The following is a 72,089-nucleotide window of genomic DNA, read 5'->3' on the forward strand; positions in this document are numbered from 1 at the left end:
CCAACCCTCCTAGTTTTTGGAATAATCAAAGTACAAAGTCCACATATCATATGTACATGGACTGGAAACTACACTAGTACTATTTTTACTATTGGTAACTATACAAATGTCATTTTCACGAGTTGGACTAGGAAGAGCTCTAATTGTGTATTTGGTGGGACTAGGGATGGTTGTGTGAGATAACACCACAGTTGGGTTTCTAGGAAGAAATTGTTGAAGATAAGTTTTGTGAAAGCCACAGGTTCATTATGCCCATTCAAGAGAGTGACACTATGTTTCATGTATCTTTCTGAATTCACTCGGATCTTATTATTTCTGCCCTTATATGGAATCCATAAATGTGACCAATCCGTAGCAAAGTACCCTTGTAACTTGTTGGACAATTCTCTACTCAAAAGCACTCCATATATTTCTAGAATTTCCACAATACTATGTTGATATATTGGTGGACTCGCTCATCGGATGATAAACAAATGATCACATCTCTAAGTTCACCAATTGCATGGATGTGAGATATGTCTAGCGGAATAATTTTTGCATCTATTTTGTCCCATTTTGCATTGATTTTGTTGGTGACAGATAATGGAATTACGTTCAGCAATGCACCAAATTCATCCAAGAAATTGTGTACATTGAAATTGAATATTTCAAAAGTTAACAAAAAAGGGAGGCAAAGTGTATTTGCATCCATTGTTAAAAAAATTAGTACAGATTCGAGGGAACTAGAAGAGGTACCAGAGTACATAATTGAACAGGTTTAATGTGTGCCCCCACACTCAAGGTCTCTTCAGTTGCAACAACTTCTAGATTCTCTTCTGTAGGCTCAGTCTGCTCTTTAGCCATTACCACATCAACAATATACTCATGGCCTCATCCCACTATGGGCATGTTTTCTCAGAGTGATATTCAGGATGATACAAACAATATTGATATGTGCCCATGTTTTCAGTATTCAATACAGTATTACAGCTCTATGCAGAGTTAGCGAGTTCGTTGTTGCTACTGCTGGAAGTTGCAGTCCTTCTAAACATGATGAACTTAGGGTGTTTTCTACTCATGGTGGTGTTTCATGAACTTTGTTTCAATTCTTCCAACTCATTTCACACAGTGTTGACGATACGGGTCAAGCTTTCAAGGTAAATAGTTTCTTTCTCTTTGGCGTTACTTATAGAGGTCTGAGACCTTTTACGAATGTTCTTGGAGTCTTTAGTTGGTTCATCAACTAAAATGAATACAATCATGTGCAAATCATTTTCAACCACAGTTGTTTCTTCATAGTTTTTTATCAATGTTTATTTCGTAGTTCTCATTACAAACTGCACAATGCTGGTCTACAAGGCAGAAGTGTAATAATCAATGGTGATGGATTCATGAGGTTTAGTTTTTTCTGAGAAATTATTTAGAATGTGGTTAAGCCTCTCATTAAAATATTTCAATCTTTCCTTTGCTCCATCTTGATACTACCCATCTCTTTCAATAACATGGCGGAGGACTTGTCATCAACACATTTCTCAAGGAAAGTTTTCTTAAACCCGCTCTAGTTCTAGATGGAATTCAGAGGAAGACTATGATACCAAACAACAGCTCTACCATCTCGGGTATATGGATACAATATACATGTAGCATCATCATGGTGAACCTCGAAGGTTTGAAAATGTAGGTAGAAGTTGTCTAGATGTTCCTCTGCCTTTACTACTCTGTCAGGGTCATACTACATTAATATCTTTTCCGAATGCCTTGGAATCTTGTGTAACACACTTGGTAGTGCAAGTGGGCCCTAAGAAATCAAATCCAGATATTTCTCCACCATTTCCTCTTCATTGTCTTCCCCTTATTCTTCAAAGTTTGATTCTTCTTCTTCTTCTTCTTCATCTTCGCCCAACCCATGAAAAGTATCATCTGAGAGAACTTCATTATCACCATCACCACTATTGAAGGTTGGAGATTGTCCTGGATTTTCTGTATTTTCTTGAGAGTATGCTAACTCTTCAAGCATGGTGAGAACCAACTCTTCAACTGTTGAAGCCACTATCCAAGTAGGGTTGGTTTCGTTCTTCTTTGGAAAATATGGAAGAGTTTATATTCCATGTATTAGTCCAATAGCTCTCGTCAACATTCAGGTGATGGGGCGAATTGCCCAGATCTATTAGATGTGAGTTCACAAGGCTCTGAAATCTCTGGCTAAGAATAATTACCAACTTCAGGGATGCGTGCACTGGAGTTGTTGGGAATATTATTGCCTTGACCAAAGGAATTATGATTGGGGTTGGTGGGGTTATCAACCATAATAATATGTCCAACCTCCTTCTAATGCTAGATCTCCCTGACGTGAATTCGAAATTACACCTCACACTATTTGGTGTAGGAGTCCCATCTTGTATGAAGGCCAAGTTGCCGAATCCTTAAAGATTTTCCTTGGCTCTGACTGTGAGCAAGAGAGAGGGATGCAAAGGTGTCTTCGAAAAATAAGAAGGTGTGCTTGGTGAGGGTTTAGTTATAAATGTGTGAAGTTTATTCTATTGTGGAGTGGGGAGAAAAGTGAGCCTCTAAGTGAGAGGTAGTAGTACCACCCAAGAAGAGACATACATCAACTCGAACGATATCTCTAACATCAAATGGAATAGTCCACAGAGGATACGATGGCCATTACAAACAACAAATGAAGAAATATTTGTCTAATATCCTACAAAATATTCCTCAAGGATGGGACAACAATAACAACCATTACAACACATTATCAATAAAATAAGTACTAAAAGAAGTAAAATATTTCAATTATCTTAGGACATGTGAAAGAAAACATGAAATACAAACATCTACAAAATAGTCTTACAAACTTTCATATTCCATGCATGAGGAACATGTTGGCCTTGAAGGCTTCTTATTAAGTAAAAGTTCCAAGACACATGTTTACAATGTACGTCCAGTAGTGGAGCATTGGAGCCACTTCTTTCTCCTTAAAGAACTACCTTATCTCTCTAATGCATTGTGGAAGGAGCCAAGGTGGAAGGTCCATTGCTCATACAATGAGGGAGTATACGTAACCCAAGGTGAATATTTGAATAGCCTCATGATCGTTTGACTTCCTTCGACTTTTCAGCATACATGACTCTTTACATTCCATGTCTGTCCTTTCAACTTCCACTTTACAATACATTTTGAATAAAATATACATTTTCCACAATAGTATTGTGGCATATGACCACTCATGACGAGACATGACATGACACTGCTGACATGGAGTGCTTGATGATGTGGAAATGTCAAGGCAGTATTGATACTAAGTGTTGCATGTCTTCTTGAAGATGCTTTTTTTTATCTCCACATAGCTTGGTGATGATGAATCTTCAATGATCTAAAGTCTTGGATAGTGGTCGCAAAGTAGTGTCCCTTTGCTTTCCCTTGATCGATGAACTTGTAAGTTCAGCTATAAGAGAGTATTTCAGTATTCGTCCTTCCTTCTTATCCTTCTCCATCATCTTTTCATGACATGATAAGGTACATGTTCCTCCAATTCACTCATTACCATAGGACATCAATCCAAAAAAACCCCTAGTTTAAGATGATGCATTCTAATCCACTCACTGAGCTTGGAACAAGTGATAGGATGGGAAGAAGTAGTGAGTGATTGTACAGTGTGCAGTTCCGGTAGCCAAGGCAAAATCTTTAGTCCTAAGACTGCGCACTACATAGTTCAGGCAAGTCTGAGGGACAAGACTGTGAAGTTTTTGGAGCCATTAGGACAGGTTGAGGGAATGGGCACTTAGAGAGCTAACTACGTAGTTGTAGGAGTCAAGGAAGGATGGGATACTACACAACCGAGTTCATGGGCTCAGAGTATGAGCTTGAGGCTTGAGGATGTGAATTGCATAGTTTTGGCTAAGCTCGGGATATGATTGCACAATTCTAGAGGTCAAGGTTGAGGCTTGGGCATAGAAAGTGTGTAGTGCAAGAGTCCTAGGAGGTAATAACTGTGCATTGCATAGTCCCAAGTACCAAGGTCACAACGAGAGGACTTAGACTGCTCAGTTCATAACTCAAGAGAGGCTCGGTGAAGCTAGGTTTCTCGGTGGGGAAGTTTTTTCGAAAATGACTAAGTGTGGGATTGGTGAGATGGGTGTGAAAAGTGATGAACTTCGACTATGATCACCCACTTAGAATATTTTGATGACACGAAAGCATAGATCATATGAGCATATGAACAAAACAATTCCTTGTGTGTGATAACTTTACTGCAAGTTACAACAAGTGAGACACTTAAGATAGACCTTGGGACGTCTCTAATGACACTTGTACCACAATGCTCAGAACCTTATAAATGAGTCTGCCATATGTTTACATAGTTATAAAAACTCATATACACAAATATATACTCTTGATACCATCAAAATAGACTTGTATAGATAGCGCTATAGGCAAACATGCCAAAAGATGATAGTTTACTCAACATGCAAACACTTCAAGAAAGCTAATGAAATAAACTTCATTGTTTGTGACAACAATTTACAAGACCATTGAAAATTTGAAATTGCATGTAAGCCAAAATTTCAAACAGTGTTATAGTAGCTACAACACCACCCTAAAATCATCAAATTACATGCTACATGATGCACCTTTTAATGAGCATGACATATCATTTAATATTAGGTGTTTTTACATTTATATGAATTACTGATATCATGGTTATCTATATGTTTCTGTTGGAGATTTTACGAAGTGTTAATTAATCATTTACATACCCGACTTTATACTGGGCGCAAGTTGCAACTGTCACAATTGAAATCTATCCTTCTTGAGGTCAACTAACTAGACCGGTGGAATAAGCTACATCGTAAATTTTCTAGGGATTCAATCCAATGGTCCAACCATCTCTTGGCGTTTTCTTGAGTAGCTGCCTAGTTTTCCCTGGGGGTTTACCTGTCATTCGCAGGGTAGTGTTGTTGGGGAGGCTCTGTCAGCTAACCCTCTCACGAAAACATTCACTGCATCATACAGAATCACATCCCCTTACATATATCTCCACCAAACTCAGTAGACATTGGCCATACAGTTTGATGTTCAGTAAGCATGATGTCGTTACAATGGTGTCCATCTTGAGGGTTTTGGCCAGATTTTAGGGGGGAAGAAAGCTAGGAATCCCTCACTCTATACATCATTTCAAAATATGTTTCGTCAAAATTTATGTTACCTACTGATATACCAATTTGGGTCTACGCATAGCTCACTTTGACATGGAAACAACTCCAGGAAAGATCACAAGGTTAGCCCTGGAACCCCATTTGCAACTTATAATATTACAGCCATCAATCAAGAAACTATTCTAACTTAATTTTCCTTCCCTTGCACACAAGATTCGCTCAGGTAGTATCTACTTATAGTTCACTGGTTTGATCATGACCTGGAAGGTGTTGGTCACTTCTTCAGCACTCCGTTCTGAGATGGGGTTTTTACCCTTCCAAGGTGCACAATTTTGCTTGTCTTATCTAGGAAATAATGTTGCAGTTTTGATGTTAATAGTCCTCCTTTCCTCAGGGATTTGAACACAATCGAAACTTCTTTGGTTAAGAGGAAAACCTCCAATGAATTTTGGAGTACGACCTTCGAGGGCTTATTCCCAAATTATTATCCAGGTATGTTTGAGAATTTTCGCTTATCTCTTCTGGGTAATTGGGGTTTAAAGTTCAGATATATTTAATGATGAACGTAGCTTTATATATCCATTTGGGAGGTCATCTTGGACTTGGTTTTTGTTCCATTTTCTAGATACTGAGTGATGTATTCATGCTAGAATTTCCTTTGAATATTACAGTATGGGGTATATGTTTATTTTATGATAGTTATGTGGACATTGTAATTTTTGGGTCCTTGAACGTTCTTCAATGTATGGTCTTCCATGTAAGAGAGCTTTATCTATGATCGGTATATTTTGTTTAGAGGAATTGTAGTTTAAATATATTATGGATGCCATGCATAGTTTTCCCACATGTTCCTTTTGTTTCAGTTTTCTGTTTACACTTAACCTTCGAAGATGACGCAGGCTCCGACTGTTAATAATTTTTATTTAACTTTGTGAGTACATCCACAAGTTCATAGTTATTCTTTATCTATATTTCCATTCTACAAGTGCATATAATTGTTACATTTTGGTAAAGTATGTAACAGTTAACATTTACTGCCATTCAACCGGTTCCATGACCACGTTGAGGTGGCTGAATAATTTCGGCCTCGCTAGGGAGCTAACCTAAACTATGTGCGCTTGCACTGGTATCCACCGTCGAATCTCTTCCTATTTTGGGTTTTATGTTAATCCACCTACCTATTAAGTAGTCAGTATTCATAGGAGCAATTGAACAATATAAATCAACTTTCTCTTTGGTCATTATAGAGTTTTCCTTTTAGTAGTAAATGGGGATTTTCTTTCCGTTCCTAATTTTTGGTTATCTTTGAGGAAGATTTCAGTGGTGAATCGTTGTTTCATTGTTACATCTATTACTTAAATTATTTAATATACACTTATTCTTAAAGCCATATTGATCACAAATAGATTCTTTTATTCCATAGAGTTTCATCATTAATACATTCACAACCATATAATCTCTGTATAATTCTTTGCCACAATAAATAAACCACAACACTTGATCTTTGTACCATTTCTCCAACAAAAGAAGTAAAACGCAACATATAATTTTTGTATATTTCATTATCAAAAGAAGTGAAACATAACATATAATTTATGTATCATTTCTTTACATAAAGAAATAAAACACAACATATAATTTTTGTATCATTTATTTACCAAAAGAAATAAAAAACGACATATAATTTTTATATCATTTATTTACCAAAAGAAATAAATCACATCCATTGATTAAATTGCAAATTCTATCACTAGTATGTACCTTAATTAGTTATTTGATATGTTGGGTTATCTAAGAATTTAGATGAAAACCACACCACACAACCACGACATATAATTTTTATATCATTTATTTACCAAAAGAAATAAATCACATCCATTAACTAAATTGCAAATTCTATCACTAGTATGTACCTTAATTAGTTATTTGATATGTTGGGTTATCTAAGAATTTAGATGAAAACCACATCACACAACCTTCAGAAAGGAAATTAAGTCCTTTTCTCTCACCCTAACACTTTTATACTAGATCAATCTTTATCAATAACCCTAACGAAGTTAATCTTGAGGTGACAAAACCCCCTAGGTCCAACCCTGGAATTGACAATGGCCTAGAGGTATGAAAACAGGGAAGCATCATCCCTTCCTTCACAATGTCCTTTAGGTAACTGTCTAGTAAAAGAGTATTATCTTAGGGTTCCCTTGAGTGAATTCTCATATTTCCCCTTAATTATTATTTGTGTTAAAATAAACAAAACAATAAACTTTAACCATCCAAAATTCCCTTTAGGCTCCACTCCAACCTATAAATCCTTCACTCTTAAATGATAAAAGTAAATGCAAGTAATTCGCAATATATGGAGGGGTGTTACAAGATATTTTTAACTTCTATCAACACTTCTAATAATCTCTTAGTGTGCCAGTAAATTTTCCATTTAATTTTTTTTAGAAAAAATTAACAAAATGAAGAATCTATTTTTCACTTTAAGTAATTTTAAAACAATTTTTGTATTCAAATGTATTTTTCTTTTTAAGATCTCATTGCAAATTGTTTTTCTAATGCATATATATTCAATATAAATCATTTATGAAAATTTTCACTAGCAGAAATCCATCTCAAATATGAATGTACTAAGTATTTGGAGAGATCAAAACTCTTAGGATATGAACTTTTTTTAGAGTGTAAAATTTGAGGAAATATTTAAGTCTTGAAAGAAAAAGATTTTTCACCTTGAGCAGTGCTAGATAGATTTGGAGTTAACATGTTTCTATGATCGTTTTATTTGTAGGTAGTTGAGTGGGGACTACATATGATCATCATTGTGTATGACTCACAAAATTTTACTTATTTGAAATTTACTAGAGATCATATATAACTCCGAAAGTACTATAAAAAAGGGCAACATGAAAGGATATATGACTACTAAGGTCACTAGTGGTAGACTAACAATGTTGAAAGAGGAAGAAGGTGAATGGACATAAGAAATTAATATGAAGCATATAATAAAGAATAATAATAATTTCTGCAATGGCCAATATTAATTTGTCTTCTTCGACTTTTGGGTGCTCAAACAAAAATGATGGTAAAACAAGTAGCAACTTGGTGTCAAAAGAAGTGATCACACATGAGCATTCTTGCATTATTAGAAACACGCACATGTCCCGAGCTTTTGGCTCTGGTGTTCAACCAATGACTATGGGGAAGACATCCTTCAAACCCAACACACCAAACCCCAACCCAGAACTAGTAAAATAAAAGACATAGGAAATACTAGAGACTCTTCATGATTGTCATCATGTGTGATTCACCTTGTTCACTAATATCTTATTACTTTCATTCATAAAGGGGGTTTTAAAATTACTAGAGAAAAAGGTCAATATAATATATGTATTGGAGGGGCTTGGGTGGAGTGGTGGTGGGGGATGCCTAGTACAAGATGATTTATAGGTATTGGGGGTTATAAAAAGGGGCATCCAAACAAAATTTAGGATATCTAGCAAAACTAGAGAGTTTTTTTATTGGAAAGATATTTTGGAAAGGGGGTTCAATAAAGGATATTACTAATAATTTATCAATATTTAGTAGAATTAGGGATATTATTTAATATCTCATGAACACAAGTGTTATGTGACAAGTTCACTAGGTGAGGACTATGACTATCGCTCTCACATCCTTAGACAATATTGTTAGTTCTATTGCATTGCAAACCAGTAAGACCAATTAATACACATTTTTTATTACAACAATAAAATGTATAGATATTTTAGAGTGGGTCTAGAAAAAGTTATAGACATTAGTCTGGATCTTCTTTTCAAGTTTTAGACTCTAAAAAATGTTTTTCACATGCAAAGATTTGATCCCTCTTTTCCTTTGATAAATTCATAATTAAAATGTAAAGATTTAGTCCTAAGGATGTGGTTCAATGGTTAGGTGGGAAGGTTTGGTCCCACAAGTCTCATTGTCCAAACAAGGTCAAGACTATGCATACTTGAGAGATGTTCTGGGCCGCATTTCTTAAGTAGGAAAAAAAAAATGTAAATATTTAATCCTTGTTAACCCTTGAAAAAACCATAGTTAAAATAAATTTACACTAATGCAAAAAAAACCCTCTGAAATGGTCATGGATATGCTTCCATTCTCCTCGTCATAATAATTTTTCTTTGCACAATAATAATCTACTTAATAAATCCTTAAAAAAAAAAAAAAATTACAAATTTAATCCCTGTTAACTTACAAAAATCGATAATTAAAATAAATTTACGCTAATGCAAATAAGACCTTCTGAAATGGTCGTGGATTTAAAATAGGCAGATACACGGTGCTTTCATTCGCCTAATCATAATCATCTTTCTTTGTACAATAATAATCAACTTAACAAAAAAAAAATTACAAATTTAATCCCTGTTAACTTACAAAAATCGATAATTAAAATAAATTTACGCTAATGCAAATAAGACCTTCTGAAATGGTCGTGGATTTAAAATAGGCAGATACACGGTGCTTTCATTCGCCTAATCATAATCATCTTTCTTTGTACAATAATAATCAACTTAACATCAGAAATCGGACATGTCCCATCAATGACATTTTGCTAAACCCGGGCAAATAATGTAATTTTTATGATGCATTGCATCTTTTGCTTCTTAACATTTTGCTACAACTCTAGATTCAAATATGTCATCATTTGTCCTTTAATATTGCAAATTCTATATATCTTGGTTGGCGCACAAATAAAAACTCCTGGGTTTCCGCGTGGCATAGATGCAGCACATGCTGAGGTCGCTTGGAAATGGCAATGACCACTGAACATTAGAAGGAATGATTTGATTGAAACGGGAAACTCTGATTTCCCTCCTCCTTTTTATTCTGCAAAATTCATCAAAAACTCTGATTTCCCTTCATCATGTTCTTTCTTTCGTCAAACATCCTTCCTCATAGAAGTGGACGCTTGGATTATAGAATAATACTTTATATTATTGAAAGCAAAATGCAAAAGCAAGGAACCAAATGATTTACACATTTTAACAATTCAGTCAAATTAAAAGATGACAGTATAGCTCTTGAATATAATTAAGTACATGCAATCCAATGACCAAGAACCAAGAACAATAAAGAATATTCCCCAGGTTGCTTTAAAAAAACTATAGGAGATGGGATGATAACAAAGTCATCTGAAATTTAATTTTTAAATTTCTCAGTGGCAGCGTGCGATGCGAATTTTGTGAATATTGCTATCATACATGAAACTGCCAGTTAACGCTGAGAAATTATTGAAATTTGTGTAACATCTCTCTTGTCAAGACTAAAGGAGAAAACCACACATTTCAATGCCGCAGTTCTGATTCCTTTGAGAGCCTCTAAATTTTGGACAGGCAAGCCACACATTTCAACTCAGTGGCTCCGTTTCCTTTGACAACCATGATTAAAAATTGAAAAGATTCATGGTCGGTAGGATTTGACATAAAAAGCTAACGTAATAGCAAGTAACTTTGACTCAGTTCTATAGAAATGATTAATCTGAGATAAAGAGTAGTACTATAAGCATTTTAATGTGACATATTTTGGGTTTTCTTGTCAACTCCTATGGATCATGGCCTTTTCAAGTTTGAAAATAATCTATTTTTTTATAAATATTATGAGGTCTGGTGAATCATCAATCCTTTCATTAATATTGTATCCACATCAAACATGAAATTTAGTAGGATTCCTTAACGCTTTGTATGACTATACTTACTATCTGTTTTTAAGGTTCCGTATGAATGCTCCTTTAGTAGTCAAGAAATTAGACCTAATTCGTCTTGTCATAAATATTAAATTAATATTATTTAAAATCATTTATAAAAGGTTCTATCATAAATGATATCAAGTAGATAAGCCTTATTATTATACAACATTTCACGTAGACTGCTTCTCTACGAGTACATTTTCTGTTGTCCTCAATGTGCAACCACATGAGTGAAGGGACCTGCCTTCAAGGGTGGTTAGGCAAATGTGTTTGATAGAATATTTATAAATTACTTTATTATTTCTTTAATGATATATATATGCCACTGTTACATCAAAACATATCAGCTTTCCCTAAATGATTATTATTATTATTCTATTATATAAAATGTAAATATATGTTTAAAAACTAATACTTTTTAATTAATATATTTTTCAAAATTTCCTTTCCATGTAATCTATATTATTGTGATACAATAATAAGGCATTATTTCTTTAATATGGTTAAACTTGTGGAATGGTGCTTTCTTGGAGATCCGTATATAATTGTTCTATTTTTTATTAAATAATAATAATAATATAAATAGTAAAATATTATACTAATATATTATTTTATATTTATAATAAATAATTTTTTTTTATGCTAAAGAGTATTAGTTATATTAATTTGTGTTTGGTCATGATTGAAAATCACGAGATTTACATTGTCATTATATCACCCAACTTCATAACCTGCATATGCAAGCTATCTAACGAGACCTAATTTTCCATCAAAATTTCAAAACAAGACTATACTCCTATTATTCTACTGGTATATACTCGACAGAACTGCGATAAGAGTAACATACATATAAAACCATACATAACAACACATACTAGTCTTGACGGATGACAATGTGGTTGATGTTTAAGATCAATCTTTCCTCTGTAGGTGGAGAACTCTTCTTGGCGAGATGAATTTGGAGGTCCTCAAGTATGCTTCTAAGAACCCAGACTTCATTTAAGAGCTAACCAATTTGCTTTTTTTTTTCCATAATCAACTCCTCATTTTCACTCGTCGCTACAGTCTGTTGGTGGAGGACCACCTGCAACTCGGCGATATCAACATGTAATTCTGTGTGTTTGCAAGAACACGGTTCACAGGCAGGGGAATAGAAGGTGTCAAGGGGAGGGAATTTGACCCAATTATGCTCACCACTGCTTGTCACCCTACTCGAGCGAGGACGACAACAACCATACAAATGTATACCCATAACAATAAACACGATGTGAACTGCTTCGAACAAGCTTTTGGTCACTTGGAGCGTACCAAATCCATCACTGAACTCATTATCAAATAATTCCGACATAACCAAACTGAACCACCTTAGCATAAGGTTGAGGCACCCGAGAATGGAGATTGGAGCATCCCCCAACCACTGTTACCATCCAAGGGCTACCTAGACCCTTCAACAGAAATCAACCACTATCAATTTGCAAGACAAAGATAGACACCATCCCTATGTTGAAGGTCATGCTATATCCCCACGATATATAGACTGAGCTAAACAATAGCCGCATCTGACAAGGAGAAGTGTTCTATGTACCCTGATGATCCCATGGTGGATCCATTACTTCTCAGATAGTCGAAATGACCTTCTCTTTAGTCATCCTTACCTTCAAGTGGGTGAGCCATCCGATTTTAACCCCAAGGACTAAATGCAGCTTACTTGCAGAGAAAATTCACATGAAGAACACTTGAGAATATTGGTAATGAACCAATATCCAAGGATTGGACATGAGAGCTCCCACACTTATCAAATCCTTCACGCTAGGTGGCCTCGCATGTGTCAATATAATACCACATCGTATGAGGGGAGATGAGATATGGGGCTTCAGAGGAAGCCAGGTGGAGATGGTGGAGGGGAGATGCTAGGGGAGGTGGGAGAGAGGATGAATGGTAAATGCACCGACGTGAGGGAGGGTGGTCATAGGGTGGGGTTAGGTTCAATGGGCACAATGATTAGGGACTTAGGATAGGGAGACAATGTTATGGAGACCAACATTGAAGACTTAGGGGATGGATAGGAAACCTTCATTTCCATTGACCACTGTATGACGTTCACTCAAATGTCTTACCTTGTTGGCTTTTGTATCCACTTCCATATTTATGCCTCTTAGAATATGAAAACGTTGTAATTTAGCAAAAAGGGGGAGCATACCAAGGGCGTGTTGGAGTAGCTTATTGTTTTGGGCTGAATAGTTGGAACTCATGTACTTTATGACCAAGGAGTCACCCAAAATTTTCACCTCCTTAATTCCCCTTTAGTGTGCTAAAATGAACCCAAGATATAGGCCATAAGGTTCAACTTGATTGTTGAACTTCTTTCCCAGCCCCACGAATATTGGTTGACAAGTATTCCTTTGCAAATAATAAGGATCCATCCCCCTCCTACCACCACATTCATAATAAATAATTAACCAGTGTTATATGACAATTTAAATTTTCACTAAGTATATAAGTAAAGAGTGTTTTTTTGAGAAGATAATTACCAGTGTAGCCATATAAATAAATTGGTTAGGAAACAAATATAAGCATCAAATCAAAAGAAGAATGAGAAATTTTTATTCATGATACTTTCTACATTGCAAAAATAAAATAAAAATCATATAAAATAGCTACATTATAACTTTATTTCATATTATTTTTATTATTTTTAACTATAAAAGGATGGAGATTCTTAATCTGGAAATAGAGTAGACTTTGTTACAATATCATGGGCCAATACCATGGCTTATCAATACCACATTCCCATAAAATCTAACCCAATGACATTTATTTTGATGAATTAATTTAATTAAAAGGACAAAAAATACATAACTACTTCGAAGATAAATCTAAAACTTTAATTTGTGTAAACTTCTATGAATATTCTAGAATATTCCATGGTGGTTAAATCTCCACCATCCACATAATAATTATTGATAATTAAATTAGAATTCAAGAAACCCTATTCTAGAATACACACTCCTATGGGTAAAAATAAGAAAAGAATTATTTATTCATATGAGTTACTTTGGAAATTCTTTATATTCAAATAAAGAGTTACTACCCATTATAATTTATCCAATTATTTGCATTAATTTAAATAGGAGTAAAATTACATAAGTTTAGATGGGAGTAAAAATGTAAATATGTATATTTATTAATGTTAGTGCCCACGGAACATTATGCAAGATGATTATCTTGTTGTTAGCTTTTCCCAAATTTAAAATTGGATGGTGATAATTAAAATGGATGATAGACTATTGAATGCATCTTCACTATTATATAGAGAGGCTCCCCTCTAATTCCAAAATTATGCGGATTAGGATGTCTATTCCAAAATAGGTCATCTAGAATTTTAATTTGATTATTAGTAATTATTAGGTAAATGGTGGAGATTTAACCTCCATGGAATATGCTAGAATATTCGTAGTAGTATATACAAATCAAGGGTTATGATTTATCTCCAAGTTACTTAAGATATTTTAATTAATTTATGATTTATACCAAAATAATTAATTTAAAAACACCATGTCAACAAGTGTCATATTGGTATGTGGTATTGATAAGCCATGGTATTTTAACAAAATCTATCTACAAATTAAGAATTCCATATTGAAGTGGGGGTCATGGATTAAATTTTAAGGGAAGGGTTACATTTCAACTTGAAGGGTTAATTTCATTTTAGCAAGATTAAGAAGTTAAAAGTAAATTATTCTTGTCATATAAAAATGAAAAATATTTTGTTAGTGAAGATCATCATTGGGAAATTTTTAAATCTAGTAAGAGATAAATACAAAGGCAGATTATTGGGCCCTTCTTTTGTACCCATTTTTCACATCTTATTCCACTGTTTTTACTTTCATTTACCGTACCCTAAAACTACTCCACACTAGCTAAATCACACTACTTTATAGTGGAGGTAAGATTTGTTACTAAGTGCTATTTCTTGTATGTCTTTAATTTGTTTAGATATATGTTAAATGAATTTATAACTCTCGAATTAATTTGACTAATATTTAAAAGGACTTGAAGACATGTGAAATACGTGGATAGGTCTGTACATAGCTTAGCACATATATAGTCTAATATACAATCCAACACAAAATTCAACACGGTAGCAAGAAGTCAATTTTGGAACCACCATTTTGTACTTAGTTGTTCACGACCGAGACAAGTTCGGTTGGAGTCTTTTTGGAGATCTCACCTCGCCTAACTTAGCTCAGACCTTATGTATTTTTACTTTTTTAATCGATTGTAACTATTTTTAATAAGCTTGAACTCTTTAAAAGGCCCGATATTTTGTATGTAGAGTTACACACAAAGACATATACTTCCATAAGGAGGTACACGCCCATGCTGAGTCTATGATTATGGAACACCCTTTTTAATGTTGTTATGTTAAGATCAAACTTTTGAACTGATGTATTGTTGAAGTTTTAATATAATTACTATCTCAGCTTTTACTCTCTTTTAGTTGTTCATGTTTTATTGATTCACAAAGTATTGAGTTAGTTTAGGCTTGCTCTGGGTAGTGGTGAGGACCTACCACGAACCTGGAAGTGAGTCCTGTAATAATTGTAGCTTATAGGAAAGTGTGTTTTGATTTAAAAAACAGAATTGCATTTCATTTTTAAATCGATTTGTTAATGGTTTTCCGAATTCCAATACTTCATTTCGTACTTAGGATTCCTCTCTTCTTTCATAAATTTGGTAACCAATGTATCACTGTTGAAGTATTTGCAAGCTGTGTAGTGTTGTTATAGACACATCTCTTGTATGATTAACTTCATGATCACACTTTTACATTCATGAATGGTTGGAAAAAGGAAAGCTTCAATTCGAAATACATTTCTGAAGAAACAAATGTTTGTGTTTTGAATTAAACCTCTTGTTTTAAACTTAAAGTGTTTCCATCATTTATGAGTATACATATATATAATAGTGACACAAGGCTCATGTAGCTTCTGCTTTGTTTGGCATACCTAGCGTAGATAAGAGATACAGTATTATTAGTTTGAATAGGTCGTGTGTTAATGCTTTAAGGAATTGTGTGACATTTTAAGCATAGTTATTTTGATTTCCTGTGTAGGATTTATTTGAATCATAGCGTAATCATTACTAAAACATTACTAAAACAGATAGATGGTTATTTGCTTCATTTTGTAGAAGTTTCCAATTATAATTGTTTCCCTTCATTATTAAAATAGATTGAAGTTGTCTATCGTGATTTAAATTAGTTCTAAATTAGAAGAGTATCAATTTTTCCTTTTGAATGTTGAGTTGTTTAAATCAAGTAGCACATAGGGATTGGGTTGAGTTATCATTGAGTTTCCTTTGATTCAGAGTATTCTAGGGATTAACTTATGTAATGATTTTGAATCAGGTTACTATTAGGCTGTTTTTAAAACATGAGTAGTGATAACTATATGTTTTATTTATGAATGAATTCTTGAGTTAAATAAGTCATAGTTAAAATAGAATAGTGATTTGAGTTTTGAATGAGATAGATTAGATTACATTAAAATAGGTTTCTTCACTTTAGCTTTTCTAGATGAGATCTTTAGATATAGGAATTGAGAATTTTTTTTCTTAATTTCATATTAGAACTGTTATGGTCTGAATAAGAACCCGGTGTAAATCAAAGTTTATGAACTTCGATGACAATTTAATTTAGGGAACCTAACGACATATAAAATCCCTAACATTTTTGTCGCCATTGTTGGGAGTTTTAAACGGTCCAGGTAACATTTTATTTAGAGTTATGTGTGGCAAATATTTTGCATGACAATCAAAGCACAAAGAGTGTATGGTATGACATGAGTGAAGAGCCACACATCCACTATAGTGGGGTTTCTCCAAAGTCTCGTTGTCTTTAGTGAATTTCTATAGTGTTTTCTTTTTCTTACGTGCAAAAGTAAAGGTATGCCCAGGGATAGTAAGTGTAGATTTATTTCAAGAAAAAAATCATTTCGATAATTATTTGGTCCCACAAAAACACCCCTAACTAATCGAGTTCATCGTTACACAGGTATCAGAGAGGAGGGAGCAAGCTCCACCATTAAGGTCGCAATAGGAAAATGAATACCACATCCAAAGGAGGAAGAACAACCTCAAAGCATACCATAACAAAGACAAACTATCTTCGGAAATGTTGTAGGTATAGAATTGGTGGTAATATCACAAGTGGAATACGCAGTAGGAGGACATCGAAGGGATTTGGGACCTGGTTATATTGGGCTCAATTTAGTCGAATCCTCTTCTAGCCAAACCACTATACCACAACTTACTTCTGAACCTATAGTAAACATGGCCAACAACGGAGAGGGAAATAGAAACAATGGGGAAACCACATTGGAGGTAATGAAAAAATCCATATCGGAGGAAATAATGACTGAAGAGATGGACCAATATGGGGACCCGAGGAGCAAGAAGTGATTGAAAAAGTACATTCATATTTCCTATTTTGGACATCACCAGAAATATAAATATGAATAATATGCCCCTGACATCTTTTCCACTTTTCCGTGATACATCCTATGAAGATATTGACTAGTTTTTGTTTGAATGTGATACTATTTGTATAAGTCATAATTATTATGATGATGCACACAAGATTAAACTATTCCATACCACCTTAAAATACTCAACCCTCAGATGGTTCATGATCTTGGAAGAGAACACCATTTACTCATGGAATGAGATGAAGCCTGTCTTCCTTAAGAAATATAAAGAATACTGTAAAAGTAGAGATCTTAGCGATATCTTTAGGATGCAACTAATAGAGGATGAAATTTTGGAGGAATACACAGAGAGGTTAATTTATAACTATCACAAATCACAAGTGGGTACCTTCGATGAGATAACCATTAGGATTGTATTTTTGAAGGGTTTAAGGGAAGAGTGCATTGAAACACTAAATCTCCTAATTTCTGGCCAAATCTATAAAAAAAACCTTTGTTGAAATAGTTGAATTATGTAGAACCTATTCCAAAATTCAAGCTAAGGTAGGCAAATGGATCTCGGACAACTCAAGGGATTATGTGTCTAGAAACCCGAAATCAGTACAAGGTGGTGTCACTAGAATTGAGCTGGGGAACCTTCTACAAAAATTTAAAACATATATCATAAACACCATTAGAAATCATCTAGATACTCTAAAAATTAAAAAGAAACAAGAAGAATAGAAAATTTTCTTGGCAATTTTTTGTCCTAAATGCAAACGTAGGCATGTTGAAAGAGAATTCCCCATCAATCTAGTAAAGGTACGTAGGATTTGTACATGGTAGCATGCCACTGATAAATGCCCATCCCTCCCTAGACTGTAAGCTATTTATGAAGGGGAGGCTGAGACTAGTGAATTTCCTCAAACAATCCATAAACCATCATGGAGATGGCCAAACCATAATGTTTATCAAGATCCTAATATGTAAGGTTTTTCCCAAAATTAGTCATGGAATTCTCAACCACCATATCCTTCATGGCCTACTCAACCACCTCAAAATTCTCCTTGGAAGGAGGGGTGGAGAGGAAATTCTTATGGGAATACATTTCATCCTTAAAGCCAAGAATACCCACAGTACCAATGTCCACCTTCCATGCCTTATGCACCTAATATGCCTCAATTTCAGCAAGGATATAATTCATCTTATTATTAGCAACCTTGCCTTTACCTAAAAGTTCTAATTCATTTTCACAAAAAGTGCATCAATCTCTCAACCTGTCTTGCCCAACTCAACTGCCTTCACAACCAATTTCAAATCCTAATAATAGACCTCCTCAACCTGTACAAAATATTGAGCTGCAACATTTTCCCACATATTTTATTACTCATTTTCCTTAAAAAAAATTAAATTAAGATAAGGAAAAATAGTTAATAAAATAAAAGCAGTTGTAATTATTCAAGAGGAGGATCCCCATGTAGAACCCAAAAGTAAATTTTATAAACAAACAAAAAATGAGAAAAACATTGAACTAAAATAATCACAAGAAGAACTTAGGTATCCTCCTTATCAGGAGAGATTGCTCGTAAAGAAAATTGAAGCTCCCATGGAATACGACTTGGAATCTGAATTAGAGAATGTCTGCATAAAATTCCTTTGTTGAAATTTATTAGAGAGATTCGTATTTATACCAATATCATTAAGGATATTTTCATCAAGAAGCTAGGAAGAGAGAAAAGTAAAAATAATAATATTAAAGTAATGAGCCAAATGTCAGAAATGATATCTCGTTTACCACCAAAATAAGATGATCCAGGGAACCCTGTGGTAACCATAGAAATCAATGGAACTCTTCTGACCAATACTCTAGTAGACTTGGGGGCATCCATCAATGCCATGACTATTGATACCATGACATTATTACAATTAAAAGGAGTAGGGCCTACACCCATAGTGCTGAACTTGGTAGATAAATCCATTGTTAAGACTTTGTGGGTCCTAGAAGACATAGTGGTAACAATTGCTTCCTCGAGAAACCCCATTGATATTATTGTAATTTCACCAAAATATTGTAAACCTGGACATCTAGTACTTTTAGGGCCACCTTGGCTGGCCACTGTTGATGCTATTATTGGATGCATAAATAGTGAAATGACTATTTCTAACGGATCACAAATTTAGACATTGACTATTTTTCCATCCACCCAATTGGCTACTGAAGTACCTCTTTGGAATGAGAATCCATATGGGAGGAATATTGTATGTTCCCCTTATTAACTCTACAACAATCAAGAGAACTTCAAGAACAATATGAAGAACATGTTTTGTAACAATTCTTGTATGAAATCAAATGAACTAATTATCTGTTGGGTCCCTATAATACTAGTGATTACCCCATTACTATTGTAGTTATACCCCTTATTTATATTTTTGTGCCCCTATTACCCCCATATTGTCATTTCTGTGCCCCATAGAATCCATCTATTGTTATTTTTGTGGCTTTATATTATTATTGTTAGGTCGGCTGGATTATATTGGGACTCCTTAGACTCCTATATATAGAAAGGAGGTTTTGTCATTTGTATCATCCAAGAATTGTTCATTTATGTAATGTAAAGGAGGTTGCCCCCTCGAAGAGGCTGAATTCTAAGGCGTGGATCTCTCTTTTCTATCTTTTTGTGAGCTGATTTCATAACATTTGGTATTAGAGCTTTGGATTCTAGGGTTTCGCTTCTCCAAATAGGTCATCGTGGCATTTTCGCTATACCTTTTTTCTGTGATGTTTCAGAAGTCACAAAAAAAACCCATTTGAGAAGAAATCGCGCTGAACGTTGGGTCCGAATTTCAGAGCTTTTCGCGCGATATTTGCGGAGATATGATCTGAGGAAGTTGGTCTTTTTGCAGACTCCTGAATTACATTCAAAACAGGTGACCTGGGGAAAATCGTCATAACTTTCTCTCTGGGGATCGGATTAAAATTTCGTAAGCAGGTATAGAAAGAGGATGGATTGTAGTTTCTTGTGTGTGTGTTTCAGATTCAAAGGTTGAAACAGTGACTCGTGCCATGTCGTACAAGTTCGCTCTACTGAACCAGTCTAAAAGCAAGTCACTGTGGGAGATTTCACATAACTCTTCCTTGGAGAATCCAATTTGGCTCAGACTTGTGGCATTGGAAAGAGGACGCAGAAGGCTACTACAGGTATCAATTTCAGAACTGGATGGTCCGAAATTACAGAGATACATCAGATTCAATATCAGGCTTCTATAAAGTGAAAAAAGGTGTGTAGTTTTTTTTTAAATTTTTGTGTAAGCTTGGTTTAACGGAATTCAAAGGGCATAGTAAAACATTATTATCGGTAACTGATGCCCCGAGGAAAGAAAATGCAAACACCTAGTAAGGAACCTGAAAGCTCTAGCATGACTCATGAAGAAGAAGAAGAAATGCTACATGATATATCAAAATTACAAGAACGAGTGCAACAAATGTCACGCTCACAAAAGCTAACAGAAGCTAAGATAAGTGGCGTGGAATCTAAGATAAATGGCGTGGAATCTAAGATAAAGGGCATGGAAGCTAAGATGGAGGATTCGATGGCAGATTTGAAGATAGATTTGAAGACAGACATGGAAGAATTGAAGAAGTTGCTACAAGAAAGGGTCACTAATGGTGAAAAGGTAGTAAAGGAAACTCATGATGAGAACAAAAGAAATGTTAATCATGATTCCATAGATGCTAATGTTGGATCGAAGAATCACCATATTCCAAAAATCGATATGAGGAAGTTTGATGGCAAGGATCCCGCCACATGGATATTACAGATGGAGCAATTCTTCGATCTCAATAATGTGCAAAACACACAAAAGGTACGTATGGCAACTGTATATTTGGAACCAAATTAGTTTGTATGGTATCAATGGATTTGCTCTCGTAAACAATTTATCACTTGGGCAATTTTTACGGAAGAATTGATAGCACATTATGAAGATACAAAAAGCAACACTTTTTTTAGCCAATTGATAAGTCTCAAACAAAAGGGTTCAGTAATGGAGCACATTGAGGAGCTCCAAAAATTGAACATAAGGGTAAAAGATATTCCAGAGGAGCATAGGATTGATGTGTTCATAGGGTCTTTAAAGGATAATATCCAACATGATGTTCACCTTTGGGAACCTGATTCATTAGAGAAGGCATTCAGGTTAGCAAGAAAAATGGAAAGCAAAATTATGGCAACCAGGAAGCATACCACTCACAACTATAAAGACGGAAGTGTTGTTGCCCCTAGTCTTCCACAACCTATAAGGTTGACACCACAACAATTGGAAGAAAAAAGAGCAAAAGGGCTTTGTTACAGTTGTGATAGCAAATACACTAAAGGTCATAAGTGTGCTGAGAAGAAATTATTCTACATAGATTGTGAAGAGGAAGAAGAAAAGGAGCAAGAAAGGTCAAAAGAAGAAGATATACTCCAGGAACAAAGCCTAGATGAAGAACAAATAAATCCGACCATATCTTGTAATGCATTGGCGGGAATTACCACTCCACAAACCATCAAGATAGAAGGACAAATCAAGAAGAAAAAGGTAATAGTGTTGATTGATTCAGGAAGCACCCACAATTTTATTCATTGTAGGGTAGCAAAAGAATTGAATTGCTTCCTATATCCAGCACTAGAGTGTCAAGTGATGATTGCAAATGGAGGAACAATAAATTGCTCTGGAAAGTGCCATAATATCAAGCTATCCATGGGAGAATATGTATTGACTAGCCTAATGCTTTCCATTCCAATGGGAGGTGCTGATGTTGTACTAGGAGTCCAATGGCTACAATCCTTGGGTACAATAGCTTTTAATTTTCAAGAACTTTTCATCAAATTTTCTATGGAAGGAAAGGAAGTTGAATTAAGGGGTATTGCAGGGAAACCAGGAAAGATAATCAGCTCTAATGGCATGACTAAGCTTCTTAAAAAGGAGCAAAGAGGTGTAATTGCACAATTATGTTCGCTAGATGTTTCCACATTGGAATCACCTATTTCTCCAGATCTCCAAAAAGTCCTGGACAATCATTCCAAGGTATTTGAGACTCCCAAAGGTCTCCCACCTATGCGTGATCATGATCATGCTATTCATCTGATTCCAGGAAGTGTTCCTCCAAACATCAGGCCGTACAGATATCCCTATGCCCGAAAAAGTGAAATTGAATGTATGGTTGCAGAAATGCTAGAGGCTGGTATAATTCAACCAAGTCAAAGTTCTTTCTCAGCTCCAGTAGTATTGGTGCACAAGAAGGATGGATCATGGCGCATGTGTCCGGATTATAGGGAGCTCAACAAGCTCACTATTAAAGATAAGTTCCCCATTCCTGTTATTGATGAATTATTGGATGAATTGCATGGATCAATTTACTTCACCAAGTTGGATCTTCGTTCGGGATATCATCAAATCAGAATGAAGATTGAAGACATTCCGAAAACGGCATTTAGAACTCATGAGGGTCATTATGAATTTTTGGTCATGCCTTTTGGCCTTACCAATGCACCTTCAACATTTCAAGGTTTGATGAATTCAATTTTCAAACCATTCCTTAGAAAATTTGTGTTAGTATTTTTTGATGATATATTAATCTACAGCAAGTCTTGGAAGGATCATGTTGAACATGTTGACAGGGTGCTACAACTATTTGAGGAGAAACAATTATATGCAAAAAGATCCAAATGTTTCTTTGGAGTCCAGGAGGTGGAATATTTAGGTCATATTGTATCTCATGAAGGAGTTAAGGTAGACCCTAACAAAATTAAAGCCATTAAGGAATGGAAAATCCCCACATCCATAAAGAATCTGCGAGGATTTCTTGGGTTGACATGGTATTATCGCAAGTTTGTTAAGAATTATGGGAGAATAGCAGCACCTCTAACAACATTATTGAAGAAAGATTCATTTTCATGGACTCCGGAAGCAACAAAGGCCTTTGAACATCTTAAAGAGGCAATGTGCCAAGCACCAGTCTTAGCTACGCGGGACTTCACAAAAACCTTTATTGTGGAATGTGATGCTTCAGGAAATGGAATTGGTGCTGTTCTAATGCAAGATGAAAGACCCATTGCTTTTGAAAGTCATCCAATCAAGGGAAAGTTTTTAAGCAAAGCTATTTATGAGAAGGAAATGTTGGCAATACTCCATGCACTTAAGAAATGGCAACTCTACCTAATGGGAAGACACTTCAAGGTAAAAACGGATCATGATAGCCTTAAATACTTTTTAGAACAAAGATTATTCTCTGAAGAGCAACAAAAGTGGGTCACAAAGATGTTGGGTTATGACTTTGAAATCATCTACAAAAAAGGGAAGCAAAATGTGGTGGCAGATGCACTCTCAAGAAAGGATGAGGATGTGGAAGCATTGTTGTGTGCCATTTCTATTATCCAACCAGATTGGATAAACGAAGCAAGGGAGGAATGGAAGAATGACGAAGAAGTGTGGGCACTTATTCGAAAGCTACAACAAGATTCCAGTACTTCTGATACATTTAGCTGGCAAAATGATTCGTTATGGTACAAAGATCGCTTATACCTCTGTAAGAATTCCCAGCTAAAACAAAAGATTCTTATGGAATTGCACACTTCTCCCTTAGGAGGGCACTCAGGATTTTTAAAAACTTACCACAGGGTTAAGAAGGAATTTTTTTGGGATGGCCTTAAATCAGATATTCAAAAGTTTGTGGCGGAATGTTTGGTTTGCCAGCAAAATAAAGTTGAAACAATTAAGACACCGGGTCTATTACAACCTTTATCCATTCCAAGCCAACGTTGGGAGGAGGTTTCAATGGATTTTATCACAGGTTTACCCAAGTCTGAGGGAAAGAGTGTCATCATGGTGGTAGTTGACAGACTTACCAAGTATGCACACTTTTGTGCATTATCACATCCATGTAAAGCTAGTACAGTTTCTACTGCATTTATGGAAACAGTTCAAAAGCTACATGGAAACCCAAAGATTATTGTAAGTGACAGAGATCCCATTTTCACTCGAAATTTTTGGACATAATTATTTTCTTGTCTTGGTACTCAGTTAGCTCATAGCTCATCTTATCATCCTCAATCTGATGGGCAAACTGAGATAGTAAACAAATGTTTGGAAGGATATCTTCGTTGCTTTGTATCTGATAAACAGACACAATGGGTCAAATGGTTGCCTCTGGCTGAATGGTGGTATAACACTTCCTTCCATACAACAACAAAAATGACCCCATTTATGGCACTTTATGGGTATCAACCACAATCCATCACATCATATTTAAGAGAAAATTCTAAGGTTCAGGCAGTGGAACATCACATCGAACATCAACAACAAGTCCTCCAACTCTTAAACGATAACCTCGTGTTGGCACAAAATAGAATGAAACAACAGGCAGATCAACATCGCAGTGAAAGAAGTTTTGATGTAGTTGATTGGGTATTCCTACGGCTACAACCATATAAGCAGATGTCCCTAAAGCAAGCTAAGAAGGATAATAAATTATCACCAAAGTATTATGGTCCGTACAAGGTGTTGCAAAAGATTGGTACTATGGCATACAAATTGGAGCTTCCTGCAGCTTCTCGGTTGCACCCACTTTTCCATGTTTCATGTTTAAAGAAGGTTATAGGTGACAAGCTCCCAATTGAAACAATATTACCAGAACTTGACGAGGAAGGAAAAATTATATTGGAACCGGAAGCAGTCACAGAAACAAGAACTCGATAGCTACGAAATCGATCAATTTCAGAGTATCTTATCAAGTGGAAGAACTTATCCGCTGAAGATTCCACATGGGAGGATCAGAATTTTATGCAGAAGTATCCAGAACTACTCAATCGTTGAGGACAACACTTTTTTGAAGGAGAGGGGCATGTTGGGTCCCTATAATACTAGTGATTACCCCATTACTATTGTAGTTATACCCCTTATTTATATTGTTGTGCCCCTATTACCCCCATATTGTTATTTTTGTGCCCCATAGAATCCATCTATTGTTATTTTTGTGGCTTTATATTATTACTGTTAGGTCGAATGGATTATATTGTGACTCCTTAGACTCCTATATATAGAAAGGAGGTTTTGTCATTTGTATCATCCAAGAATTGTTCATTTATGTAATGTAAAGGAGGTTGCCCCCTCGAAGAGGCTGAATTCTAAGGCGTGGATCTCTCTTTTCTATCTTTTTGTGAGCTGGTTTCATAACATTATCCTATTTCTTTTAATGGCTATCATCATGTTTTCAACAATGAATTTCAGGAATCTTATCAAACTCCTATGTTTGCATCATTTACTATGGAAACCTTCGAAGAAAACAATGAAGAAAGTGCTCAACCTGTTCAAATCAATGTTGGAAAAATGTTGTACATCCGTATAGAAATAATTATAGAATGAAAACAACACGTAATAAATATGGTTCAAAAATAGTATGGAGCATTTGCTTGGGCTTATTTAGACATGAAAGGTAATCATTTTGATACTTTTACACATCACATTTATAGGAATAAAGAATTTAGGCATCTTAGGCAACCATAAATAGACATGAATCTAGGTCTAATTCTTTTTTTTTTTACAGATGAATTACAAAAACTGTTAAGTGCGAGTTTTATATATCATATCTCTTACAGTAAATGGATATCTCCCTTGTTTGTAGTTCCCAAGAAAAAAGGGAAATGAAAAATTTGTCTTGACTATAGAGAGTTGAACAGAGCTACCTTGTGAGACTATTTTCATTTACCTTTTATTAATCAAGTGCTTGATATATTGTCAGTGAAAAAAGACTTCTCTTTTTTAGATGGGTAAAATGTCTATAATCAGATTCAAATATCCCCAAAATATAAAGAGAAGACTGCTTTTACTTCTCATAGGCAACCTATGCTTACCGATTTCTTCCTTTTGGTCTGTGCAATGCTCTAGCTACCTTTGAGAGAGTTGTTTTAGCTGTTTTTATTGATTTGATACATGACTCCGTGGAAGTCTATATGGAAAACTTCATAGTCTATGGCGATGAATTTTAGAAAGCTTTGAAGAACTTGGAAAAAGTGTCAATTCGTTGTTAAGAAGCTCATTTGTCCCTTAGTAATATTAAATGTAAAATGATGCAGACTAAGGGAATTGTTTTAGGACATCATCTATCACAAGAAGAGATAAAAGTTGACCTTGCAAAAATTGACGTAATATCACATATTTTGGATCCAATGTCGCAAGAAGTGGTCACAATTTTTTTGGGACATGCAGTTTACTATAGGATATTTATTGAAAATTTTACCAATATTGTAGAACCTATGTTTAAATTCCTTACTAAAGATGTTGATTTTCTATGGGATACTAACTGTTAGAATGCTTTTCAGGAATTGAAGAACAAATTGTCTACTGCTCTAGTGTCGAGAGCACCTAATCGATCTCTCCCTTTCCACGTTTGTACAGATGCATCAGACACTGCCCTTGTAGCTGTGTTGGGAGAAAGGGAGAATCACTGTCCTTATGCTATTTACTTTGTTAGCAAACATCTCTCACCTATAGAGCTAAATTATACAGTTACTGAAAAGGAATTATTAATAGTAGTCCATGGTATTCACAAATTTAGGCACAATATTACTGGTTACGAAAATTTTGTCCATACTCATCACTCTGTTATTAGGTTCCTTATGGATAAGCCTATTATTGATGGAAGAACCACAAGATTGTTACTTTTGTTACAGGAATTTAATATCACTGTGATTGAAATGATGAATGAGATAATTTGGCTGAAGATTTCTTATGTCAAATGAACATTGCTCAAGATATAACTTCAGTACCAGTTTCAAATGATTTTACGGATGGATTTTTTTTTTTGTCTCAATAAATACTCCTTGGTTTGCTTATGTGGCCAACTATCTGGTGTCAGGCAAGTTGCCACAAAATATTTCCACGAGGGAGAAACATAATATTGTGCAGCGAAGTGCCAATTATTCTTGGATAGAGGGAGACTTGCACCACACAAGACCATATTTACTCATGAGAAGATGTGTGTTGGAAGATGAGATGTATGTTGTCTTGATATATTTCCACAGTCAAGCCTATGGTGGCCATTTTGCAGACTGAAGAACAACTTACACATAACACCCCTCTGTTGTTTGTAACACTTTGATGCTATCATGCTAAACCTAAACTAAGACTCAATTATAACATAAAAGCTGGGCCAAAGGTGTAAAAATGAGAGTGAATATTTTATTACCAAATAAATAAAGGTAATATAAATTCTTGGAAAATGAGACACCAAGAGATGAGATTCTTGCCAAATGAAATCCCATTGGTGAATGGGAATAGATAATTCCTTCACGATAAAACTTTGAGATCAAATTCTAGATAAGCTTAATGGATGAGAGATAAATATCCATTAAGTTACTGAGATGGAGAAACATTCTAAGTTTAATAAAAACATAAAATAATTACATAAGAGAAATGCATTATTTTATGAGAAAAATCCTCGCGGGAGAGAAAGGCAAGGTTTCGTGGGAAAATCCTAGGAAAATGGATAAAAAGGTCCATAAAAAGGGATGCCAATAAAGGAAAACATGTCATGAAAGACAATATTAAATTCCCATTGAAGAGATCAACAAGATGCAGTTGATCCATGGAAAGAAGTCTCGGCTTGGGGGTGAACTGGAGGAAGTTAGTTCTACGTTGGGTGGTGGTGCTCGATTTTGCGAGTGACAATCGTTGCAACTAATCTAGTTTGATTAAATTGCATGGGATGTTCTATATGTGGCTCATTACTTTTTTTGTTGTCGAATCTTTAATGTTATTTGTATAGTTGCATCTGTTATCTTTTTTATGAGATGATTGAATACTTATGCATGTGACAACGATTGAATATAAATTTAATCAAATTTAAACTTAATTATGGGAGCATAATAGGTGGTTATTGATATTGGGTCAAGGAGGTATGTGATAAATGGTATCATAGCTCTAAGTTCAAATATTGAGGCCTAAGGGTCACCCCACATCTGTAAGATATGAATGAGTTGTAGGTCCTAGACTAGGTCCTACACAAATAAGAGGTTTCAATGAAGGGTTCAGTTATAAATTTCTATAAGAAAAATATTCTAGAATCCATAAAGGTTGAAATTAAATCTTAAAATGATTTATTGGAGGAGGAATTTGAAGCAATAAAATATATATATTTTATTGATTACTTGAAATCAAAGGTAATTTTGAACTAAGGTTTTTTGAAATTATGGATTTTGAAATAAAAAAAGGTTGATATTTTAATGAGGAGTGAAATCTCCTATATTTCTTGTCAAGCATGTAACTAATTGTGTTTCCAATTGCATAAAGGGATCAATTAAAAATAGAAGTAGTTTGAAACCCTGATTTGGATCACTAGATATGGAAGAAAGAAGGGTAGAATTAGTTTCGAAGTTTACATGCCTAGATTGAGGTTTTTCAAGAAATATTTATATATATTTTGACGAAAATTTTATTCTTATAATTGCTAAAGATTTTGGTAGTTGTAAAGAAGTATTACGGTTGCTTTGAATTATGTACGCAAGATCATGTCATTGGTGCAATTGTATTCACTTTGAATAAATAGTAAATTCTAAGAATGCCTTCACTCAGATCATAGTCAATGTCTTATGAGGAAGATACTATCACTGAAAATAACTCATTATTGACAAACCTAAACAACTAGGTAGAAATCCAAGCTAGCTCTAGAGAGACCATGTGGTGTTTTTTTTTTTGGATAAATACACCTTATGAATAATGTGTAAGTCAAAGTCTAAATGTGAAAACACAATGAATTAGGTGGTTGAGCCTCAGGCGATGAAATAGGGAAATCACGACGGATCTGTGAGGTGGTGGTCGACTTTGGAACCCATGGCATTCATCTCACTTAACATGCATAAGACTTTCTTAATGATCAGGGGCTTTAAACAAATTTGAACCTGCGTGAACCTGCAAGGCAAATTTCGTAAAATAAAACGAGAAGCATTGCTAAAGGGATTATCATTGGCTGCAAGGGTTATTGTGAAAGCATTCAATATCTCGCGCATAGTGTTTACCTGAGTGGTGGAACCTTATAGCCTGTTTCCATGTGAAATATACAACTGCTCATAAAATGCATGCAAGCTTTCGGTGATAGAATTGCCATAGTACATTAATTTTTGTTCATCGATGAAAGTTAATATAGCTATTTGTTGATATCAATAAATGTAATGAACATTAAACTTTCCCCAGGTAGGTACATTACCCAATACTGTTGAACTTAGGTTTTGTTTTAATCCCAATAGTTCCATTGGGTAATGTGTTTTAAGTAGTCATCTAGAACTGCCATGGTAGCCTAGTTGTGTAACCCCCCTACAGTTTTGTATTAAACATGAAATACATAGGCAGTGCCCTCGTGGACTCCTCCATTCACTTGTCTCTTGTTGTGTTGGAACTCAACAAATAGCTAGGTTTGACTATTGATGAAATGAGGTGTAAAGCGTGGTTAAGGTTTTAAATCAGGCTTGCGAAATGTGACACTTCATGCATTGGGTAGAGAGTGACACTTTATTAATTTCCTTAGAATTGGATTCTTGCTTATGCAACTCACACGTTTTGTAAAAATCCTACACCTTTGAGCTTTAAGGCATGCCCGGTTTTGGCAGTTGTAGAAGCATGTTTTATGATTTAATCAAAAGCACCTTTCCCATTTACATTCATGGAGAAAATTCATGGAGTATCATTGGTTTCCTTTTTGATCCATAGTGTCGATATTTCTACTTATCTGTTGATCTGGAGGGATTCAATTGTTGACCAAGTTGCAAATAATGACCATACCCATTTGTGAAACAACTAAATGGTTGATGAATCTTCTAGGGCTACATTCAGTTGGATAATGTTTATCCTTACATGCACATGGATAACGCTTATCCTTATCATTTATCCTTATCGACTGATATTTCTCGGTATAAATAATCCAAGCCATCTTGTTAAAAAGAAAAAATTCAAATACCCATCATGGCAAATCAACCTCTTTGGAATGTTGATGAGCACTTACTGCAATTGGAGTCTGCTCAAGAGTGCAAACTACCGTATGTTGTAACCTCAATAGGCAGACCCATTGTTTCATAGCCCTACGTTGTGTTGTAAATTGGGAAACTGATCGCTGCGTGGTTTTGGATTTGTTACTTCCCGGAATGAGGATGGTGTTGAGCATAGCTTCCTCATAGATAAACCGATCCACCATGATCATGTAAGGCTAGCATAACTCATAACCTAGGTTGATCAACCATTAGTGAGATTTGGAGAGACCTCAGTTGACGAGAAAGGCCCACCCATCCCGTCAACCTGAAATCGAAAGAGTGCTATGGTGTCCATAAGTTTCCTTCTGGCAAAAAGACATTGTTTTTACTTCGTTTTGAGATGGTTGAGGAAAAATTGTATAGTTTGATGTTTTTCATTTATCATGAAATCCATGTTTGCAGAGTGCATTGCAAAAAGAGGTTAGTTTTTTTTTTATTTACAACAAAAATGTTCCATGGATTCTGAATAAGATGACGTGGAAGTAATGGGAGCCATTGGTTTTGAATTCCCATATTTCTACACTCCCAACCTTCCTATTCGTATATGCGCAGGTAGCAATATTACCAATCCCAATTTTTACTGTAAATGGTATGCAAAGTGTTGCGTCAACAAGGTAGAATGTCAGAAGGATTAATTTGTTCGTCTCTGACATACGTGGTAATTGTTTTTGGGTAAGACTCTCTCTGAGGTTGTTCATATCTATGTTCGTGATTATTTCGTTGCATTAAAAACATTATTATATATATATATATGCCACAATTAATCGAAAATACCTATATGGTAGATTAGGTGCATAGTTAATAAATTAATGATGAGAATTGCACTACACATAATTTATTTTGTACACATCAATGTGTGTGAAACATAAAAACATATATAACTTCGTTGACGTATATGCCACAATTCGCTATAATACCTAATTTAAATTTCCTTGATTGCCATTATACTGTTCTCAGATTATTCTGTAAAATTATTTTAAGCAAACATTACATAAAAACAGGATTAAATGACGTGTGGGCACTTTGTGTATGAACGGACTACATAAAAGCGTGTCTACAATTTTATATGAGCTATTTTTTTTTCATGCATAAAGAATTTCATAAGTATATGAATACTATAGCCTTGGAGTTAACGATTTACATTATGCTTGAAGGATTTATGTTATCCTTCATGTTGCATACGATGAGTGGATACGGTGCTAAACTCATGATCTGATTACCTACATGTGTTTACATATTTCTATGGCTCATTTGTGTGGTTATCATTTGTGTGGTTATAATGAGATGCATTTGTATGTTTATATGCATATTACCATGATTTAAAAATTAATTTAAGATACTCGAGCTTGACAGTTATAGTCAAGTGTGGTGAATGAACAAATTGGATTTAATCCTTGCACTTTAACTTGAATTTCTCAAGTCTAAGTATGGTATTTCATACACCATGGTGGATAGCTATAGTAGCATTGTGGGGAGGAGAAACCCAAAAAAGTTATATGGGAACAAATAATTCTGCAATGTGGTTAAATAACATAAAACCTTGCAGTGTTGGGTGGAGTAGAGAGTAATGCAAAGAAATAACAAACAATTAACATGTTGATTATTTTTAATAAGTATAAATGGTTAACCATCAATTGGTTAATTTTTTATTGTGCCTACTTATTGAGTGATGTGAAGATTAAATTTTTATTTCATTATATATTGTGGAAGTTTCCCCAAAACTTAAGCTATTGTTGAATGCTCTTGTGAGGGCACAAAGACTCTATACCAATTTTAAGATACTTACACATGATAGATATAGATTTTGATGTTCATAGTTGAGCTTGATGAATGAACAAATTTGTAATAATTGTAAGATATGATTATTGAAAGTTTAGATGATGAATTTTAGTGGTCTGGTCATCATGGCTTGTAAATATGAATGCAAGGGTTGAAGGGAGCAATGGTGGATAAGGAAATTTTGGATTCTATGTTTACTTCATGCCAATAGATCTCTCCTCCCATATTGTTATCAAATTAAATTATGAATTGTATGATTGCGATGCAAGGACATAACTGAATAAAATACAAACTAATGCTAGTAAAGATAGTCCATCCAGGGAAATAGATTGAGGGAATGAAGTTTATACTTATAAAGATCTTAGGAAATGATGAAACATAAAGGGAAGAAATGTTGAACTCTTATGATGTAATTGGAAAAAAAACTGACAAGCGCTCTTTCTGTAGATCATGGCCAACATGAGGAAAATTCAACATTTTTTTTTTTCTGAATAAGGCTAATTCTATTATAGTACAAAAAGGTCAAAAATTACATCAGAGTTACAACAAGGCCATGGCCTTGTAAATCCTACCCAGAAATTGACAGTTTGCCCAGATTTACACCTTCCAAAATTGAACACAGTCAAAATTTGGATAACTATCTTCTGTTGTGTCTTCTCCTAAGACTCGAAACTGTGACTCTAAATAGTACGTAATAGGGACATGCTGAGATAGACAAACATGGCGATGATGAGCACCACTTAAACATGGACTGACTCACATATAAACCCATACTACCGACACATAGACATACAGACCCATACTGCCAAACTGATACATAAACACAGGATTCAAAGACAGAGTGATGCTCCTGCGTCCTAGGCTGCCGAGAGAGAACTGCTTGACTTGATCATTCATCATCCGTGTGTAGGGCGCTTCCTCAACTCGGCACCCAAATTGCAGAGAGTCGTCAGAATCGGAGAGAGGGACCACCGCGCTGGAAGGGAGACCCTGAACAGGCTCGCTTGGACCCGCAAGAGCTGCTGGAGTAGCTAAGGGGGAGCTTTCCCTAACAGCGCGTTGCAGGTCAATTATAGGCACTGTCCCTTGAACTTGAGGTGGGTTTTCCAGAGTTTCATCTGCCTGATCTCTGAAAATATCACAATGCTCATCAGTTACAGAGACAATAAAAGTAGAATTGGCGAGTGTGCAGGGTATCTGATACCTGACCGTAGGATGCGCCTCATGTCCACAATCAATTATGCATTCGCTCCCCAGCCCTCTGCCTCGTCCGGCTCTGTTACCATGGAGGTGCTGCTACTCAGACATAACTTCGACGAAGGAGGAAGGAGAAATGGGGGCAGGTCTCTGAGTGGTAGCCCGTCCGCGAGAGCCTCCGCGCCTACTGCACATTCTCAGTCTCTCACCCCACATTGTTGGATAAAGAAGAAACCGCTTGCAGAAACCCGGAGAGGAGGGATTAATTAGGACGGGGGCTGCCGAATTTGGCTCACAATGCCTGGGAATTGCTCTCAAGCTTGTGACGGTCCCTGAACTAGCCGCAGAGCATGAATGCCCTTGCTCATTCCCCGCTCCACCGAGTAATGCACCAGTGTTGCAGCGGAATTCCAGACGATTGCAGAAGAATGCGCAAGTGTAGCAGGAGCTCCCGGTTTATTAATCGCCATCGCACAGTTAGCCAGGAGACGAATTATGGAAGACAAGACCAGCATTAATGCCCTCGTTGATCCCGCATGCTAACCTCTCTTACATCCTGCGAGGTACTGCGTGTCACACATGGGCTGACCCCTGCCCATGTGACTCCCCATCTGTCTACCACTCACCTTAAGCACCCGCATCCGGGAGGGAGAGATCTTTCTGCACCAAAGAAATGCAGTCCTTTTTGAGTTGGTCATCATCTACCATATCAAGTGAACCTGAGAAGTATGGAATTAGCTGAGATACACCCTGGTTAGCCAGTCTGTCTGCTACTTGGTTAGCTGTCCTTCTTACATGCTGGAAGGCTATGCTTAGGGGATTTTGTAGCTTTTCCTCCAGTGATTCCATCCTGCTCAGCAATCTCTAGCTTGATGTGACCTTGACAGCTGAAGAACCTGCCTGTATTCTTTTTGCAGCAGCTATAAGAATAAGAGAGTCTCCTTCAACCTCCAGAGGGAAGAAATGTTTTTGTTCTGCTATGCAGATGCCTTCCCAGAGTCCTTCCAGTTCTGCTGCGTTGTTAGTATCTTTGCCAATTGATCCATAGAATATATGCAGTATTGCTCCCGTGTGGCTTCTGAAGATTCCTCCAAAGCCCGTAGGCCCGGGATTTCCTTTGGCAACCCCATCAAAATTAAGCTTGTAGGAGTTGTTTGCCGGAGGGGACCAGCTTGCTGGAGAGGTGGTACTAATTGTGGGACGGGTGCTGACCTTTGCTAAAAAGGAGAGGTCCAAATTCCATTCTTTCAGAATGTTGCATTCCTTTGGAGAGTCTGGCAGATCTGTAGTAGACCAGGTTCTGATAGCAAGAGTTTCTTGTAGATTTTTTTTGAAGATGAGCCACAGAGCATCTATTGACCTGAAGGTGTTATTGAAGATTCTATAGTTTATTTCCTTCCAGAGAATCCAGTATAGAAAGCCTGGTATTATACTCCACAGAGAATTGAGAAGCAAACTTTTAAAAGGGTTCTTAGTCCATTTCCTTATATTTTCTGTTACATCCTCCATCCTTGCTTCCGATCTCATGTTGCATTTTTCAACTTTCTTCTACAGTTGTGTAGCTAGCTGACATGTTTGCATTAAATGACTGATGGTCTCAGAGTGGAGATTACAATTTGGGCATATTGATGGCCCAATGAATTCGCGCTTTAACAGGTTGTCCCAAGTGAGTATGCGCCTTTTACTAAGAAGACATAAGAAAGTTGAAATTTTGGGCCATAGTCCTGGTTGCTAGACTTTTTCCCATATTCAGTCCTTGTCTATCTAGATTTCTGAATAGCGCAATTGGTGAGCTTCTTTAGTGGTGAATGTTCCTTTGGGCGTGTGACCCCATCTTAATCGGTCCTGCTGGTTGGAGTAACGGATTCTTCTGTAGATAAGTTCTTGATCTATGTCAGAGTACGTTTCTCCCTGCCAGTCCATCTGCCAGAGGCTGGCCTACTTCCAGATTCGGAAGTCATGATTTGAGGATTGTTGCCAGAATTGATGAACGCAAGTAAGGTTCGCCTGCTGCATCTGCATTTGCCAAAGAGGCTTTTGAAATAAAGTTGCCAGCTTTGGGAGTTGCTGCCATGAATCCTCCCAGAACCTTGCCGTCGTACCTGAGTGAATTTCCCAGAAACTGTGCTCTTGAATGAACTTGCTATGGAGCTTTGCAGTGTTCCATATTGGTGATCCTTGGGTTGTGGAACTGATTCTGATAAGATCTTTCCATTGACTACCCGGGGCATATTTTGCTTGCCATAGTCTGGCCCATGGTGAGTGTGGCTTGGAGATCCAATTCCACCACATTCGTGCTCCCATTGTATTATTGCTTTGAAGAGGATCTCGCAAGCCTAGACCGCCTTCTGATTTGATTTTGCAGACTTCTTTCCAGTTAACAAGAGCCCATTTTCTGTTCAAGCCAGAGGAACCCCATAGGAAGTTGCGTTGAAGGTTGCGAATGGTTTTAAGGACCCATTTTGGAGCTGCCATAATGGAAAAGAGATACAAAGGCATTGCCTGTAAAACCGATTTAATTAAGACCAGTCTGCCGGCCATGTTTAGAGCACGAAAAGTCCATGACGAAAGCTTTGATTCTAATTTATCTAGTAGAGTCTTCCAGGAGGCATGTTTGACGACAGAGTCCGCAAGGGGTGCCCCTAGGTATTTTGATGGAAGCTTGGATATGGTATACCCCAGAATTCTGGCAATGTTTCTTTGCGTAGGGGGGGTGTTGAAGAAGAAGAGCTGAGACTTCGAGGCATTGATGGAAGTGCCTGATGCTTCAGAGAAGAGGGAAAGCAGGGATTTGAAGACAGAGGCCTCTTGTGATGAAGGATGACCAAATAACATAGTGTCGTCAACAAACTGTTGATGGGACTAAGGAGGAAGACCATGTATAGAGATTCCTTTTAGAGCTTGGGAGGAAACAGCGGATTTGAGAAGCCTACTGAGCCCTTCTGCCATTAGAACAAAGAGGAAAGGTGAGAGAGGATCCCCCTGTCTGATGCCCCGAGAGGGGCGAAAGGGAGAGGAGGGAGAGCCATTCAGCAGGACGGAGATGCTGGGAGAGGAAATAAGGTTCATGATCCATCTGGTCCAAGTAGAACTGAAACCAAAAGCCAATAGCATTTTTTGAATGTAATTCCAACTGAGTTTGTCAAAGGCTTTAGAGAGATCCAGTTTTAGTAACATACCTGGTTTTTTTAGAAGCTTTAATGAGTGAATCACCTCATTTGATAGAATTATTCCATCCATGATCTGCCGTCCTTCTACATATCCCGTCTGTTCTGGAGAAATGAGTAGTGGAAGGAGAGGTTTGAGCCTATTCGCTATGACCTTTGAGATGAGCTTGTAGATTACATTGCATAGCACTATTGGTCTATAATTTTCAGGCTTGCTCGGTTCTTCACCATTTGGAACCAATGCTATGAAGGTTGTATTGAGGGCAAGGAGAATCCAATGCATAATTCTTGATTCCTCCACTAGTTCCCATACTTCAACTTTGATGAGCTCCCAAAATTCATGGAAGAAATTGGCTGTGAAGCCGTCCGGCCCGAGAGCCTTGCCATCTTTAAGTTGGTCCATAGCTTCTTCAACTTCCTTTAGTAACGTAGGTTGAAGCAGTTTGTTGTTTTGGTCCTCCGTTATGATTCGAGGAATGTGTTGCGTGATAATTTTGATTGCCTCCTCTCTGTTACTTGTGGGCTCCCTGAGGATATCCTGAAAGTAGCCTGTGAACTCCTTCTCCATATCTTCGTGTGCTTCTACTCTTTCCCCTTGTTGATTTTTTATGAAAGTGATGTTATTGTGCATACGCCTTTGGATGGCTGTTTTATGGAAGAATTTGGTATTCTTCTCCCCTTCTTTTAGCCAGCTGATTCTGGATTTTTGACGCCAGAGAATTTCCTCTTGTTGCCTGCGTTCTTCTATTTGATTCCAAAGGATCTGCTCCTGTTGTGTCTGTTCCTCTGTTCTGCCTTCTCGGATGAAAGTTTGTTGAAGTGCTTCCATTTGCTTTTCCAGCCTCTGGCGATTCTCCTGTATGTTGCCAAAATGTGTGCGATTCCAGCCCTTGAGGACTTGTTTTAAGTTTTTCAACTTTTGTTGGAATTGATACATTTTGGCCCCCTCTAGCGGGATAAAAGATTTCCATGCTTCTTCTACCACTATCTTGAATTTTGGATTTGTAAGCCAGAAGGCTTCGAATCGGAAGGTTCAATTGCAGTGAGTACCGGGCCTAGACCATTGTAACATTATTGGCCAGTGGTCAGATCCTCCTTGGGGTACGATTGACGCGTTGAAGTCCCCGCCCAAATGAATTGCATTGTCCGACAGGAGGAACCTATCGAGCCTGGAGGCAATATGATGAATGCCCCTGCGCTTATTAGTCCAAGTAAAAATTCCATTGGAGGTTGGAATGTCCATAAGTTGATTATTCTGAATGAATTCTCTGAGGCCATTGCTGTCACTCTCTAGCCTGGTTCTGCCTCCTATTTTCTCTTCCATCGATTTTATGATATTGTAGTCTCCTCCGCCGATCCAGAGGGGGAACTGCCTGTTCTCATTTAGAATAGAGATTGTTTCCAGCAGATCTAGTTTTTGCTGAATATTTTGCAGAAAATACACATTTGAGAGATGCCCGTGGATGTTGGTGCCAATGAGGTGGAAGGACGCTTGAATGAGGTGATGGGTGGCATGGAAGTCATATAGTGAAAGAGTCTGCGGATTCCATAGTATGGCTAGTCCGCCTGAGGCCCCTGAGGCATCAACTGAAATTGAGCTGCTACCTGCCCAAATCTTATTTCGAATTCTATCAATAGCTGTGTTGCTACTTTTTGTCTCTTGAAGAAAAACTATGGATGGTTTTTCTTGTTGAATCAGGTTTTTTATCATCCAGTGTTTTGAGGGGCTGTTGAGTCCTCTCACATTCCAGGAGATGAGCTTCATGGAAACTGAGGTTTGGGTTTATAAAACTTTGTCAACTTAGGGAATCGCCCCGATTCCACAAGTATTTCTCCCACTATTATGGTCCTCTGAAGGTCTGTCTTACGTCCCCTTTTCTTGGTTTCTTTGAGATTTTTTTTTCCATCCCAAGGGCTTCCTCCTTGTATACCAAGACTTTTATTGTGCTGCACTTTGGTCAAGACTCCTTCAAGCCTGTCTATTTGCCAAGGGGGAATGGAGTTAAATTCTTTTTGTTTGCAGGTTGTTTCAAGTTTGAAGATATCAAGACCCTCTAGGATAATATTCTCCGGATCTTCCTCCATGATGATAGGGGAGCTCTGATCGTCCTCATCTGCAGCTTCCTGTAGACTTAGAGCAAGAGCTGCATCTAGATCCATGGCTGAAGCCTGCTGCTTGAAATCTAGAACAGATTTCCCCTTGTCTGAGGGTAAGGGGCTAAGATCTGAAACCATTTTTGTATTATCCGCCGTTTGTTGAGGTGAGGGGCGAGAAGAAACTGGATCAGAGGACTGCATGGGGGCTGAGGGATGGAGGGAAGATGAAGGCAGAGTAATATTCTCCAGGGGATCAGAGCTAGGTAGGTCCTGCGGATCCTGGGAAGCAAGCAGAGAGAATCTGTTCTGGGAATCCGATTTGGCGGCAATATCAGGGACTGCCTGGCTTTTCTTGGCATGCCTACGGCGATTAGGAATTTTGGTGAAGCCTTCCGAGTCTTTGATGGTTTCATTGGAAGAGGCTTTAGACTGCAGGTTTAGAGGACAGTCTCGGAAGAGGTGTCCATGCTCATGGCATTTACGGCAGCGAAAGGGGATATGCTCATAATCTAGAGGCTGTATCCATTCAAAGTCATCGTGAAAGAGACTTACCGAGTCAGCTAAAGCCTTGGTCAGGTGCATCTGAACGCAGATCCTGGCGTACGAGGTGTATTTGCGGGACTTTGTTTCCGCCGCAACTTTGATGAAGGTCCCAAGTTTGTTGCCAATGTCTGCAAGCGTTTCTTCCTTCCAGTATTCCACTGGGAGGGAATACATTCGTATCCATACTGGAGCCCAGCTGAAGTCTTCTTTATCAGGGTTAAATCTTGGCTTCCACTCCGTGAGATAGAGTCCTGAGGAGTTAAAGAAATATGGGCCGCCTTCGAATACCCGCGATTTGTCCTCCACACAATGGAAGATGGCTGTGAAGAAGCCTTTCGGTCCAAGCTGCAGAGTAACCTGTCCTTTGGGCTTCCATTTTGATGCTATCCATCCCTGCAAGGCCTTTTCAGTAGGCCAGAATCCAAGAAACTTTCCTATTAACGCATGATCCTGCATGTGTTGGATCTCACCGTTTATGCGATGACTTGGCAGATCAACCTTGATGCGTTCTACAGCCTTCGGAATACAGGTTGCCGAGGTCGCCTTTGGCTGTGACGAAGAGGCTTTTTGGTGCGCCTCTTTTTCTGTATCCATTGCTTCAGGCTGAGCTGTGGGCATCTCTTTTCCATTCGTCCTTTGTCCTCCCTGCTCAGATTCATGGACAGTGCCAGAAGGGGTCAGTGGAGTCTCGTTCTGATTCATGTCAGAGTTTGGGGTGTTCAGAGGAGGGGGGGCAGAGCCCGCCCCTCCTACCGGCTTAGCCATTGAAGGCTTTCAGAAGGAGTCCGACGGCGCAGCTCGAGCCGTCAGGGGCGATCAGGGTTTAGGGTTCTCAGAAGTTTTGCAGGCGGGGTGATCGCAGACCGGATCGCATTTTTCCTCCCAGCTTTTGACCATTTAGGAAAATTCAACATTAAAAGTATATAGATGGAATCTATATGGATTATACAAAATAGGTTCATGACATTCTATAGATATTAGCATAAGTTGATAGTTAATTAATTTGTTTCCAACCTAGAGCAAATTTTGAAGCTTTTTTGTTCATAAAATTCCCATGAAATATCATTGAGCTCATGAAAGACACATCTTTCTATGTGGTATGAGACTACATGTTGTTATACTTGTCTTTTAATTTAATATTTTTGTTACTTGAGGCATCTACATGTAATTATGCAATCCATTTTGGAATGTGGTTTTTCCACTAGTTGAGACATTTAATTCACCTTATTGGGAAAATACTCCAAATATACACTATTGGAGGGAACTAAACCTTACTAGGTTATTATTCAGATATTCAGTAGAAATATGCATATTTAATTAGACATGCATAGTTTTGAAACCTACAGGCTTCTTTTGAGTAAAGAAATATCTAAATAATTGTAACTAAGATAGATAAGAGACAAAAATTATATTCCAAGATAGACGGAACTAGGGTCAGAGTTGTGATGTGAATGCACAAATGCAATACAACTCATTTCATGCATGTTGGAGAAGACATCATACATTAATAAATTATCACTCTAATAAGAAGGTCAAGGGGACTCACACCCAAAAGTACATCTAGTATAAATACATAATAGGAGTGTATAAATAACTCATTGTGCTTCTCGATTAATAGTAATAAGACAATATTAAATACAAGTTCAAGGGTAATTTCAAAAGTGTCAATTATTATAATTCAAAGTATGCAATTTTAAACTTCACAACCTTGATGTGTATATCCATATAGATATAGACGAGGTTATGTTAATATCTTATAAATAAGAACCTTTCAAGAAGATCCTTTTAGGAGAATGATTGTAGATCTTCCAAATGTAGTTCTTCTGGGAAGTGCTAAGATGAAAATTATATGTGTGCTTCTACTATATATAAATAAAGTATACATACTTTATGAAATGACAAAGAAATTAGATATGGTAGTGTTGGATGTAGTTGAAGTAGAAATAGAGAAATTTAGAGTATCTTAATGACTAACAAGAAGTATACACTAGATTTAGAACATGATTTGTCAGAATTGATGAACAATTTTTTGGAAAAACCAAAAAATCCATACAGCTCATGATGATCTAAGGATCTTATGTCAGTAGTAAAATGATACATGCATCACGTAAGACAAGGGAGAGGATAAAAAACCATGCAACAAAACATTTCTAAATTAATAAGATGACTTCACCATATTGATGGCTAAGTGGTACTCGTAATCGAGATTGTCGTGTACAAAGATAACTAGTTTGATAAAATGATATCTAGCAATCTATTCAAATAAATTGACAATGATACAATCAGAAATACATATTTGTACCACTGTTTTTATCAAGCAATATGGGATAAGTCTACGTGTCATAGTCCATTGATAGTGTTGTCGGGTTGACTATGACAACATAATAATTATAGCATAAACAATTTATTTTAAGGAATTTCATTGATGAATTATATTCTACTAGGGCATAATCTAGTGTTAAAGTGGGGTATCAACATGCTAATTACCTAGGTTCACACCCTGGTACACATAGTGCCTATATTCGTAGTGGGTGTGGAATTGAGAACATTGTAGCCTTCCTTTATGAATCATGTATATTGATTGTTAAATTGGATTTGGATATAGAATGAATTATTCATGGCAAAAAAGGTGTTACAAGTAGTGTTAAAATAGTAAATGAGAAATCATATGACATAATTGGTTTATGTGTGGAGTACTTTTGAGTGTCAAACAATTATTTTCTTGGTGAAGGACAAGGTTAAGATTTTTAGTAAACTTCAAATATAAAATTGAAGTCCATACTGGACTAACTATCATAGTCAATAGTCTGCACTATGATTAAGCAGAGGTCATATTCCATTGTTATTAAAACCTTGTCCAAGGGAGATACTCAATCCCAAAACTCAAAGTCATTGGGATTGCAAAGTTGTATTATGCATAATTACATCTATGTTATCATTTTTCTGAAATTTCTTGTAACCATAAGATACCTGAAAAGGATTAGGTAAATAAAAACAATTGAATAGTTTCACATAAAATTATTCAATTATGATATAGTTGTAGAAGTTGAATAGGTCCATGAATTGCTTATTCTCCAATCGACAAACCAAGCATGGTTTTATTTGATTTCCATAAAGGAAGAGTGAATAAATAAAGGAATTTTTTGCGTTGACTTGATGTTATTGTTTGAAAAAATTTGGATCATGTATATGTCATGCATATGATGTGATGGACATTCGTATTGTGTACATGTTGTAAAGGCTTGTTGTGTACATGAGGTAGATATGGTACTAGTGTGGATGCATGTATTACATGATGTTGAATGACAGGTATAACTATATGTGTGTGATGCACACTCTGTGTATGAGAACATGATGGAGGAGAAGCCAGTAGTTGCTTATCTGGTGTGTCAACCGATCCAGGGTGTGTAGAGAATAAAGAAAAGGCAGGGAAGCTAAGGATTGGTTAAGGATAAATATCAGTATTATATTTCAATTTAGTATGCATGTAATTTATGAATTTTATCTATGATCATTACATGTGATCTATGATTGGGTTTATGATGGTTACATGTGATTTAGGACTCTAATGGTTATGTTTCTAGTTAAATTGATGTGATATTGTTATACAAGCTGATTGATAAAATGTGCTAGTTTGACTTGTTGTGACTACTGCAGGGAGACTACAGGAAGCAAGTCTTCAACAAGAATACACATGCATTGGAAGATCATGCATTTGTTCCTATTATTTAAATACAATGAAAATGCAGAATCATAGTTAAATGGTGAGCAACAATAACCCGTGGTTACTCAAATATTAGTACATTTATATAAAGTTATGAAATTAACTGTGGTAAATAAAACTAGATTTTTCATATGAAATCTCGCACAAAAATGATTAAAAAAATGTTACAGGTAGTAGTTCAAGGAGATTTACTGGTAGAACGCCTTTGTAACCTATGTATGGGAAGATCTTGAACACACGGAAGGGCCATGGGAGCTTGTAATTTCATAAAAAACTACCTGTGCACGAGGAAATTAATTGTAATATGTCGTAATACACTGAGGATGGTGTAAATTTAAAGGGGGTGTATGTAACACCCCTCTGTTGTATGTAACACTTTGTTGCTATCATGCCAGACCTAAACTAATACTATGTTATAACAAAAAAGCTAGGTCAGAGATGTAAAAATTAGAGCGAATATTTTATTACCAAATAAATAAAGATAATGTAAACATTCTTAGAAATCAAGACACCAATAGATGGTATTCTTGCCAAATTAAATCCCATTGGTGAATGGGAATAGATAATTCTTTCATGATAAGAGTTCTAGATAAAATTCTAGATAAGCATAATGGATGAGAGATAAATATAAATTAAGTTATTTAGCTCGAGAAAAATGCAAAGTTTAAGAAAAACATAAAAGCCTTGTGGAAGAGAAAGGTAAGCTTTAATGAGGAAAATCCTTGCGGGAGAGAAAGGCAAACTTTTCTTGGAAAAGCCTAGGAAAATGGATAAAAATATCCATAAAAGTGGGATGATACTAAGCGAAACCACATCATGGAAGAGGGTATTAAACTCCTACTGAAGATATCAACAAGAAGAATTTGATCCATGGCAAGAACTCTCAGCTCGAGGGTGAACTGGAGGAAGTCAGTTCTAGGTTGGGTGGCGGTGCTCAGTTTTCCAAGTGACATTCTTTGTATCTAATATGCTTTGATTTAATTACATGGGATGCTTTGTATGTGGCCCCTTACTCTTTATGTTGTCGAATCTTTAAGCTTATTAATATAATTGCATGTGTTATATTTGTTATAAGATGATTGAATACTTATGCATGTGACAACGATTGAATATAAATTTAATCAAAGTTAAACTTAGTGATGGGAGCATAATAGGTGGTTATTGATATTGGGTGAATGACGTATGGGACAATAAGTTCCTGCATGCGGGTTATTAATAGCCCATTCTTTTCAAAGATGCCAAAGCATTTGTTTCGAGTTGTGATGCACTCTTATGAATGGGGAGGCTAGTTCCAACCGATGAAATGCCTATCCAAACTCAGATATCAATAGAACCTTTTGAAAAGTGGGCATTAGATTTGGTGGGGCCCATTTCTCCCATGTCCAAGAAGAAGATATACATATTAGTTTATATGTATTACGTGGCAAAGTTGGTGGAAGCTAAGAATTTATATTCTACCATTGAGAAGTATGTTGTAGATTTCCTCTTTGAGGACATATTAACTCAGTTTGGGGTACCTAGAGAGATTATTACTGATCAGTGGAAATAACTTACGTCCAAACTAGTGAAGGCTATTACTAAAAAATATCATATCAAGACCCTTAAAACTACTCCATACCACCCTCAAGAAAATGGACAGGTCGAATCCACAAACAAAGTCTTGTAGTCCATCCTCACAAAGACAATTCGGCCTCACCATGGTGATTGGGCTGCCAAATTACTCGAAGCATTATGGGATTATTCAATAACTTGGAGCAATGTGACGGGAGATAATCCTTATGAGTTGGTGTGTAGGAAGCAAGTGCTACTTCCCATTGAGTCTCAGGTAAAAAAAATCCAGACAACTACTTAATTAGGAATGGATCTAAATGAGGTCCAGAAGCAAAGGATACTTCAGTTGAATGAACTTGACGAGATTAGAAAAGATACATTCCAACTGACCATGTTATTAGGGGATCAGAGAGCTTAGTGGAATGATAAATACATTAAGAAAAAGGTCTTTCAACCAAGAGATTGGGCATTGTTATATGATAGTAAATTTATACATTTCAAAGGGAAATTTTCAACCAAATGGTTGGGACCCTATGAAGTGGATGAAGTTTTTGATAATGGCTCAATCAGGATAAAAACCATTGATGAGAATCATACCTCATTTATGGTAAATGGTCACATATTAAAAATCTATTACCATTTTCTCTCTTGCTAAGAATTTTTGGAGAATGTGATGCAGGATCTACAAATGGAATTGGTTCAAAGGGGGACCGAGCTCCTGCTGGTTCTTGAAACTAATTTTATATTGTGTGTGTGTGTGTGTGTGTGTGTGTGTACAACAGTGAGCTGAATATTTGTTTTCCTCCACATCTCACATAGAATAAAGAGGAAATTTGTGAAGGGTGAGTTTATTCCTTTATCCAGACTTGAAAAATTATTTACGGAAAAGGACAATATGGAGTTTTCTTTGAATGTTTCGAACTCCCTAAAATTGAATGTAGCGAGAAATGACTAACCCAAGCTTGTAAATATTAATGGGACAGTAGTAGTTAAGGATCTACTAAATACAAAATTATTCTTTCCCAGGCTGAGCAGAATAAGTATGAAAAAGAAACCCCCTTAGAGTCTTCTTCTGTGCATTTTAGACTCTCTAAAAATGAAATGCCCTAGGAAGTGATAATTCTAGGTCTGGTCAAATTCCATGGAATGATAGCACCATATTATTCTACAAGCAGTCGGAAGTCAAATCTCAGTCAAAGTTTCTACAAGTGGTTTACATGAAGTCTCAAAGAAGGTTTCTGTTCATTTTCCAGTTGAGTCACATTTTTCATAATTTCCATTTTCAAAGAGAAAGTTTAGGGATTCTGTACTTAATTCAGTATCATTTTTAGATTGAATTGGGTATTGAATGATTTCTCACAAATTTATACAACAAGTTCAGAAGATGTATATGGAAATCAGTTTAAGCCTAGCAAAACCAAAGGTAATGAAGATGGTAATTCACAAGTACTTTAAATTGTTCATAATTATATGGGCCAATTCATCATGTTGGATTGCATAATCAAAAAAAGATCAATTTTTCATCATCATCATTGTTCTCGAGTTATTGAATATTAATGTGTATTCAAATCAAGGTATGGGGAAATCTAGGTTTTCTTAGACCAATTCTAATTATACGAATGATAGCTTAGTGATAATTTATCTCCGGTAATTGTAATAATTCACAGATGCTTCCATATTCATACCATCCTATCCCCACTAGATTTTCCCTTCATTTCTACTCGTCTGGTACAAATTTCAAGTACTGATTCATTATTGCAACAAACAAACCACACTATAATTTGAATTTCACAATTGTCATTTCAAAATAAATTTAAATTTGTATGATTATAACATGAAAATCATCTGTATCATTGATAAGTTTCTGTTGGAGGTCAAATTGTGAGCCTTTGAATTCTCTGTTAAACCTCTAGTATTTCTTCACCTTCGGCATGGTAGCCGACAACCATGAACCCACATTCATTTAATTCTCCAAAATCCCTGAATATGTTAAGTGTAATACATTGTTCGAAGAAATTTTTTTGATGGGTTTTCTTCATAAGTTTCAGGGTTACAACGATAGAGCCACCATGGCCTTTACGAAATTTTTTTATGGGAAAGTTGAAAGGATTGAAAGTCTGAATCTAAAAGTAACCGAGAAGCATGTAAGTAGAACAATTTGGTTACCACTAACCGGTGATAATGTTTTTCAAAGGAGGGTCACATGGGTCAGATGAATGCGCTAAATTCTTTAATTCAGCATAAAAGTCCATTAACTGGTCAAAAGGGGTTCTGCACAACTTCATGGAGGATGAGTGTCGCCCACTCACAACTAAATTACCGATATTTGTTACATGTGAAGGGATGTATGCCCTTGTCTTCCTTTATCACATTAGATTGCTCTTACATTTTTCAGATGGCTGAGAAGTCAACTTTCTATTTTTCTTGCATAAGTGTTTATATAAAGCTTCTACGGTGTTTCAATCCACTATAAAAAACATTTAGACCAATGTGTTTCATCATATTCTTATTAAGATATTGGTTTCCGATGAGTTAAGTAGACAAAAGAAGTCCTCGGAAGAGTTTCCGGTGGAAATTGTTGTGGGGGAAGAAACCAAAATTAGAGGCCAATAGAGACTCATTAGCCCTCAATCAAAGAAATTAGGTCACAAAGTCGAGGCTATGCCCAAATTGATTTCTAAACAAGGCTAGATCCTTGCAATAGCCCTTGTGTATGCAAAGGAGGGAAATCGTTCGACGAAACGATCGAGGAATTCAGTAAACTCTAGTACATCTACAGAGAAATTTACCCTAGCATTTAAAGGAAAGAAATGTAATAGAAGTAAGGAGCAGAGGAATGAACCTGTTCGCAATGAAGCAATAGTTGAAGAAGCATAGCCAAGAAAGCAGAAAAAGCATCTAGTGGAGGTTGTGGAACTTGTCATCTCACCAGTAGAACAACAATCTAAGGGAGTTTATGTCACCACTAAGAAGAGGAAGATAAAACTCTTCAAGGAAGAACAAGAAACATCATCAGTGCTCACTACATCAGTATAGAAAGAGAAAGCATTAGAGAATCTGACCTCATCAAAAGGTTGTGACACATAAGAAGTATGTCCAAACAAAAACTGTCCACTTTCGGTACTGAAGATCGAGAGCCTGTTACTATACCTTCCTCCCCAGAACAGAAGATTTTGGGAAGATGAGGAAGTAGGGATCTTCCATCTAAGGAAGACTTGTCGATAGAAAATTTTCAAGATATTATGAGCATTTCACCACCACAAGATCCATTTGAGAAGGGTCCCTGCAAGGAGTGAGAATCTAAGCCTAAGAAGAGTGAGACACTTACTGGGTCAACTCACAGAGGATGTAGTTCTTGACAACAAACAACAGTAGCTAAAAACACCTCAGTTTGTGGTGATGGGGACTTACATATATTGGTGGTGAAGTTACAAGAGAATAATGCATAGCTGAAGGATAAGGTCCACAAGTATAAGACACTATTTTGCTATTTGCGGACGATTAATGAAAAATATCGAAACACGAATCTATCCCTACTATCAAAAAAGGATGCCCTAATCTTGAGAAACAAGTGCCTTATTCGTTGGAAACTAAAACAACAAAGGTTGGTCAAGAAGCTTAGTGCTTAAGAGAAATCCCTCTGATTTCGAAGGCCATTAATGAAAGAAAACCATGGTTTGGAGGTCTTAGTAAGCACAACGGGAATTTGAAGTACAAGATGACCAGGCATGCATTCCCTTTGGCATGGGGGGATGTTGGTTCGTACTTTATACTCATTTTCCACATCTTATTCCACCTTTTTTTACTATCATTAGCCCTTCCTTACCCTTTTGTATCCTAAAACCACTCCACACAAGCCAAACTGCACTACTTTACAACGAAGGTAAGATTTGTTACTAAGTGTTATTTTTCATACATATTTAATGGGTTTAGGTAGATGTTAAATGAACATATAAATCTTGAATTAATTTGACTAATCATTAAAAGGACTCACACACATATGCAGTACATGGATAGGTCGGTAAACAATCCATCACATAGTCCATTACATAGTCCAGCACATAGTGCAGTATACAATCGAACATACAGTTCAACACCATAGCAACCAGTCATTTTCGGAACCACCATTATGTACTTAGTTTTGCACCTCATTCAGTACTCTTATTAGCATCAAGAACCCAATAAACCTTAGGTATCCTAGAATAGGCCTTCTCATTCTCAAACATGGAATTAGTTTTGTTGTCTCAAGGATAATGCGATGATCAAAAAAAGTTCACTTGCAATCATCCTGGAGATATCACTTGGGCTAACTTAACTCATATATTATATATTTTTTGTTTCCTTGGTTAATTGGTTGTAACTATTTTTCATCGGCTTGAATGCTTTAAAAGGTGTGATATTTTGTATGTAGAGTTACACACATAGACATAGATTTTCATAGTGAGGTATACGATTAGGCTGAGTTGGTGATTATGGCACAACCTATATAATGATGTTATGTAAAGATAGGACTTGTGAACTGATGTATTTTTGAAGTTTTAATACAAATATTGTGTCGTCTTTCACTCTCATTTAATTGTTCATGTTTTCTTGATTCACAAATGTATTGAGTTAGTTTAGGCTTGCTTTGGGTAGTGGAAAGGGCCTAGGATGAACCGAGAATCGAGTCCTGTAACAATTGTAGCATATGGGAAAGTGTGTTTTGATTCAGTAAATAAAATTTCATTTCATTTTTAAATCGATTTGTTAATGATTTTCATAATTCTACTACTTTTCGTACTTAAGATTCATCTCTGATTTCATAACTCTGGTAACCAATGTATCGCGGATGAAGTCTTTGCAAGCCATGGAGTGTTCTTATAGACATATCCTATGTATGATTAACTTTGTGATCCAACTTTTACATTCGTAAATGGTTGGGGAAAGGAATGTTTCAATTCGAAATACATTTCTCAAGAAATAAATGTTTGTGTTTTGAATTAAACCTCTTCTTTTGAACTGAAAGACTTTCCATCGTTTATGAGTATACATATATATATATAACAGTGACACGAGGCTCATGTAGATTGTGCCCTGTTTTAAATACCGAGTGTTGAATGGAGACAAAGTATTATTGGTTAGCATAGGTCATGTGTTAATGCTTTAAGGAATTGTGTGACATTTGAAGGATATTCATTTCAATTTCCTATGGAGGATTTATTCGAATCATAGTGTAATCTCCACTGAAATAGATAACTGGTCATTTTCTTCATTTCATAGAAGGTTCCAACTAGAATTATTTTCGTTCATTATTAAAATACGTTGAATCTCTCTATAGTGATTTAAATTAGTTTTTAATTAGAAGAGTATCAATTCTCCTTTTTGAATGTTGAGTTGTTTGAATCAAGTAGCACATAGGGATTGGGTTGAGTTATCATTGAGTTTCCTTTGATTCATAGTATCCCTGGGATTATCTCTTGCAATGGTTTTGAATTAGGTTAGTTTGAAAACATTAGTAGTTATAGATACAGATTAGATTATAATAAAGTAGGTTTCTTCACTTCAACATTTTTGGATGACATCATTAGATATAGGAATTGAGCATTTCGTACATAATTTCATACTGGAACTGTTTAGGGTCTAAATCAAAATGCAGTAAAAAACAAAGTTTACAAACACTCAATGACAATTTAATTTAGGGAACCTGACGACATATAAAATCCCTAACATAGATAAATGCAAAAGAAGATGAGGAAGTCTACCAATAGGGTTTGGATTTTGGGCAAAAAGCTTGTAGACATGGAGCTCTCTACCTCCTAAGAGGAGAACGACATACCATTTAGTTGGATTATTTGTCTATATTGATGTATTTCTTTTATTTTATGTTATATATGTTAGTAGCATCTTTCTTTAATCGAAGGTGCCAATAACTATACTTTTTTGAATAAACTATTTACAAAATGTATTATCATTTTGGTTTTATAATCAAGTTCAAAAAGTTTAAATGGGCATATGTTTAGTTGATATGCTACTGGTCTTCCATTGAGCATAAAGCATGATGTATGTTTCTTTATGAATGAGTAATACAAATTCTTCTTGACTTAGACTAGATTATAAATTGAGGTACACTTGAAGGAGTACACATTAAACAACATTGTTTCAACTTTGATTGACTAGTATTACAATCTATAAAGGACCATATGGAAGGAATTTAATAAGACTATTTAGTTACACTCTATATAGGAATCATATGGAGGAGATTGAATTGGACCATTTATTTACAGTCTATATGTGAATTATATGGCGAGAATCAATATGACCATTTAGTCTTTTATATTTTCTTCTTTCTTATTGGTTTTTATATCATAATTGGTACACCTGTTCAAACGATTGTAACGAGTTTTTTAAATGAAATAAATACACTGTATTATTTTATGTATACCACGACAATGTCCAATAAATAGAAAAATCAACAACTATTTAAAACCTTCAACAACAAGATTTGAGATTAAAAACATTATATTTTACAACAACTTTTTCCATTAAAATTGTAGGGCTAGTATTGGTGCATACATGCATCAAGAAACAAACACCACGTGTAAAATAACACACTAAAATTATATTTTACAACAAGTTTTTCCATTAAAATTTTAGGGCTAATATTGGTGCATACATGCATCAAGAAAGAAACACCATGTGTAAAATAACACACTGAAACAATATTATTTTTTATCAATAAAATTGAATGTCTAAATTGAATATTACTTATTCAATGTGAGTCAAACCTACATTCCCTAGTGCCTATTTCTTTGTGGTCATGTTAAGCAGGTATAAAGAAGACATACAAGTAATATTCATAAATCCAAACAAAAAGAGCAAGTAGTAAATGCAAGGAAGTGGTGTAAGTAGTAAATACAAGTGGAGTAGGAAATAAGAAGATCTATAGGTGGAGCCATGAAAGATGTGTGGATACCATTTGTAAATTTTAATATCAAGAAGATCGATATAGTTTCTAATAGGAATTGTTTCTCCTTTGCTCGTAGCAAAATGATAGAGTACAACCAAAGAGTTTCATCTTCAACTCTCATTACTAAGATTTGAAAGAGTTTCATCTTCAACTCTCATTACTAAGATTTGATTTCAATAAATGGATGATACACATGCATGAGCTACTTATCTATTGTATAAAAATGATAAATTTCATTTTTTTTAACCATCATGATAAGGTTACTCTACTATATAAAAATGATAAATTTAATTTTTTGAAGCATATGATATGTGTAAAAATGGCTAATATTTTCATGTTATAGAGAAAAATTACTAATTATTTAATAAAAAAAACTATAAATAATGACAAGCACATATTATGAAAAATCTCCTTAATCTTCAATTGAACAAATTAGAAATAATTTGCATTTGAAGTTTGACACGTGGTTTTTAATTAAAATTTGATAAGTGGTTTTTAATTAAAATTTTCATTTGCATGAGAAATAATTACACCTTGAAGCATTCTATCTGGAAAAAGCTCCCATAGCTGCCACTTTGTATCATTGTTCATCTTGATTCATTGTGAGATGATTAAAAAAAAGTCTACCTCGTATATACAAAAAGAACAGTTACAACAAAATAGTTAAATAAAAACATGAAATCATTAAAAAACAATTACAAAGAAATTATTAATTAATAGTTAAATTTGAAATGACATGAAATTTGATTAAATAATACTGCTTATTTATAATTATCATTTGTTAGTATTGTTGTTAACCATTAGGGAAAACATAAAAATTAATTACAGTGATCACTACTCCCCTCAAATAGCCGCCTTTGCTGCCGAGGAGGAACCGCAACTGTGAAAGCCAAGTTGTGGAGGGATGAGGTGGGGTCTGTGGAATGGCTGAGTACGTTGGTTAGGAGTGAGGGTTATCTATCCTCCTAAGTTTGTTTCCTTGTTTCATCTGTTCCTTGTTGGCTGCTTTTTGCTGTAAATATTTTGCTCTATTCTTTGAGTATTGGCGATTCTGTGGCGATTGACGACTCCAGACCAGCATATTTCCTTCTTCTTCCGGAAAATTTATTGCTCTTTTATATTTGAAGTCAGTCCTCTTTCTGTTACTTGATTAATTGCAAGTCCTATTGCATTGCCACATTGTCTTTTTATCTGGAAAACTTAGGAATTGCAGCGCGACAATATCCTTATTTCTTTCCCTTTACTCTTTAAAATCAATTGTTTGAATCGATCTTTCACTATATTGGCTTCTTTCATTAATGATTCCGGTTTAATGAGTCTCATATCTACTATTATAAAGACTGACATATTGGATAAGGCAGGAAAGAATTATGTCAGATCTATAAAGGGAATTCATTTCTTTTGTAGGAAATAAACATAGTATTAAACTTGTCCTGGAAGTCAAAATAAAAAAATAAGTTATAAAAATTTCAGAGTAGCATAGGAGGTTGTAGTGTCAAAATAAAAAAATAAGTTATAAAAATTTCAGAGTAGCATAGGAGGTTGCAGCGTCAAAATTAAAATTAGTAGGAAAATAAATTCGAGTTAATAGAATGTTGGAGTCTTCACAATTATGTATTTATAAAAATTTTGCAAATAATATTATTTTACTTTTAATAATCAAGAAGGGGGGAGGTCAGAAAATATTACAAAATTTTTAATATAATATCAACCAGACTGATTAATACCCAATAAATTTATTTGATATATATAAATATGTGACGGTAAGTAATTTAATAGAAACATATTTCTTGCTTGTTCCCTCAAAAGAAACTTAAGTCCTCTTTCTATTATATATTTTAAATTTTCAATTAATTGATTTGTACTTTAGGAAAAATTAACATGCCTATATTTTTATAAAATAAATATTCAAAAAATCTATAAATTATAAATATAATTTAAATAACTTTAAAATTAACATAATTATACACTCCAGGTAAAACATTAACATAATTATACACTCCATTTCAGACACTTCAATTGAATGTTAATCGTAGTTCACTTTAAACTAATTCTTCAGCTCCTATCATTATCATCACTAGAGGATGGTAGTATGTCCACTGGCGCTCCTATGATTATCGTAAAAATTATACAACTCATATAATATTAACAGGGCATCCTGTATGAATGTAAAATTTAATATAAATTATATTTAAATTTTTTTATCTTTGTGATATTTTTTTTATAATTTTTTTATAATAATTTTTCTTTATTTTTCTTATCCATTTATTTCATATATAAATGAACTTTGAAAATTTTATAGATATATATGATAAAAAAATAAATATATAATTATATTTAAATTTTTTTATGTTTGTGATTTTTTTTTTAATTTTTTTTTCATTATTTTTCTTACTAATTTATTTCATATATAAATCAACGTTGAAAATTAATTTTATATATCTACTAAAATTATATATATATATATATATATATATATATAAATTTGGGAAAATAGGCTATTTCTTGCTTTTTGTTTTATGTGAGTAAATTTTTTCCTATTATACATTTTCATTAATAACAATTTATTTTTTAGTTTAAATAAATTAGGTATTGATGATGATGAGGGTGGTTAAACCAAACATTGGTCTATCCAACCTAAAGAAACAAATTATTTATTTTGATTTAAGATTTTATTCCTATGCCCAAAAGGCTTGGAGAGAAGCCTCTAGAGCTCACTATAATTTTGCCATGGTAAATCTTTAATATATATATATATATATATATATATATATATATATGATATTTTATTTGTATTTACATTATTTAAATTTTATTTTAAATTTAAAAAAAAATGAATTTTTAAAATAAATATATATATAAAATGAATAGTTACCATCAAAATATTAGAATTAAATAAATTAAAATTATATAACATATAATGTTATTTAAATAATATTTTCAAAATTAGAATTCATAAAATATTGAATAAAAATAATTAAATAAAAAATAAATATATTTATAAAAATTATATTTTAAATTACATTGTCATATTTCCTTTATAATAAATTTCTTTATTTAATAATTAAAATCAAACTATTATAATTGAATAAATTAAAATTATATAACATATAATGTTATTTATCTCTTTAATAAGAACTCTTCTCATTATCACTCTGTACTCATGTTCACAGTCACATTTAACATTAGATAATTGAAATGTACTCATGTTCACAGTCACATTTAATATTAGATAATTGAAAAATTTTAGAGTGTTAAATTCAAATATTTTTAACTCTCAATTAAATCTTGATTTGTGCAATTGTTCACTTTGTTGTTGTTTATTATAACCTAGGAACATTTTACATATTAAATATACTTAGCCGATATTATTGCAGACATGGATCCGTATGAATACAACCCCTGAGATTTGCCCAATAAGTATATATTCCTCTAAACCCGAATTCACATGGCTATGCCTTACTTTTATTTTTTGTTACAGTATATGATATGGTTTCTAACCATATATATATTTATGTGTTCACTGTGTTTCAGCTAATGCTTTTTCTGGGGAGAAAGAATGGTATTTCTTCAGTCGAACGGATTTAGAATATCACAGTGAAGAGCGACCAACATTTTCCATTCTGTAAGTCTTCAGGATGATTCCTAGTGACTCGGCCTCGATCCACGTCAAAAACGAGACATGCTAGACTATGACGACGCATTTGTTGGAATTTAATTCCAACTGCAACATAAACAGCTGGACAGAAATCCGATTTGCTGTAGATATTCTAGATTGTTGGATGCCTCAAAGTCGTGCTTGATATTTTGCACATTACTGTGCATTAATTTTTCAGAATTAAATTCTCGTGTAACAGCCGACTTCATTTCTTCAAAAGGCATCACCTCTTGTTGCATTCAATACGCAGATAAGCTTTAGAAGATATTTTTATTATCTTATTGTTTAAAATGTTTTTAACATATAAATGTAATGAACATCAGTTCTTTTTTATGTTAGAAGAATGTTAGAGAGTTTGAGAAATAGAAAAGGACAGAGAAGAAGGCAGAGCAGAGAAAACAACAAGAAAACAAAGTCGCTGTGTTTTGGAGCAGCAATGCATTCTACAGGCTGTTTCAGCAACTGTCTGTGTGTTTCAGCAACAGACTGTGTGGTGTTTCAGCAACTGTCTGCGAGATGCTAAAACACGAATCTGTGTTAAAAAACAGAGTTTGTAAAAACAGAGTATGGAGTTTTTAGTTATTCCAGAACTGTAGTTCTGAAGAAGTTTGTAATTTTTATTGTCATTTTTATGGTTAATAAAAACAAAGCTTTTCTCCATATCTTCTTTGTCCAGATTTCTCTCATTTCTTTGTGTTGAGTTGAGGAACTTTGCTTCCTCTGTTTTGTTCGAAATTATCAGAAATTTCCTTCATGGTATCAGAGCTGGTCTACGCACTCAGTGAGTTAAAAAAAGAGGTTTTTTTCACTGTAGGAGCTGTAAGAAGCTTATTGAGTAGATTTTCTCCAGCAGAGAAAGTTTTTTGCTTGTTTTTAATTATACACTCAGTGTCTCTTCTTTACTTATACAAGTTAAGATGGGAGATGTTGCAACTGGTTTGACAAATTCCCAGCTGCCACAGTTTAATGGAAAAAATCACGGTTATTGGTCCATAACAATGAAAGCATTGTTTGCTTCTCAAGGAATATGGGAGCTAGTTGAAACTGGCTATGCTGAACTTGCAGATTCAACAACATTTGCTTCTTTGACAGTAGCAGAAAGGGACCAGTTGAAGAGCGACAAGAAGAAGGATGCCAAAGCCCTCTTTTTTCTCTTCCAATCAATACATGAAAGTGTTTTTCCACGTATTGTAGCAGCAAAAAAATCCAAGGAGACATGGGATATTCTCAAAACTGCCTATCAAGGAATGGAGAAGGTGAAGACTGCAAAGTTGCAAATGTTGAGGAGAGACTTTGAAACACTCAGCATGAAGGACTCTGATACAATAGATTCATTCTTCACTTAAGTTATTGGGTTGATAACCCAAATAATATCTCATGGTGAGATTCTTGAAGAAAGAAGGATTGTAGAGAAGACCTTGAGAAGTTTACCCTCAAGGTTTGAAGCTATTGTGGTAGCAATAGAAGAAACAAAGGATCTCTCACAGTTCACAGTAGATGAACTGAGTGCTTCTCTTATGTCTCATGAACATAGACTGAGTAGAGGAACAGATTCCTCTTTTGAGCAAGCATTCAAGACTCAGATGTCTTTTGGCCAAGGAAACGGTCGAGGCAGAGCAAATAACAGAGGTCGTGGAAAAAGCCAAAACAAAGGTAGAAATAATCCTGCAAGCACAAGCAGAAGGAGCTGCAATCAGAACCAAGATGAAGGTTCAAGCAAACATCAAGCTCATGGACAAAGGTATGACAAATCCCAAGTCCAATGTCATTATTGTAAGAAATATGGGCACTACGCCAATGAATGAAGAAAAAAACAAAATGAAATGAATAGTAGGCAGAATGCTAATTTTGTGAATGAAGAATATAAGAATCTAAAGATTGTGCTATTAGCATGTAACATTGCACAAGACAAACAAGAAGATTTTTGGTTCTTAGACTCATCTTGTAGTAATCACATGACTGGAAATATTGTAATGTTTGCCAATCTGGATGAAAATGTGAAATATGAGGTAACAATAGTAACTGATAGTAAGATATCTATCAAGGGTAAGGACAGAGTCAGTATCCGAGCAAGAAATGGAGAACATATGATTGTGCCAGAGGTATACTATGTACCTGGTCTGGAATGTAATTTTTTGAGCATTGGACAGCTCGTTGACAAAGGTTACAATGTGTTCTTCAAAGATGATATGTGTACAATTAGAGACATACCTCCAAGTAAGAAGGTGCAGATGACCAGCAATAGAATGTTTCCTCTCAAACTCGGGGCAGATTTGAAGGAAGAAAGAACTATTGCAGCTATAACACAAGAAGTCCTTCAGGAACAAGTGAAAGATGAGAATTGGTTGTGGCACTTGAGATTTTGACATCTCAATTTCGGAGGTTTGAATCTGTTGCATAGAAAGGGAATGGTAAAGGGATTGTCATTGATCGAGAAATCGGATAGCCTTTGTGAAGGCTACATCTTGGGCAAGCAACACAAAGAAATCTTTCCAGCAGGAAAGAGTATAAGGGAAAAAGCACCCTCGGAAATTGTTCACTCTGATGTGTGTGGACTGATGCAAATACCATCATTTGCGGGAAATAAATATGTTTTAAGTTTCATTGATGATTGCACCAGAAAGACATGGGTGTATATGCTGAAACAAAAGAGCGAAGTGTTTGAGAAATTTTGCCACTTCAAAACTCTTGTTGAGAAGCAGTGTGGGCATTATATCAAAGTGCTCAGAACAGATAGAGGAGGAGAGTACATCTCCAAAGACTTTTTGCGTTTTTGCAGAGAGAATGGCATACAAAAGCAGTTCACTGCGAGGTATACACCTCAGCAAAACGGTGTTGCCGAAAGGAAGAATAGGACCATTCTTGACATGGTCATAAGTATGCTAAAGGCAAAACACTTGTCGCATGAGTATTAGGCATAAGCTATCACTTGCGCAGTTTACATCTTGAATAGATGCCCAACTAAAGTTGTCATGAACAAAATACCAAAAGAAGCATGGAGTGGTCAAAAGAAAACTATCACTCCCATGAGAGTATTTGATTGTGTAGCATATGCACATGTACCGGATCAGCTAAGGAAGAAGCTTGACAATAAGGGGGAGAAGTGTGTCTTTATTGGCTATTGTGATGAGTCAAAAGCATACAAACTCTATAATCCATCCACCAAGAAATTGATAGTAAGTAGAGATGTGCAATTCATTGAAGATGAAGCTTGGGATGGAAGCTTAGAGAAGGCAGTGAATGTGAAGACAATTGTGTCTCACGAAGAAGAAGAGGAAGGGACAACAACAAATAATCCTTCCTTGGTGGCTCCTCCTCCACCACAGCAAGTACAACAAACCACACCACAAGCTGGAATTCGAACAGCCTTGAGAAGTCAATGAAGTGCTTCTCCAAGCACACCACAGGGATCAGAAATACCCTCAAGTTCGGATGGAACTCCAAGCACAACAAGAAGACCAAGATTCAGAAATCTAAATGAGATTTATGAACAAGGAGAGGTAAGTAACAATACCGGTCCGAATTCATTATTCGCTTTGTATTGTCATGTTGATGACCCAGTTCATTTTGAAGATGCTGTAAATGAAGATAAATGGATTGAAGCAATGAATGAAGAAATTGGTACAATTGAGAAGAGTAAAACATGGAGTTAGTGGACCTCCCTAAAGGCAAAGATGCCATTGGAGTTAAGTGGGTCTATAAGACCAAAAGCAATGTTGAAGGGAAGATTGACAGGCACAAAGCAAGACTATGATGAAACCTTTGCACAAGTAGAAAGCATGGAAACAGTGAGAACAATGTTGTCTATTGCGACACAACACAAATGGAAGATTTATCAGATGGATGTTAAATCTGCAATCCTGAATGGAGTGTTAAAAGAAGAGGTTTATGTTGAACAACCTCCACGCTATGAAGTTGAAGGCCAAGAGCATAAAGTCTGCAAACTGAAGAAGGCTCTTTATGGGATTAAGCAAGCTCCAAGAGCATGGTACAGCAAAATAGATGCTTATCTGATTGAGAATGGGTTTGATAAGTGTGATGGTGAACCCACACTCTACATAAAAGAGAATAACGGTAAGATTCTTATTATTGTTTTATATGTAGATGATTTGATTTTTACTAGCAATGATGCTTCTCTCATTGCTGATTTTAAAGCAGTCATGAAAAGTGAATTTGAAATGACCGACTTGGGCTTCTTAAGATATTTTCTTGGAATTGAAGTAGACCAAAGTGAAAATGGTGTTTTCATTTCTCAAGTTAAATATGTAGAAGCAGTGTTGAAGAGATTTAACATGCAGAACAGCAAGGCAGCTGTGACTCCAACTATAATGGGGTTGAAATTGACCAAAGAAGACAGCAGCAAGGATTTTGATCCAAAATTGTACAAGAGCATAGTTGGAAGCCTTATGTACTTGACTGCAACTAGGCCGGAGATTATGCACGCTGTGAGTTTAATCTCCAGATTTATGGAAGGACCGAAAGAGACTCATTGGCAGGCAGCCAAGAGGATTCTAAGTTATGTGAATGGAATGAAGGGGTTTGGTATTTTATACTCCTCTTCTAAAAGTTTCATGTTGACAGGTTACACTAATAGTGATTGGGCTGGAAGTGTTGATGATAGGAAAATCACATGGGGATATGTGTTTCATATTGAATCAGGAGCCATCTCATGGGCTTCCAAGAAGCAACCAGTTGTGTGTTTGCCAACATCAGAGGCAGAGTATGTGGCAGCAACAACAACAGCATGCCAAGCAGTGTGGCTGAGAAGAGTTCTCATAGATTTGTCTCATGAACAAGAAAAGGGCACAACCATTTACTGTGACAATAGCTCGGCAATAGCATTGTCTAAAAATTTTGTTTTTCATAAAAGGACAAACCACATAAACACCAAATTTCACTTCATACGTGAATTGGTTAACAATGGTGAGATTGTTTTGCAGCACTGCAGAACAGAGGATCAGTTAGCTCACATCTTGACAAAACCATTGGGAAAGAAAAGTTTTGATCATTTGAGGAAATGCCTGGGTATGCAGAAAAACCCAGCAGTTGAAATTAAGGGGGAGTGTTGGAATTTAATTCCAACTGCAACATAAACAGCTAGAGAGAAATCCGATTTGCTGTAGATATTCCAGAATGTTAGATGCCTCAAAGTCATGCTTGATATTTTGCACATTACTCTGCATTAAATTTTCAGAATTAAATTCCCCAGTAACAGCCGACTTCGTTTCTTCAAAAGGCATCACCACTTGCTGCATTCAATACGCCACAGTTCTTTTTTATGTTAGAAGAATGTTAGAGAGTTTGAGAAATAGAAAAAGACAGAGAAGAAGGGAGAGCAGAGAAAACAACAAGAAAACAGAGTCGTTGTGTTTTGGAGTAGCAATGCATTCTACAAGCTGTTTCAGCAAGTGTCTGTGTGTTTCAGCAATAGACTGTGTGGTGTTTCAGCAACTGTCTCCTGAAACACGAATCTGTGTTAAAAAACAAAGTTTGTAAAAACAGAGTCTGGAGTTTTTAGTTATTCCAGAACTGTAGTTCTGAAGAAGTTTGTAATTTTTATTGTCATTTCTATGGTTAATAAAAAAAAGCTTTTCTCCATATCTTCTTTGTCGAGATTTCTCTCATTTCTTTGTGTTGAGTTGATGAACTTTGCTTCTTCTGTTTTGTTTGAAATTATCAGAAATTTCCATGAGCATTTAGATTTCTCGTCACGTCTTGTAGATGTCTGGAATCAGCGTGACCGTCAACTTTCGCCTCTCTTGGCATGAACTATTTTTACATGTATTTGAGGGCTGCGAATTGTGTCTCTGAATTTAGATGTTGGAATTTGGTGAAAATAATTGTAATGGAATGACTTTGTTGTTTGAGTAGTTATTATAGTAATTTGGGTTTCTGAGAGGCCATGATTTATATTTAAATGACTTGTTAAATTGGTTAATTGTGAAACTTGCAATATATTTACATTTATATTTAAATGATTTGTTAAATTTGTTTAATTGTGAGAGTTAAAATATATTTAGATTGCACGGTAAAATGTCGAAATTATACATTCTCAAAAGTTATAATTACAATTTCAACATCAAAATTTCGGGGAAAAACTCATTTAAAAGGAAATAAGAAAGTGGATGACTTGTTTAGAGATTAGATTGATTTTCTGGTGGTGCTTTTATGAGACAACCTTTTTTCCTGCTTTATTTTATGGAGAAAACATAAGTTTTGTAATTTTAAAGTTGTATAGTTGTATATATTAGCTATTGGATAAATAGTTGGATATTTAATGCAGTTAGTTTTAGAATAAGGAAGAAAAAGTTGGATATATAGTTCAATATTTAATCTTGTTGGATAAATAGTTAGATACGTGATGCTGTTAGTTTTAGAATAACTATGAAAAACGTTGATCGTTCCAAATAGCTTTATATCATTTTGTAAGAGAATTTTTTTGGGGAGTTCATATAGAAGATATTCTAGGTGATTACCTTTGTTATTTCACATTTTGTAAGAGATCTTTTCGACGGGGATTTATTTTGATTTTTTTTTTATTATTTTTGTTATTTAAAATTTCAAACTTGTGATCTTTTCGATGGGGATTTATTTTGAATTTTTTTGTGATTATTTTTGTTATTTGAAATTTCATCCAAGTTAGGTAAAAAAAATAAATAAATTATTTGCTAACTATTTTAGAAACTAAATTATCTATTAATTAATTAAATTCCATTCAAATAAATTTTTGTAATATCATAAATTTTATTTAGCTTTTTTCAATAATATATAATTAATCTAAATTTTTTAAATTACTTTTTAAATATAAAATACTGTAGTTTGAAGTAATCATATTATTGAGATGTAGAAAGAAATTTCAAAACTAAATTATTTATCAAAATTTAGTCAAATGTAGATAAGAATTTCAAAGCTAAGTTGTCTCTCAAATTTGATAGTTCCAATCATTTTGACAGTTATTCCAGAATTTTTAATAATTTATTAAAATAAATGTTAAGTGTATTTAGTGAATAAGTTACCCCTAAATACCAATTTACCTATCAAATTTAATCCTTAATACACATATTTCAGTTTATATTAAATAAATTAACTTATTTTTATATGCATTTATCCTACATCTCTCAAACATAAACCACTAAAATTAAAATTTGAAAAATAAATTATAAGTCATGAAATAAATTATATTTCATGATAGGATATAGTGTAGTGTATTTGATTTGGATAATATGATCATGATAGGATAGAGTGTATTATTTTTTATTTTGAAAATACAATTTTTAAATATTTATAAATTTATTTTATTGACTAGACTTAAAGGGAGTTTTTAGTAATTTATCTTTATTTTTCTGATTTTTAAAATATAACTTATAAGTTTATTTACACTAGAAAAGATGTTTTTTTTTGGTAATTCTATAACCTAGTATTTGTTTGTTAGTTTATAAATGACAATAAAAAGATTTCCATTTCTTAATTTATAATTCTTTTCAAAACAATATAAAGCCTTCTACTTTTTAATTTATAATTCTTTTCACAACAATAAATTTTTTTCCACTTTTGGTTCAGATTCTAAAATATTTTAGAAGTAAAAAACATTAATGAAGATTTCCAAAAAAATATTGAATTTGGAATTCAATTGAAATTGTTTTTAAAATTGTTTTCTAATCTTTATAGTTGCTTTCTAATTTAGCTTACACTAAGTTTTTGCAAAGTTTTGAGTGTTCTATAAATCTATAAGGTATAAGCTAAGATTTTCAAAATATTTAAGAATGTGGAATCAGTTTAATTTCTAGTTATTTTTTGGACCATAAAACAATTTCATTTCTTAATTTATAATGGTTTTCAGGTTCAAGACAATAAAAACATTTTTCATTTTTGTTTCAAATTCTAGAATATTCTAGAAATTATAGAACATTAGTGAAAATAACCATATTATTTCAGAAAATGCAATCTAGTCCAAATGGTCTTCATAGCTCTATAATAATTAATGTACACTAAGTCATTACAGAGTCTAAAATACTCTAGAAATCTATAAGACATAAGCCAAGATTTTCAAAATGTTTCAAAATGTGCAATCACTTTAAAATGATAATTCCATAATAGTTTGTTAACTTATAATTGTTTTGAGGACAATAAAAACTTTTCTATTCCTTAATTTATAATCTTTTAATGAATATTTCCAGAATATTTCTCTATGTGCAATCTTGTTAGTTTTTACAAATGTGTGCACTAAAAGATTTCATAATCTAGAATATTTTAGAAATTTATAGGACATGAAATAAGATTTTCAAAAATATTTTAGAATGTGCAACCACTTTAAGAATTTATAATTGTTTTCAAAATGAAAAAGAAATTCTAAAAAATACATAAGTAACATATTTGTAAAATATTTCAAAATGTAAAATTCCACAAAGTCTTTACCTACTTTAAATGTGGAAATCTAATTAGAACCAATTTTGTCTCCAGAAATTTAATAAATTTAATAAACCTAAGTGAAAAGATTTTAAAATATTTCAAAACTTGACATTGAACTAACTAACAAAGTTTTAAGTTAAATTTATTTTTTATTACATATTTCAATCAATCCATTGTAATGCACCTCTCATTAACCTCACACTATTGCAAATTGTGAAAAACATTAAGAGAGCATAATTTCAAGATGCATAGAGACAATATTAATGAACTCATTCAAACATTTCATACCATTATATAATTAATTTATTCAAACATTTCATACCATTATATAATTAATTTAGCTATATAATTTTTTAAAGAATTCATACACACATAACTTATATTTTAATGTGCATAAACTATACCAATGATATTAATATGCACCTTTGACTACTTTCTTTTCATTTAAAAATAATAAGGTCCGAATGCAAATTCTTATTTTAAGGAGAATGATAAAAACAATGGTCTCTTGAACGCATTATCTATGGAAAAAGTGACTCACAAGCGAGTGTGATACATTGCATGTGATTTTCACGACAATGAATGAATTCCCTCTCAATCGAAGAAGCTTCAAGAGTTCAGCCAAACAACTCGTAATCGAATGCCATCTGGAATTGAACCATGTCACCCAATGTTGAGACTCCCTTATTAAATTGTTCAGATTCCCTTATCAAATTGGTTGTGGCATCCGGAAGCATTTAGATTTGATAAGAAAAGTGGGATATTTTATTGTAGTTTTTTCTGTGATTGTAAGTTTGTTGTGAATGTGGGAAATTTCATGGTTAATGTAGTGTAAGTTAAGTAAAAATTTAAAGTATTCTATCAAGATCAAGAAAGTTATGTTCAATAGCCAACACCAAAAAGTATGACATATTCCCAAATTCCATTTCTCTTAGGGTTAGAGTTGTTTTCTAAATATAATTTTTTTCCTTCCATGATGTTGTTTTATAAATATATTTTTTTTACTTCTCTTGTAGCGATGAAATCCATCATTGTTGCATACATGATAATTTAGATCTCATAAGAAAGTGTGATACTATATTATAATGTGATGGGAGGTGTCTCCTAAATGTTGGAGATTTAATGTTAAATGTAGTATAAGCTAAATACAAATTTATTTTTTTCTAACAAGATCAAGAAAGCTATGCCCAATAGCCAATACCAGAAAGAAAGACATGTTCGCAACCAAATCCCTCTGAGTGTTGAAGTTGTTTTCTACATATAGTTTTTTTCCTTGTAATAATGTTGTGTTATGGTAAGTGTGCCGCGAATGTTGGAAATTTCATGGTTAATGTAGTGTAAACTAAGTAAAAATTTACAGTCTTCTAACAAGATCAAGAAAGCTATGCCTAATAGCCAACACCAAAGAGCAAGTCATGTTCGCGAATTCCACAACTACTGTCTCTCAGTGTTAGAGTTCTTTTCTCAATAGCCTTGTTTTTATTGCTCTCGAAGTGATGAAAGTTGTTGCTCCATATATTTTTTACTATCTAAACAAATAACAAAAGTGACCAAATTCATATTAGATAATGAAATATAAATGAGTTTAGTTTAAGACACTCACAAATACAATAAAAACATAGTAGATTAAACAATCTTTAATAGGTGCATGATGATTTGTAAGGTTCAAGTAAGCACTATTGGAGTAAGATTTCATGGTAGCATGGTCCTTGCATTTTGTTGATATTTTTTTTGTCTTTCAATAGTTGTTAAAGAAGCATTAATTAGTGTTATATGATATTTCCTTACGAAGTTTCCTTTGCAACAATGTAAATTAATTATATGCCCTTCCATAATGACCTAGAAGTTTCCTTTGCAACGGTGTAAATTAGTTATATGCCCTTCCATAATTAGCTAGAGAGCTCTTGAAAGTGAACCACACTTTAACTTTGAAACATGGTAGGTTGAATCTTAATGGATAAGTATATTGTTTAACTCATATATTAATTATTTTTATAATTGATAATAAAAATTTAAAATAAAGTTATGATTTAGCTAATTTTTATGTTTTTTTTATGGGTAATGTGAAAGGGTGCAAGCGTTTTTGATACTTATCATAGATTGATGTTCATGGGAATTTACGAACTATTTCATTTATATGGATGCACTAATATACATGTCAAATCGAAAAAAAACAATTAATTTTTTTTTTAACTATTTATATTAATCACAAGTTTTTTTTTTTTTTTTTTTCAAGTTATTACTGTTTGATTTTGAGTTTTCTAATTTTATTTTTTTTCCCATTTAATTTTAAAATAATATTTCAATTTTCTTTATTAATATATATATATATATATATATATATATATTAGAAAAATAAATAAATAAATCGAAAATAAAAATTGAAATTATTCTTATAGTATTTACCTTCGACAAATACTAATAAAATATTACTATAATTATATATTATTTTTTCAAATTATATTTCATTATTTTTACTAATTTAATTAGTTTAATAAAGGTATATTATATATGCAAATATCATAGAACTAAATGTGAATTATTTATATAATTTTATTTTCGTATAAAAAATGCATTTGAAAACTTAGAATTCGAGCCTTTGATGTAAATTAACCTAATGGTAAGTGAATTGAATGTAATTTATCATTATTTTTATTTGTTTTTTCCAATAATTCTTATTGGTTATAATAAAAGAATTTATTGACCAATAAAAATTTTAGCGTATAATTACTTATGATATCAATTTTGTAGTTTTTTTTCTTATGCATTGGTTTTTATTTAATTATATTTATTTTTATTAATGTATATATTATTAGTAATATAAAGAATTTCTTCTATATAATGATCTGAATATTTAATTTACAAAACTATACATATCTTACTTTTCATTAGATTTGAGCATATAATTTTTTAAATCTAATTTATTTGTCTCAACCAATAAATATAAATATTTTGTTACGTTAATCTTTTACACAAAAAAAAATGTTAAACTTGACGTAGTACCCAACTATCACATTACACTTTTTAATGACTACATCATTACTGTAACACACGGTTCTATTCACAGAACTAGATGAAAAGACCATGTTGGCATTAAACAATTGTGATGTTACCCAGTGTAAATATTTATTTTATTGCATTTTTTTTGACAAACTGAATATTGGTTAACTTTTATATAAATACATCATTAGTGTAACACATGGTTCTATTCATAAAACTAGATGAAAAGATCATGTTGGCATTAAATGAGTGTGATATCCCCCATATATGTCTAAATATTTATTTTACTGCATTTTTTTGGGACAAACTAAATATTGGTTAACTTTTATATAAATCGTAATTCTCTTTCAATTTCATAAAAGTGGATTGCTGGAATTATAACAATAATTAATTGATTTAACCTAAGTGATAATAAGTTATCCAAAGATGACAGTTTATTCTCAAACAATTAGGGTGGGTGGTTATCGTAGGCCTAACTACTTCCAAAGAGAAGATTTTTTCTAGTAATCAAGAGGATGTGGGTCATCTCACACCTGGGAAAAAGAAAAGAGAACTGCAAGGTAAGTTGTGCTCTAGCAATAGACAGTGATACCATGGCTATGTCTCGATAGCTTTTACATTTTAAGAACACAAAATATTGAAGAGAATACGTCGTGAACGGTAGCTCGTGGCTTCTACATTTTAAGAACAAAGAATCTTGAAGAGAATACGTTCTAAACGGTATCTCTTGGGGAGACTTCAAGCAGAGCAGTGCGTCTCAAGGTTGGGAGGCAAAACAATTAGAAAAATTCTAGTCTAGTATATCTTGAAAGGCGAGAGAGATAAGTAAATCTGAAAACTTTTATTTAAAATGCAAAAGGTACTTTTCATTAGCATGGGGCATAGCATTTGTCTTAAGTAAGTAGAATAATAGCAAGTTTAATATCTTAACTAAGAAAGGTTATAGTTAGAATCAGTACATGTTAATAATGTCACTCCTTATAGCAAAGTACTATCATATTTAGCGAACAGTAGTGGAAAGAATAGCCTTAATTTCAAAGATGGAAAAATAATAGAATAGTGAGACATTCTTGGTGAATCACAAGAGTTAAAAAGTAGAAATAATGGGCTACATTTAGATTTATTCAAGTACAAGACCCTAACGAAACTGTGGGACATTGAAACATTCTTAGGCTTGCATAAAACCTTACAACTAGTGGGGGGCTTACTTTATTGAAGAGTTAGGATAAGCAAAAATTCCATAATAGAACCAAGTCTTGTTAGAGATTACATAAATAATAAGGAAATAGTAAAAATTGTCTCAACCACGAGGGAATAGAGTATTATTTCCATTATAAAAAAAAAAACAAGAAAACAATTCATATTCCTCGAGATAAGTCGACAATAGGGTTTCTAGAACCACTAGAACTTAGATATAAACATAACAATTATATTAAGTATATGAATATGAATTAATAGGAATAACAATTACTGGAAATTAGTGTTGGCAAAGTAAAGATCTTCCCCGTATTATAATAAATATAAGATTCATGCCCTAGGAAAGCATGTATCATAATAAGTTAAAATCAGAAACCAACTTATATTAATGTCAACAGTCATGGAGGAATAAAAGCTAAATGGAACCAAAAACCCGTGTAAGGTTTTCCTTGTTTATACAACATGTCCTCCTTAAAAATTACCACCATGAGTTCTCAGCTTCAACCCTAAGAAAGTTATAAACAAAAATAACAACAGACCCAGTATTCCATGGAAGAATAACAAATAGAACAACATCTTGGCTAAACCCTGTAAAAACCTGCATACCTAGTGGAAAAGAGTTGAGGAACTTGTAGTCACAACACTGAACTGGAAGGACCCCAAGGGTTCCGCAAGAGAGCCGAGCCAGCCTGCCAATAACAAAAATGGCATAGTAGGATTTAGATAAAAACATTACTGAATTCTAGAAAAAGAAAGATAGCAGTAAATTAAGCAAGGAAAAGGTAGAGTCGAGAGAACGCTACCTGCTTAGGTGTTGAACAATACAAGAAATCCCTCTCTAGAGCAAGAAGTGAACCAAAAATGAACAACAACAACCTGAAGACGAACATCAACTTGAAGTAACAGACTCAGTCAAGCCTGAATCAGAACTAACATCAGCAAAGAGAAATTGTAGGTCAAGAGCCTTTACCAGAAAGGAGGTTTCCCAACTAGCCCAGAGGCTAGACGAGGATTTAGTAGAAGCACAAAATGTCGGGTCTGTCCTCTTGGACCCTACTTTGTTGAGGAAAAGAATACCTCGACCGTTCGATCTGGAGGCAGCCCGAACGATGTAGATCTAGCACATCTTCCCATGCGAAGAACCTAGCGGGTCGTACCATGAAATTCACTCCAGAGACACACTGCAACCCTAGGGCATTCATTAGCCCGGGAAATTAATTATCACCGTAAGGTTGGGTTATGGCGGTAATTTCCAAGGCCTTTTATATTTAATACAATTAAGGCATGGACGAGTCTGTAATCATAGTGACCTAAATTCATGTTACTATATAAATTAACCCTTAACCTCAAATTACCATTGCCACGTGTGTTCAACAATGGCACTAACATTTAAAGGAAGTCTTAATTAGTGTAAAGTGCAAGCCCACAGGAAAGTATTATGAATATATCGATGCCAACTCATTGTATTAATGCCAACACTTTAATGATTATGAAAATTTGTGATAATTCAAATACTGGAATATATATATATATATAGTTAATTTTTTTTACTATGGGTTTTACTCTAATTTATATATGTGTGACATGTGTTATCAGAGGACTTAGGTTACCAAAACGGAGGCCTTTAAAAAGACAAGAATTGAGAGTATTTGTGTAATGTGCACAACAAAGAGCTAGGAACAAACATAGCTAGTATGAGAAGGATGGGAACCATAACACACAGGACTGTGATAGGAGTAGGAGCAACAACGTTTCAGGAGAAAAATCCTAAAGTATGGGTACAACTGGGAGAAGAACTGTGAAACACTAATTCCATGATTTTAGAAACTATGCAAGAGCTAAATGAAGAAATGGCTCGACTTCAAGCAGATAATGAACAACTGATGCAAGAACAAGAAAAGATCATGAAAAGTCTGTCACATGGACAGAAATAGAGATAAACAATCCCTAGTCATGAACAAGTATGACTGGAGAATAGGAATGCCATACTAAACGAGCAGAAACTGCAGGTGGCAAAAAGAACTAGGAAGAAGAATCCATAAATGAATTGGAAAACAACAAGCACAAGGGACAAAAAGTAGAACTTTAGGGACAACTCCAGAGGATAAAGCCTCCACCCTTTGATGGTGAACATGAGGAGGCAGCAGAATCTTGGCTTAGTAACATGAACAAGCATTTCGAGTTGTACAAATACAATCATCATCTTACAGCTTGATTGGAAATCTTTTAGTTGTAGGGAAAGGCCACTTTGTGGTGGGAGGATGTAAAGATAGTTAGTGGTGTAAACAAACAAAGCATAACCTAGGATAAATTTCAAAAATATTTTCAAGAAAAATATCTAATTGAAAGATTTTGTGACGAGAAGGCCAAGGAATTTCATGACCTTTGCTTGGGAAACTATCCATGGATGAATTCATAACCAAGTTCACCTCCTAGCTTCGATGCGTCCCATATATATGGAAAGAAAAAGCTAAGGTAAAATGGTTTGTCTGCACCTTGCCAATGTTTATGAAAGAACACCTTGTGTTCGATAACCCAAAGACCGTGGATGAGGTCATACATCAGGCCCGGGTATGCTATCAGCAAAATGAGTAGAAAGGGGAAGGAGGGAAGAAATGTAATGGAAAAGAAGGGAATAAAGTCTCCTCCGGTCATAGAATAAATAAGTTTGTGATCAATAAGACTCCTAGAGGATAGATGAATAGAAATGTGAATAGAAATCCACCCAGGTTCAAAATTCCTAGTGAAACCAAGACAAATGAACAATCAGTAAGGACTGAAGTGGAAATGGCATCCAGACCACTAGTACAATGCTAGGGATGCTAAGGGTCTCATTATGTTACAAACTTCCCACCTCGCAGAGGAACCAATCAGGCGGCACACGTTCAAGAGGCATCAATAGTCAGAGAAGTGGCAAGAAGCATGCTGAAAATCAATGTTTCTCTTGAGGACCACTAGGTGGAATACCAACCGACTATGATAGAGTTTGAAGGTAAAATATTCAACCAAACCGTGTCTATTTTAATTGACCTCGAAGTTACCTTAAGTTATGTTAGCCCCACAATAATAAAACAAGGCAATCTGCAGACTATTAAGTTCAAGAATTCTTGGTTAGTACAATTGGCTACAGGGGAGAGAAGAAGAGTGTTGGCGAAGGTCACTAATTGTCTCCTACAGATAGCAGGAAAACCCATTATGGCATACTTAAATTTACTACCCCTAGGGTGACACGATATCCTAATCGGTATGGACTTGTTAGAAAAACATTGGTCTCTCCTTAACTGTAAGACTAAAAACATTAATTATATGGATGAGGATGGGAGAAGGCAGAAAACTCAAGGGATAATAAGACCTTTAAAGCTGAGACCCATGATAGCATCCCAATTGGCCATATGCATTGGGAAAGGGTGTGAGATTTATGCAATACAAGTAGGATATTCTGATTCAAAAGAAAAATCTATTGCCATAGAAGATATACCAGTAGTACAAAATTTCTTGGATGCATTTCCAGAGGAAATCCCAGGACTTCCATGAAAAAGAGATATAGATTTTACTATTGAATTAGTGGCAGGAGCTGCACTGGTATCTTGAGCCCCTTATTGTATGAGTATACAAGAATTAACAGATCTGAAAATGCAATTGTAATAAATTCTTGACAAAAAATACATCCGACCCAGTGTATCACCCTAGGGTGTCCCAATATTTTTTGTTAAAAAGAAGGATGAGACCATGCGAATGTGTATGGACTACAATTAATTAAAAAACTTAACCATTAAAAACAAGTATCCCCTACCTCATATAGATGAATTATTTGACCAAGTGAATGGCGGCAACTGTGTTTTCCAAGATTGAGATTTGATTGGGCTATCATCAAATTAGAATCAAGGAAGAAGATATAGTAGGAAATGCCTTCAGAACTCAATATGGGCAATACGAGTTTGTTGTGCTACCCTTTGGGCTAACCAATGCACCAATAACCTTCATGTGCATTATGAACATCAAATTCCATCAATGCTTCAACAAGTTTGTGTTAATTTTCATTAATGATATTTTAATTTACTCAGGGACGGTAGAAGAACACAAAGAACACCTCCGGATTGTTTTTCAAGTTTTAAGGGAACACCCGCTATATGTCAAATACAGTCAATGTGATTCCTTTAAGGAAAAAATCTAATATCTTGGTCATGTCATTACTAAATATGGAATAGTTGTGGATCGAGAGAAAATAAACACCACAATGGAGTGGCTAATACCAAAGGATGTGGCTGATATAAGGTCATTTATGGGCCTAGCCGGATATTACACGTGATTCATTGAAGGCTTTTACAGGGTAGATTATTCTGTTACCTCATTTCAAAAGAAAGGTAAGGATTTTAAATGGAGTATAGAATGCCAAAACAGCTTTGACTGGTTTAAATATTTACTCACCA

The 72,089-nt window shown here is 34.7% G+C and overlaps 1 protein-coding gene across 1 annotated transcript; it reads right to left on the reverse strand.

The window, feature by feature from the left end:
* Positions 1–37,567: 37,567 nt before the first annotated feature.
* Positions 37,568–38,299, reverse strand: LOC149205925 (uncharacterized). The gene has a single exon (XM_089397540.1). It carries the CDS (start codon positions 38,297–38,299, stop codon positions 37,568–37,570), a length of 732 nt encoding a protein of 243 aa, XP_089253666.1.
* Positions 38,300–72,089: the final 33,790 nt, after the last annotated feature.

This window comes from Pinus tabuliformis, chromosome 1_2 (assembly GCF_031772625.1).
Source record: "Pinus tabuliformis cultivar Carrire ecotype Pingquan chromosome 1_2, CPIR1, whole genome shotgun sequence".
In the NCBI taxonomy this organism is placed as follows: Eukaryota; Viridiplantae; Streptophyta; class Pinopsida; order Pinales; family Pinaceae; genus Pinus; species Pinus tabuliformis.

Excerpts from the sequence above, each read along its gene's own strand:
- LOC149205925 (XM_089397540.1), bottom strand. The coding sequence starts at position 38,299 with ATGAAGCTCATCTCCTGGAATGTGAGAGGACTCAACAGCCCCTCAAAA.